Genomic DNA, 72,089 nt, shown 5'->3' with positions numbered 1-72,089 from the left:
TTATGTCTTATTTAATATCAGAAATTTCAAAAATCTTCTTTTTTATTAAAGCTTTGTGTCTAGTCAAATTAGTTCAGATAAATTGAAAGGAATGAAGTTTATACAACATGCAAAAAAAATTACCCAACAAACTTATCTTCTAAAATATATCATGACTTAGCATTCTAGTTATTGTGTAAGATGAAAAGATAATAACTAAACGCAAAATATGTTATTTATACATTTTAAATGAATTTCTTATCACAAATATAATATCGAATCTGACCCAATGTTATGTCGAACCCATAACTTTAATATAATGGCAAGTCCACCCTTGCCTTTAGGTTAGCCGATGGAGTAATTTTTTTTTAAAAAAAGTGACGATATATATAACTTAAACTCAAAATATGATTTACTTACCTCATTCACCAAATCCGTAAGACTAGAGCCAAAAAATTTCATGAGACGTACATAACTTGAAAATGGTGTAATAAGCACCATCATTCCTCCCTGAACAATTTCCTCAGCTCTTGCATTAAAGAACATTTCCATGTCCTTTTCAAATTGAGCAAAATAAGCATTCACTACTTCAATATTTGAAGCACCTATATAATGAATCAAACCTTTATTCCATGATGGGGATTTCTCATCTAATATTTTTTTTGGAATCTTAGATAACCAATGTATAGAACAAGACGAATGTGCAAAATGTATGGATCGCGATGGAAATAATCTATCATGAAAAGATCCTGGAACTCCGAATGCATAGTAGGATCGATCAATTGGGAGTGATCGAAAGAGGGTGTTGAAATCATTGGTGACATGATCATTGAAAAATATTTGGATTTCAAGATTGTTATTAGTGGAATTTGTCATGACTTGGGACAAGTACTTGTCCTTTAGAGCTTCAACAACATGTTGCATTGCAATTAAAGTGTTTGGTCCAACAGAACATCCCAACTCCGCAATACATAATGTGTTTGAAGAAGATAACATGGTTTTGATGTCAAACTTTCCTATAATTGCATCTCTCACCATCTCCTTTGAGCCCTCTAACACTTCTCTCTGCATGCAATTATAACAACGATATAATCAGTGTAATCTAACAACATAGTTTGAAACGAAAGGAGTATATATATAACTAATTCAAATTCAAAATTGTATATAATATTAATATGTACCGCCAATTGTGAGTTTTTGGAGAAGCTATAAGGACCATCACCAGCATTCATGGGAAAAGATGTTGTCATTTTGGCTAATGCTAATTAATAATATGCTTAACAGTCTATTTTTCTTTGAGTTTTTCTTGCTCAATGTTTTCTCCACACAGGTTCTTATATATGTGAATTTTTTGCATTGTTCAAATAAGGATCTGTTTGGCAAGGAAAAGCCAAAGAAGAAGAAATCTCAAAAGAACACGTTTGATTTTACAATATTTGATGTCATCCATGACATCAACAAAAGGTTTAATTGGAAGGATTAAGAAAAATAATCTAGGTGATAAAATGATTGTGTGTATATGTAATGTATCGATATTGTATAAATGGTTCTGTAATGTATCAACATTGCATAAATAGTATAAAGTTGTGTATATATATAACTACGTATATACAATATTTATACATTACAACAGTAATTAATATTAGACTAATAGTTAATATTTCTAGTACATTATCTGTTAGGGTTTTGTCCTGATTTTCTTACCTTATTTGAAGTTTATTTTTTTCTAAAAGAAAAGACAAAACATTACCATAAATGTTTTTACTTTTCCTGAAAGGAAAATATAATATTCTTCCATGTTTGAGTTATTCTTTCCTTGGAAGAAAAGTTTGGAACTTTATAAATTGAAGACCCCTCTTCTCATATCAAAAACACAATAGAATCCACAATGTAGTTAGTTAAGAGTCTTGTTTATGGGGAGATTTTCTCCTAAACATATTTATGTTTTTTTTTCAATATTATATTAGTTTTATAATATGTAGGTCGTTTGACCAAACCATATTAATAATATATCGTTAGTATGTTTTTATTTGTCGTCTGATTTGTCAACCATATGATTTGCAAATTATAAACTTCCGCATGATGCCCCAATTCACCTTCATAACCCAACATTATCACCTTATATCTCGATCATATTTGTGTGGTTTACATTGTTATTGGAGTGTTTTGATCTTATTAGATGTTTTTATGTAAATTGGCACGAGGAAAATTGAAGGGAACGAAGCCAAAAGAGACCAGCTCTACCCACACATCACATTTAATCACGTATTAGGGTAGAAGGCAGGGGCGGATTCACATAGAGCTTTGTGAGTGTTTGAGCATTCATTGAACTCGATGTGAAAGGTATATAGGTATATAAATAATACTACGAAACCTATATAATTAATTAGTAAGAACCCAATAAATAATTGTTGCATGTGGCTCGTTGGTTAATAAGTGGGTACTGAAGCTATCTTATTTTTTTCTCACCTTGTGTTCGGTAACCATATTGGAGCCTGACTAAATTCAGATTCACACCGAAAAGTCCCACATTGGAAACTTGAACCCGAGACCTCTGGTTAAGAATGAAGGAGTACTTACCACTCCACCACAACCCTTGTTGGTAGGTTTCTATTTTAAGATTTTCGTTCCCTTATTGTAGGTGTCTATTTTACGATTTTCTTCCCTTACTTACAAGCTTCTATTATTGCCCTCTAATCATAGGCTTCTATTTTCTTTCCCTAATTTTAGGCTTCCAGTTCCTCTTTAACAATTTCTAAAACAATATGTGGAACTACAAGTTTAGAATTAGAAATAATTATTGTTATTTATTTTAATTATAATATATGGAAAAAATGTTGAGTACATACTTTAATTTTTTGAATTACATGTTCCATCTTTTCTCCAAGGAATCACAAATTTTCATATTGGAGCCCGACTAAATCCAAATTCACACCGAGATCTTGTTTTCTGATAGTAATATAAATATAGCTTTCTCATTAACTTTTTTAACGATCGTAACAATTTTATGTTAAAAAAGTGAACCATCCACTATCTTCAGATCCTGAATCTGTCACTGTCACTGTCACTAGAAGAATAGTAGGAATGCAGTGTTATCTTAATTTGGGTGGTTGATGTTTGCCATTAGCATTATATTAGTATTATTATAGTTCTTATTTTGATATTTTAATTATCGCACTATTTTGTGTTACTTGTTGTAATTTCATCATTATTTCCGTCTCTTTTGTAACTGGATTTGCTGCATTGAGTTTAGAGTCTTTCGAAAATAACATCTCTATTTCTATGAAATAATGATAAAGTCTATGTATATTCTACTTTTTTCAAATTTCACTTATAAAATTTTATTAAGTATATTATTATTGTTATTGTGTATGGACTCTTCAAACTTCAAAGTCATGTAACAGTTGAAATTAGGATAAGGTCAATATAAGAAGAAAGCAAATATCTCCCATAGTCCAATAACCAAAAGTTATAATCCACACATTTATTCATTCATTATTATTCGTCGTACAAAAATAAGCATGCATTATAAATAGTATGTATGATAACTAGTATGTGAACCAAATAAGTCGATAAGAATTGATATAAATCTGATCCACTAGGTAAATGGAAATGCTCCACACAATATGCATGACACATCTAATTGTCTAAAATTAGGAAATATATATCCAATAATAGTAGGGACCTTTCAAAATTCAAATTCATGATAGATTAAGTCAAGTCATGTAATAATTGAAATAAGAATAAATGCAAATAAATTGTAATATAAGAAAAAAATAAATATATCTCCAATAATTCAAAGTTATAATTATCCACACAATTCCATATACTGATATAATCAATAAATTAGCTGGCTATCAGTCTTACTTTGTTTTTTCGTTGGGTTGATAGACTCAAAGATATTATTAGCATGGTGTGATATCGTCTGCTTTGAACCAAATATAGACGATTTTTCATAAAATGTCATGTATAGTTCTTTAAGACGAGTAATTTAAGGTGATGTTTTTGGCTGCACAGGCATCCAAATTAATTTTCCATTTTTATAAGTGTAAAACAACTCAATTTTGAATAATAATGGAACAAAATTGATTATTTTTACCATAAAATAAAATATTTAATTTGTATTTCTTATACTTGTGGTAATGGGTTTGAGCCCCCAAAATGAGCATCTCTATTGTTGTTCTTTTAATTTTTTCCCTTTACTATTCAAAATTCTTGGATCATGTTTAGGTAATAAATATTATTTAAAATAAAAATGACTTTGGTAAAATAAAAATAAAATGAAAAAAAATCAAATTCTCTTTTATTCAGGTTCCACCCAAATCCATTTTTGTTTTTGTATCTTTTATATATATATATATATATATATATATATATATATATATATATATATATACTAGATACAAAATCCGGGCTCAATATATATTATTTTATAATTTGTTTTAATTTTATTGTTGTTAATTATTTTTATAATATTTTAAACATATTTTTTAAATAATATATGTGGCACATGTGATATTTTGAGAGTCCTAATTTGCAAGCAACCACAATAAACCTAATATGACTAAATTATCCTCGAATTTAATGGATATTTCCAGAAAGCACACACGTCGACCGAAACGTGTGTGCTTATTCCCTTATATATTAGTAGTGGAGATGGAAAGAAAAAGAGCAAGAAATTAAAGGGAGGCCAATTAAAAAAACACTAACAAAGAAACTATATAATTTTCTTTGTAGAGAACATAAAGTGAAACAAATGAGGAATAATCCCAAAACATTAGGAAAAACACAATACTTGGCCTATGAGATGTCTCACATATTCATAGACCTAAATTATATAATATATAGATTTCTTCATAGAAATTTATTTACGCTTCAGAGCGGCAAATAATATGCTTGATTTCTCGTATTTAACTTTCATCCATGCTGAAATTTATTCACTTTTGAGAATTGTTCTTGCACAAGCTTCTTCTGCTATTTTACTTCCAAAATGATTGATTAAAAATCCTTCTAAAGAAGTTATTAGGTTTATCATTAGAGTCTTTGCATCAACTTCATCTACAAGCTTTGATTTGGTCTATCTCAACCCCATCATCTCAATGCTAAAACAACCATTTTTCTCCACCACTTTAGTCATGTCTTGAGGAGAAGGAAAATACATTGGCAAATTGAATGAATCAACTAGAGATTCATCTAGTTTTCCCTGTGGAATAAAGGAAAGAAACCTCAATTACAAATTTATGTTCTGTCTGTTTCAATTTATGTGAATTTTTTGAAAAAAATTCTAAATTTGAAAGTGATATAATTTAAACTTTATATTTATCCTTAATGAGAAGTTTTTATTTCCATACAAGTACTAATAATTAATTTTGTTGCCATACAAATATTTTGTCATATTTAATATCATAAGTTCTAAAAGTCTTCATTATTTTTTGTTTTGAAAGATTTGTGCTTTATCATAGGTTCAGAAATTGAAATGGAGAAAAAGTATATGACATACTAAAATACGCTTATAACTTGTTCAAAACATTGACATATAAAATGAAATAGGGATAATTACCTCATTCACCAAATCCATAAGACTAGAACCGAAAAATCCCATGAGACGTATATAACATAAAAATGGTGAAACAAACACCATCATTCCTCCAGGAACAATTTCCCCAGCTCTTGCATTGAAGAACATTTCCATGTCCTTTTCAAATTGAGCAACATAAGCATTCACTACTTCAATATTTGATGCACCTACATAGTGAATCAATCCCTTATTCCATGCTGGAGATTTTTCATCTAATAATTCTTTTGGAATCTTAGATAACCAATGTATAGCACAAGAAGAATGTGCAAAATGTATTGATCGCGACAGAAATAATCTACCATGAAAAGATCCTGGAGCTCCAAATACATAATAGGATCGATCGAAAGAGGGTGCTATATTCTAGGTGTTTTGATGATCCTCACAAATGCAGAATCTAACCAGGGACCAGATCCAGGAAAAGGTCCTCTGGTATTGGGACTGATAAAATGGGAATTGAATGAATAAACTCAGCATAAGGAATATTTGTGTCTTCATCAAATATGGGAAAATGTTATATTCTAGGTGTTTTGATGATCCTCACAAATACAGGGACCTGGTCCCAGGCAGAGTTCTATCGACCAGATCTATAATGGGGTACAACTGTAAAGCTATCGTGTCAGAGGTTGGTGAGGCATCAACGTACTACACCAATCAGAATGGACGAGGGTGTTTGTCCAACGGGTAATAACTCTTTATGGTTGATATATTCTACGTGACAAACACTATATTAAATTCATTCATCCAAATAAGGAAGTCAGCCAGACTTTTTCAAGAACTCAAAGAAGTGTGCAAGGGACCTGGTCCCTGCAAGACTGCGATATGAAAAGGTGACAAGACAGTCCGTCAGAAAAAGTTGCTGGTAGGTGCACAACTTTTCACACCAGCAGGCTCTCAGCCAATAGAATTGTCTCAACGAGTTTGTGTTGATTTATATCATCTCTTTCCAAAATACACAAACTCAAGTTTTGGCAAACAAAGTTTTGGATATAAGAAAATCCAAAAATCTCAAAAGCAAAGGCCATCTTCAAGAAGTATTATCCTTAAGAGCAACAAGGACCTGATAGAGCTGCAAGCTATCTAGTTGTCTTAGGATTATATCTTCCATGCTTACATTGTAAATCTATTCCTAATCTATAAAGGAATTAGATTGTTGTTCAGTTCATCTAAAAGTCTAAGTCATCTAGATGGGATGGTTTAGTGGGCAGTGTTGTATTTGCTTAGTTGAAGTCTAAATCATCTAAGAGTTAGGTGGTTTAGTGGGCAACATTGTTGTTTCTTAGTCAAAGTCAAAATCGTCCAGAGGGTGGTGGTTTAGTGGGCAACCTGTGTGTTGCTTAGTTGAAATCTAAGTTGTCTAGTGGTGATAGCTTAGTAGGCAGTGTGGTATTTGCTTATGCTCTTCAAGTAATAGAGTAATTACTTGGTTGTGAGATTAATACCTTTTTCTCACGTTGGCTGTAACTGTGGTTCACTTTTGCTTAAAGAAGATTAGTGAAACAGTTGAAAATCCTGTGAGACAGGTCGTGGTTTTACTCCATTGAGCAAAGAGGTTTCCACGTAAAATCCTTGTGTAGATTTTACCTTCAACTATTTACTTTCTGCACTTATTTCAGCTACTGTTCTTGCTGAGTCTAGGGACCTGATCCATTGATGTATAGTGGATGCTGACTACTACCTGTGCTTACATTCTGTTCTTACTGTGTCAAAGGACCTGGTCCATTGACTCTTAGTGGACACCTATATTCTATCAGAGGGTATTGAAATCATTGGTGACATGATCATTGAAGAATATTTGGAATTCAGGAATATTATTGGTGGATTTTATGACTTGGTCTTGGTATAAGTACTTGTCCTTTAGAGCTTCTACAACATGTTGCATTGAGCTAAAATTGTTTGGTCCAACATAACATCCTAACTCTATAATACGTAATGTGTTTGAAGAAGATAATATGGTCTTGATGTCAAGCTTTCGAATAATTGCATCTCTCACCATCTCCTTTGCACCATCTATTATTTCTTTCTGCATGCAATGCAATTATAGCAGTAAAGTCATGTTGATGTAAAAGTTCAGTTACTATAGTATGAGGACAAAAACATTTATTGATGTTTGTGTTATAACAGATAAAGTTATTTATTTTACTATTATAGTAGGTAAAATACAATCAATTTGGTATGATATATAATTATGTTTTACTGTTATAATGGATAAGTTTGCATCATGTTCTATCAAGACTGCAATCGGGGCCACCCTAGCCCACTCGTGGGCTTTGCCATAGGCAGAATGCTGGTGTTATCCGACAATCCTCCTCCCAACACCTACCTCATGCATCATGTTGTTCTTGGAAATTGAATCATGATCTTGAATCTAATACCACTTATTGGGATCTAGCGCTTACCATCATGCTAAAAGATATAACAAATATCAAGGACACAACTTTATTTCTCAACTATATAAATCCATAAGCAAGCTTCATGTTCGATGGTGACTCCGACCTAGGCCACCCAGCCCCCTTGTGGACCTTGGCACAGGCATAAAATTGGCATTATACAACATAATGCTTGATGAATTCCTAATTTAGAATTTAACATTTACACTCACCAAAAAAAAATAATTGTACAAGAAAATGTGCTTGGTATAAGTTAGATTAATAACTAAGAAATTAGATAACCTGCTATAATATGTTAAACTAAAATATAGGAGTATATATTTTCATATATATACAAACACCTTAAATCTTTAATTTTTTTTTTTTAAACTTATGTATAGTAAGTACTAGAGATCAATATACCTACAAATGGGAGTTTTTGGAGTAGCTATAAAGACCATCACCATCATTCATGGGAAAAGATGTTGTCATTTTGGCTAATGCCAATTAATAATATGCTTACTAATCTTTTTTTTCTTTGAATTTTTCTTGCTCAATGTTTTTCCACACATGCATGCATGTTCTTATATATGTGAATTTTTTGCATTGTTCAACTCCACACGTTATCAAATGAGGACTTGTTTGACAAGGAAAAGCCAAAGAAGAAGAAATCTCAAAAGAACACGTTTCATTTTACCATTGGTGATGTTATCCATTAGGTGGAAGAATTAATAAGAAAAATAATCTAGGATTTCTTAGGTAACTGTATTGGCGATAGAAAGATCTTTTTAACAAACTAGGCTTGTATATATTTAATCTATTGATATTGTATAAAGAGTTATGTAATGTGTCAATATTGTATAAATACTGTAAAATTGTGTATATATAACTATGCATATACAATATTTATACATTGCACCAGCAATTAATATTAGCCTAAAAATCAATATTTGTCACGATCCAAAAATAGATGTGATGACACTTGTCTATTCCCATCAAGACAAGTCAGCCTCAGTCCAAACGAAAAGAAAGAAATGCGGAAAACAGTAAAATCAAGAACAAGATAAAGCGTCAAAACTTATTCTTCTATTAAAACCCCTAAAATCAGGTTGTCACGTGTACAAGTCACTAATACTGTCATGCCCCGAGCCTACACCCCGGACGTGGCTGACACTTGAGAACCATTGTTGGCCCCAAGCGAACCCTTGGCCTGGATTACTTACTCAGCGGAAGACTCTAAGCATTATTACAATGATCAAATGCACTTACTCAATTGTTAAATAAAATAACTTAGAATGTTTAAAAGTCAACATTCAACTTGGCCAAAATGGCAACTCAAGTCTTAACATATGAAATGATAATGTAAAGACAACTGAACTACTAACTGTCTATGAAGCCTCTTAAACAAAGAGGAATGTCGAGACAAGACCCGATCATTCTAACAATGAAATACTGAAAGCGAAACAAAAGGAGTCCTCCAGAATGCAAGGAGGCTCACCAACTGACTTTGAGTGCTTAACTGGATCAACAAGGCGCTGGGTGATGATCCTGGTTACCTACGTCTGCATCATAATAAGATGTAGGCCAACTGGCATCAGTACATTAAATGTACGAGTATGCAAGTTGGAATGCTAAACATAACTTAATCTTGAAAAGAATCTGAAAGAAACACTTATCTTGGCTTTACTCAACTCCTGAATAACTTAACTCAATATAAAGTAATAAAACACATGCAATATATAGAAAGCCTTTAAAATAGTAGAAAACAACTTAGTTTGCAAAAGAAAATGCAATAACAAACTCAACTTTACTCATTTATTAAAGTAATATAGTCTCTGTGGGAGTTTCTCTAACCGACAACCATGACTATGAGCCTAAGTGGTGATACAACGTCTTGCTCATGCTGCCAGAACTGTCCTATACTTTGTCGTCATAGAGAATGCTTAACTAAGTGGATCCACTAGTCTATGCTAAAAAGCAACTTAAGGAGTCATCTAAAAAGTATGATCCTTTACTACCCATGTTGACTACATGGTTTATGGAGACTTGAGTTAATATGAACTCGCATCCCCATATCGGTGCTCAATACTACTCCCAAAATATACTTAGCTCATATGTTTTTAAAACAAACTTCTTTCTTTGGTTTGAGATAATTACTCAAAACTTAGCTTAAAAGCTCTCTTGGAATCGATGTTCCCTTTCTTGCTCAAATGTGAAAACATTTTAAAACTCTTTGGGAATACATAGTCCCCATATACTTCTTTGAAGAAATGAACTTCAATTGTTACTCTTTACTCTTTACTCTTTACTCAACTTGAACTTTAAGTCTTACAACAAAGTTAAAACGTTTGTGAAAGACTTTTGAAAACTTTATAAACTTCTCTTTGACTTGCTTCTTAACTTCTAGACTTGACTCTTAACTTTTCTTGAATTGAATTATGGATTCAAGGTCCATGATCTCATGTTTATGAATGATTTCACGGTGTTTAGATGTACCTAAGAGTGTTGGAATCAACTAGAAAACATAGGTCATTGCTAAGGAACTAGTACGGAAAGTTGGGAAAGAAATGAGAAGAACTTGCGTACCTGGGGCTCTAAGATGCGCGGGGCGCCAGAGCACAAACTTCAGAGCTGAAGTTATGGCGCTCTCACTGGCACGTCGCCCTAGAATCCAAACTTCAGACTCTGAAGTCAGGCGCTCTGTGAGGCGCCACGCCCCAAGCCCCCGCCCAAAAAATCCCTGATTTTTCTCCTTCGTTTTTCATCTCTAAACCCTCTAAACTCCAATGGATCTTTCCCTAAACGTTTAGAATCGACTACACCTTCAAAATACAACAGATTCTACTCGAAATCACACCTAAAAACATGAATCAAACTCAAGAAAACTTCAACAACACAACCCACAAGAATTCAAACGAATTTCATCAAGAACTCAAAGTATTTACTTCCAAATCTAATATACTTTGCTGAATTGAATCATGTTTGGCACGTGGGTGAACTAACCCAACGCTATGTGAACTCACATACATCGTAGGGATCACCCCTCGACGAAATCCACAAGTGAAATCCTTATGAACGACAATCTTGGCTCTTTTCTCCTTTCTTCTCATCTTGCGTTCTTTCTCCAAAAACCCTAACTCTAATTTCAAAAGCGGAAACTGACCAATTTCAGTTTAGACCCTTAGAAATATCACCAAAAACGAATTAATTAAGTTGGGTATAGAAGAGACCAAACTACCCTTTCAAATTCGGATTGGACTTTCCTTATTCAAACAATCCAACTTCCAAAGGGGATATCTCACTCATATGAACTCGGTATCGCGCAAACTCGGAGGCGTTGGAAAGATTATTCCAAGAGCTTTCCTACCATATCTGGAAGTACACCTAAATCATCCTGAGCTAGGAGTTATGGCCGTTTGAAGTTAAACAAAACTCAACTTATTCTAACTTAACAAAATTTCCAGATTTTCATTCTTTCCTAAAACAACTATTTCCAATTATTAACTCCTTCCTAGTTCTTTCAATTTGCGAGATGTTACAAATACATAAGTACGACATTAAGAAATAAATACAAGTCCCAGTCTTCGTTTCTCAAATAGAACAAAGGGAAAGAAAAGGAAAATGAGGGTCCGCCGAATGACAAGCAGCTACCTCTTCAAGTGCTTGACAAGTCCCGAGATCGAAGAAAGAGATCACGCGGTTTCAGGCACAGAACCTACACAAGTGTAGAAGTAAGAGGTGAGTAACAACAACACGGTACCCAACAAACAACCTACTAAACAAAACAACCAGCTAGAAAAAGAACACCCCCGACTCTCCAACTGAACCTCCTCAAACTACAACCTGCACAGAAATCAACCCAACCTAGCAATCCTACAATACATGTTCACAGACCCAATATTTTCAGTTCAATAACCACAATTGACCAATTAAAGGAATCAAATAAGTCAACCTCAAAGTCAGGTAGTTCAGTCACACGCAACAAGTATATCAACCTCCAATATCAAGCACGTCACACATAATCAATAAATACATTAAGTCACAATAATCAATCTCTTGACTGAATCATTTCCCATCGCTTTATAAACATTGCCAAAAATGACCTCGACATATTAATACTCGCCGATAATAACCCCGGTCAAATCACACTCACCGGCAAAGACCTTAGCATAATAACACTTATCGGCAAATACCTCAGCCTCATAATCATCACATATCTCATCATGGTGTCCAACGATCAATGAACACAAGAAATATCACACCACATAGAAGAGACTATAAATTACACAATTCAAGTCCACAATCATGCTTTCAAGCATTTTATCAATCAATCGATAAGGGTTACATTAAGGCAAACCATATAATTATGTTCAACACGTAGCTTTTTTCATTTCAACCCCTTTTTGTTCATTTAGATGTAACAATTTAGCCCTTTACCTCATATCCATAATTCCCAACACACAACAATAATAGCATACGAATTCAACTAGAATACAAGGTTTAGGAAGCCAGTTGCCTTAAATCAATCAACAATCACTCCAATAGTTGAGTCTTCCCATTCCGAACCACTTCTGAACCCATACACTCAATTGACAAGCAAGTATTCACAATAAATTTCTGGAAACAACAATACCCACATCAATCCTCTTGAAAGGTGGGTCAATCAACACAAGCAATTCTAAAATTACTGTTTGAATTCGAAAAAACAATACTTGAAAGCTTTAGGAAATCATTTGGGAAAATCAGTTTGAAAATGGACTTAAAATCAGTTCATAAACTCACTTTTACTTCAAAACTCAAGTTCATGAAGAACCTCCAATTTATCAACCAAAAATCTTGATTTAAACTCCTAAATTCATTACTAATAATGGGTAATCAAAGATTTAGAGTTAAGAAACGTTACCTAGCAATTTTATCTTGAAAAACCCAATGGAAATCACCTGTACCGAGTTCTCAAAGCTCCAAATAATGAAAATGGAAAAGAAACCCCAAAATTTAGGCTTAACACTGCCAGGGGTCCTCCGCGAATGCGGACCCCTGCATGCGAACGCGGGTATTAAATGATTGGACCTCCACGAATGCGGCAGGTCTCCCGCAAATGCAGTCTAGACTTTGTGAACACGAGGTTCATATCCCTTTTCCTCCGCGAACGCGGAGAGTTGCACCAGAACACAAAAAACCAGCTAACTTAAAAATCATCGAAATATTCATCTGGATTCGTTCAAAACCCCGTAAACACAAACCACTTATGCAAATCAAGTATACTCAATGTTTCAGACTTAATGAAACCGTCAAAACATGAATATGAGGTTTCCTTGACCCGACATCCGTGAAAACCACAAGAAACTAACTCAACGTCTAAAAATCTAAAACAAGCTCGGGACCTCTCAAAAATCAACCAAAGACCTCATCTAAGCCTAAAATCATCCCCCGAATCCAACGGAACTCTCAGAATTCTGATCCGAGCATCCGAACCCCAAATGTTGACCAAGTTAACCCAAAAGCCAAAAATTTCCACAATTTCACAACTTAGGACCTCAAACCCTCAAAAAGACTCGAAATCTGAAATCGACAACTCTCACAGTTTTCACATTTCGGGACTGATGGAATCAACATAATTCCATTCTGACACTCAAAACTCCAAAAGACCCAAAAAACCACTCTTTTAACAACTTAGCCTTTAAAACTCACAAACTTACAAAATTCTCAACTCTTAACTCAAAGTTCAAAACCAACCTTTTAAACTCCATAAAAAATGACTCGGACTCGATAACGGGAAGGGCAAAATGGTAAATTCATGAAACTTTCCTAAAATAACCGACTGGGTCATTACAATATTTCTAATACATTATCACCTTATATCTTGATTATATTTGTGTGGTTTACATTGTTATTGGTGTGTTCTGATCCTATTAGTCATTAGATGTTTTTATGTAAATTGGCATGAGGAAAATTGAAGCGAACGAAGCCAAAAGAGACCAGCACACATCACATTCAATCACATATTAGGGTAGAAGGCAGGGGCGGATCTATGTTACTACATTAATTGCTGCTAAATATGTATTTTTAGCGGCAATTAACACTCTTTATATATGTCCCTAAAGCCTTTAGCGACACTGTTCTAATGACACTTAACTAATGCCGGTAAAGACTTTAGCATTCTTTATTAATATCAATATTTATTGCCGCTAATTTTTTTTTTTTTTATAGTGTGTAGGGCTTCTCTTCCCCCCCCCCCCCCCCCCCCCCCTAAATTTCTTCCCTTACTTCTAGGCTTCTATTGTTTTCCTCTAATCTACCTTTCTATTTTCTTTCCCCAATTTTAGGCTTCTATTTTCCCTCTTTAATAGTTTCTAAAACAATAATTATTGTTATTCATTTTAATTATAAAATATGGAAAAATTGTTGAGTATATATTTTAATTTTTTGAACTACATGCTCTACCTTCTTTGTATGGAATTACCAATTTTCTCATCCAAACTACATAACAAGTAAGTTTTGTATATTTATAAAGTTGAAATAAATTGGTGACATGATCATTGAAGAATATTTAGAATTCAGGAATATTATTTGTGGAATTTATGACTTGGTATAACTACTTGTCTTTTAGAGCTTTTACAATATGTTACATTGAGTTAAAAGTGTTTGGCCCAAAAGAACATGCCAATTTTGTGATGCGTAATTTGTTTGAAGAAGATAAAATGATCTTATTATTAAAATACGTATTGTGTCACATAAATATTATTTCAACCCTATTTTCTTAGGTATAGATTAAGTTCTTATAAGTCAAGATATGTTTAATTAGTACTAATTAACAAACATAGGTACTATTAAATACATAATAGTTATTCTGTTTGTCTGATAATAAATTTTCAGTGATGGCTAAAACGTAAAAGTTAATATAAAACCTAAAAGCTAATGCATATACATACACTAATATACATAAGAGTTTAATATTTCTTGTTAATATTCAATAAAAGAAAGAATATAATTATTGTTCATGTGTATAATTAGTATTTTCTTGTTCGAATTTATATCCTTTTGTATTAGTTTGTTTCAAAGAGAACATTATCCTTCTATAATAAGACATAATTAAACTTTAGAAATTCTCCTTATACCTTAAGGTTTGTTTCATAAATTTTAAAAGTGTTCATTTCTTTTTTAATGGCTTAATTGTATGTCAAATTAAATGTGCTACATAAAGTGAAACGATAACAAGTACGAATAGAAAGAATCGATAAGAACAAAAAAATCCGATCCACTTCCATGGAAATAGTCTATTAATTTCTAATAAAAAAAATTCAACAATTATACTGACCATTCATTTAATCGTCTCTCTTGATACTCTTAATCTGAGGTAAAAAATATTAATTTTTACAAAATTTGTTTCGCTGAAAAATCAGGTACATAAACTATTTAAATTATTCTATAACTTATAAGTAATATAAACACGCATCGGAAAAAAAATATCCAAGTTATATATATATATATATATATATATGTGTGTGGATGTGGATGCTGCACTGTCCAAATCCATGCTTTGTGTGACGAAGATTTGCTCGTAAAGAAAAAGTTAAAGAATTATGAAGTGATAATTCAATTAATACATTTGGAAAATAAGATTGATAATGGCTTTATAACTACTTACTTATATATATATATATATTGTGTATATATATCATTCCTGTTCACTTGCCTTAACACGCGTGTAGTCACACTCTCTTGCCAACTCATTTATATTAATGCCACATAAGCATGTTTAATGGTTAGATGGGTTTAATATGTTGTGTTTTATTGAGTTTAAAGATTCAGTTAACAAAATATTAAATAGAAGAGTCTACAATACAAATTCATACAAGTATAAGAGTCCACCAGACTCTTTTGCCTATTATTTATCATAAAAGCAATCTTGCATTGTAATTTATTTGTATAACTAGTAAGTGAACAAATAAATCCACGACAACCAACAAAATCCGATAAGTGCAAAAAGAAGTACTCCACATAATGTCAAAACTCAAAAATATAACTAAAAATAAATCAAAAGTCCTAGTCATCATGTCAAATTTACGATAAATGCAAAAAAATCGTAAAAGAGAAGAAAACAAATAATTCGATAGCTTGTTAAGTTATTGTCCACACTATTTGATGAAAGGACAGGCACAATATTCTTTAATTTTTCCTTCGACTCATATTTAGGCTCTTCAATTTTGAACATATATAAGTAGATCACATTTATCTTATATAATGTTGAATAAATAAATAAATATATATATATATTTTATCTGAAATAATACACAAAACATCATGCAGAACACACATGTCTATTTGTACATATATAAAATTAAAAAAAATATAAATATCAATTAAAGTCAAATTAAATGGCACTTTTATATATGATGCAAAAAGAAATTTGGCTATTTAATGCACGTGCTTATATAGAGTTTTAACTTTATATGGCCGACAGTGAGAAAAATTTGGTGGCTAAAAAAATGTATTCGTAAAAAAGATATTTTATCTTGAAAATAAAATATAATAATAATTTAATAGTATAAAAATATTTGATGTATACTTTTAAGTTCGATTTTGATATTTTACCGTATGATAAATTGATAATCATAATTTGTTTGTCATATGATAAAGGATACGTGGCTTTGATTTTAAAAAAATATCTAAATTATATCATACTAACACTTTAAACATGTAAAAATATTTAAAATTAAAAAAATAAGAAAGTACAAAAAATTTCATTTTTTAAATTTGATTACACGAAAAGAGATATTTTAATCAAAATAAGATAGTCAAAATTTTGATGTTTAAACAATTAGTTCAAAAAATGGACCACCTCAGATAATTTATTGGATTGTTAATAAAAGAAGATTATATACACAAATGCAGTCAAATCTAACTCTCAATAACATAATAGCAATCACCATCATAACAACACTTAACTATATATAAAAGTCAAACTTTTTAAAAATCAATGTTTTATGTGTTATAAAATAATTACTTGCTGCGTAAGATTAACAAACTAAGAAGAATGACAAGTAAAGAAATAGAGAGTAATGTATTGCCGTATATATATATATATATTTCTTCATAAGATGTAGAGGCTATTTATAGCCAAAATGCTATGAACAAATGTATAACTTGGCCATATCATTGGTCAAGTGATGGTATTCTCCTAATAAGTAAGTTCCACATGGCATGCATATGTGTTTTACACACCATTACAAGTGAGGTAAGTCTTCTTATAGTAGGGGACTACGTGGCATACATATTTGCTCTACAACACTCCCTCTTGGATGTCTATGTAAAAGAAAAGTTGAAGGAACAAAAATATACATAGACATACATAATACGCATTACTTGCTGTCTCATTAAAAACCTTTCTAGGAAAACCCAGTGGGACAAAGCCTAGACTAAGGAAAAAAGAGTACAACGCGTATTTTACTTCCCCTGATAAAAACCACGATTCAGATGGTTAAATCTGCGCATTCCAATCAAGAGTTGAAGCTGGTAAAGATTTGGTGAATAAATCTGCTGGATTATCACTGAACAAATTTGTTGTATATCAATATCACCATTTTTCTGGAGATCATGTGTAAAGAATAATTTCGGTGAAATATGCTTCGTTCTATCTCCTTTTATGAAGCCTCCTCTTAATTGAGCTATGCATGCAACATTGTCTTCAAAGAGGACTCTGGGGATTTTGACATCACACTTCAAACCACATCTTTCTTTGATGAAATGTATCACTGATCTCAACCATGCACATTTTCTACTTGCTTCGTGAATAGCTATTATCTCAGTATGATTTGAAGAAGTAGCGACAATGGACTGTTTCGTAGATCGCCATGATATAATATAGCAGTACCTCTATATGTAAACAGATTGCCTGTTTGAGATCGAGCTTTATGTGGGTTAGATAAATAACCTGCATCTGTATGACCAAAAAGATCTGCACTATCTTTGTTAGTATAAAACAGACTCATATCACTAGTCCTATTTAGATATCGCAATATATGTTTAACTCCATTTCAATGTCTTCGTGTAGGGGAATAATTATATCTTGCTAATAAATTAATAGAAAATGCTATGTCAGGTCTCGTAGCATTAGCAAGATACATAAGTGCGCCAATTGCACTAAGATAAGGTACTTCAGGACCAAGAGGTTCCTCATTCTCTTCTTGAGGTCGGAATGGATCTTTACTCACTTCAAGTGATCGGACAACTATTGGAGTACTTAACGGATGTGCTTTGTCCATGTAAAATCGTTTCAAGATTTTCTCAGTATAGACGTATAGACAGATTGATGGATGAAGACCCCGTCTGCTAAATGTTTTATTTGTAGACCAAGACAAAGTTTGTCTTTCCAAGGTCTTTCATCTCAAATTCTTTCTTTAGATATTCAATTGCCTTTTGGACCTCTTCTACAGTTCCAATGAGATTAATGTCATCAACATATATAGTAAGAATAACAAATCCTGATGTTGCTTTCTTAATAAAAATACAAGGACAAATGACATTGTTTATATAATCTTGTTTTATCAAGTACTCACTGAGGCGATTATACCACATGCACCTTGATTGTTTTAAGCCGTATAATGAGTTTTGTAATCTGATTGAACACATTTCCTGAGATTTTGAACTATATGCTTCAGGCATTTTAAGTCCTTCTGAAATTTTCATATAAATTTCATTATCAAGTGAACCGTAAAGATAAGCTGTAACCACATCCATCAACTGTATTTCAAGGTTTTCATGAACAACTAAATCGATGAGATATCAAAAAGTTATTGCAGCCATAACCAGTGAATATGTTTCTTCATAGTCGACACCGGGACTTTGAGAGAATCCTTGTGCAACAAGGCGCTCCTTGTATCTTATAATTTCATTTCTCTCATTTCGCTTTTGCACAAAAACCCATTTATAGCCAACTGATTTTACACCATTTGGGGTTTGGACTACAGGTCTAAAAATCTCATGTTTAGCAAGTGAATTTAATTCTGATTGAATTGCCTCTTGCTATTTTGACCAATCACATCTTTATCGACATTCTTCAACAGATAGAGGTTCAAGATCTTCACTGTTTTGCATAAGTTTAAGTGCAACATTATATGCAAAAACATTATCCACTATGATTTTCGATCGATCTAAATTTATCTCATCACCTGTAAAACTTATTGAAAGTTCTTCATTCACTTGAGTCTCGGGTTCATTGATCTCTTCAGGAATATCAGGATTAATCAGATCTTGAATCTCTTCGTGATATTCTTTTGTAGTTTCATTTTTCGTACTTCTTTTTTTAGGATTTTTATCATTTGAACCCAACGGTCTTCCACGCTTCAGACGTGTATGAGATTCAGAAGCTATGACACTTTTAGATTGTCCTGTTGGAACATCAATTCGTATAGGCACATTCCCCACGGGGATATGGGACTTAGTTATCCTTTTCAAATCAGTAAATGCGTCTGGAATTTGATTTGCTATATTCTGCAAATGGATGATCTTCTGGACCTCCTGTTCACACATAGGGGAACGTAGATCAAAATGAGATAATGATGAAACTTTCCATGCAATTTCACTTTTAAGTTCTTTTTTCTCTCCCCCTTATTGTGGAAAAGTTGTTTCGTCAAATCGACAATCTGCAAACCTTGCATTGAACAAATCTCACTAGCGCTCTGAGAGGCGCGGGGTGCCAGAACACAAACTTTAGAGCTGAAGTTATGGCGCTCTGAGAGGCGCGTCGTCCTAGAGTCCAAACTTCAGACTCTGAAGTCGGGCGCTCTGTGAGGCGCGACGCCCCAAACCCTTGCCTAGAAAATCCCCGATTTTTCTCCTTCGTTTTTCATCTCTAAACCCTCTAAAATCCAATGGTTCTTTCCCCAAACGTTTAGAATCGACTACACCTTTAAAATATAACAGATTCTACTCGAAATCACACCTAAAAACATGAATCAAACTCAAGTAAACTTCAACAACACAACCCACAAGAATTCAAACGAATTTCATCAAGAACTCAAAGGATTTACTTCCAAATCTAATATACTTTGCTGAATTGAATCATGTTTGGCGCGTGGGTGAACTAACCCAACGCAATGTGATTTCACATACCTATTATGGATCACCCCTTGATGAAATCCACAAGCGAAATCCTTACGAACGACGATCTTAGCTCTTTTCTCCTTTCTTCTCCTCTTGTGTTCTTTCTCCAAAAACCCTAACTCTAATTTCAAAAGCGTAAACTAACTAATTTCAGTTTAGACCCTTAGAAATATTACCAAAAACAAATTGATTAAGTTGGGTATAGAAGAGACCAAACTACCTGTCATGCCCCGAGCCTACACCCTGGGCGGGACTGACACTCAAAGACCATCGCTGGTCCCCAAGTGAACCCTTGGCCTGGCTTACTTAACTCAACGGAAACTTAACTCAACAAAATAACTTCATGCAATGAAAGGTCATAAAACAATCTAACTGATAAAATCTAGCCAAAAAGGCAACTCGCGTCTCAAAATAGAATATTTATATATATATATATATATATATATATAGATGAGAGACTCAATAGTAACTGACTGACTGACTGTCTGTGTATGAAGCCTCCATAACACTGAGATGGATGTTGGGACAGACCCCGCAACATCCTAATAAAGCAAAACTAGGAAAACGAAATAATAGAGTCCTCCAAAATACAAGGAGGCTCACCACTGACTCTGGAGTGCTCAACTGGATCAATAGCGTGCTGGATGATGATCCTGGGTACCTGCGTTTGCATCATAATAAGATGCAGGCCAACTGGCATCAGTACATGGAATGTACGAGTATGCGAGCTGGAAAGCTAAACAACAACTTAAGCTTGAAAGGGATACAAAAGAAAACTTACCTTGACTCTGTTCAACTCATGAATAACTGAACTCAATATAAATCAATAAGACACATGCAATATATAAAGCTTGTAAAACTATTTAAAACATGACGTCAAAATCATATTTGTAATATCATAAAAAAATACCATGTTCCTTCTCAACGCCTACTTGTGCAATGCATGAATGAAGTCCCATACCCCCATCCATACTAAGCAGAACCCCTCGAGGAACCATGCAATTTCTACTGTGGGAGTTTCTCTAACCGACAACCACCACTATAAGTCTAAGTGGTGATACATCGTTCTTATCATCACGCTGCCAAATTGTCCTATACTTTGTCGTCATATAGAACTACTTTAACTTAGTGGATCCACTACCTTAACTTACGTGATCATCTAAAAAGTATGACCCGTTAAATCCCATGTTGGCTACATGGTTCTTATGGAGAGTTGAGTTAAAATGAACTCGCGTCCCCAACTCGATACTCAATACTACTCCCAAAAATATACTTTAGCTCATAAGTGCTTTAAACACATCTTTCTTTATTGTGAGATAATTACTCAAAGCTTAGCCCAGATGCTCTCTTGGAAAACATAGTTCCTTTCTTACTTAAATGTAAAAACATTTCTAAACTTCTTTGGGAATACTTAGTTCCCTAATAACTTTGAGACAATGAATTCAACTCTATACTTTGCTTGGAACTTGAGCCTTAAAATGAAGTTAAAACGTTCAATAAAGACTCTTGAAAGACTTTAAAAACTTGCATTCACTTGCTTCTTAACTTCACTTGACTTTGATCCTAACTTTTCCTTGATTTGGATTATGGATTCAAGGTTCATGATTTGTGAAAGGAAAGGTCTCTTGATGTTTATGAATAGTTTCGATTAGCTAAACTTGAGAAAATTTACGAAAACACCGTTTTGGATAAAGTCCGTGACGCGGAGATGCTCGTAAATAAATGCTTGCGAAAATTAACTTTGAAACAGTGGAGTCCGCGTCCTCTTCACGACGCGGAGCAGATTTTGTTCACAGGGGGAACAAGTCCGCGATGCAGACTTGTTTCATGAAAGCTGCCCGACTTTTCTCCTTCATTTTTCAAACTCTAAACCCTCTTAACTTCAAAGGTTCTTTCCCCAAACACTTGGGATCATTAAAACCCTTGATATACAACAGATTCAACTTGGCATTCCATCCGGAAACATGTACCAAATCAACAAGAAACTTCAACATAACCACAAGAATTCAACAAACACAACCAATCTTTTTCTCGAAATTAAAATAAGTTTGGCGTGTGGGGGACTGAACTAACCCCACGCTATGATCTCACATACCTTAATAGGGATCACCCCCGACGAAATCCACGACGATCTTGACGAACTTTGCTTCTTCTTCCCTTTCTCCTCTTCTTCTCCTGTTCTCTCAAAAGCCCTAACTCTCACTTTTCAGAGGGAAAACTGATTTAAAATCAGCCTAGACCCTTAATATAACCAAAAGAAATGGTTAGGGAAAAGACCAAAATACCCTTACAAATTCGGATTGAATTGCCCTAAGCCAACAACCCAACTTCTAAAGGGCATAACTCACTCGTATGAACTCGAAATTGCACAAACTTGGTGGCGTTGGAAAGATCATTCCAAGAGATTTCCAAGAATAATTGGAAATACACCTAACTCATCCTAAACTAGGAGTTACGACTGTTTGAAGTTGACCAAAAAATCACTTTTTCCATACTAAGCTAAATTTCCAGATTTGAATTCTTTCCAAAAATGACTATTTCCAATTTCAAGCTTCTTCATAGTTATTTCAAATTGCAAGACGTCACACTACCCTTCCAAATTCGGATTGGACTTTCCTTATTCAAACAATCCAATTTCCAAAGGGGATATCTCACTCATACAAACTCGGAATCGCGCAAACTCGGGGGCGTTGGAAAGATTATTCCAAGAGCTTTCCTACCATATCTAGAAGTACACCTAACTCATCCTGATCTAGGAGTTATGGCCGTTTGAAGTTGACCAAAACTCAACTTATTCTAACTTAACAAAATTTCCAGATTTTCATTCTTTCCAAAAACGACTATTTCCAATTATTAACTCCTTCCTAGTTATTTCAATTTGCGAGTTGTTAAAAATACATAAGTACGACATTAAGAAATAAATACAAGTCCCAGTCTTCGTTTCTCAAATAGAACAAAGGGAAAGAAAAGGAAAATGAGGGTCCGTCGAATGACAAGCAGCTACCTCTTCAAGTCCTTGACAAGTCCCGAGATCGAAGAAAGAGATCACGCGGTTTCGGGCACGGAACCTACACAAGTGTAGAAGTAAGAGGTGAGTACCAACAACACGGTACCCAACAAACAACCTACTAAACAAAACAACCAACTAGAAAAAGAATACCCCCGACTCTCCAACTAAACCTCCTCAAACTACAACCTGCACATAAATCAACCTAACCTAGCAATCCTACAATACACGGCTCACAGACCCAATATTTTCACTTCAATAACCACAATTGACCAATTAAAGGAATCAAATAAGTCAACCTCAAAGTCAGATAGTTCAGTCACACGCAACAAATACATCAACCTCAAATATCAAGCACGTCACACATAATCAATAAATACATCAAGTCACAATAATCAATCTCTTAACTGAATCATTTCCCATCATCTTTATAACTATTGCCGAAAATGAGCTCGACATATTAATACTCGCTGGTAATGACCTCGGTCAAATCACACTCACTGGCAAATACCTTAGCATAATAACACTTGTCGGCAAATTCCTCGGCCTCATAATCATCACATATCTCATCATGGTGCCCAGCGATCAAGGAACACAAGCAATATCACACCACCTAGAAGAGATAACAAATTACACAATTCAAGTCCACAATCATGCTTTCAAGCATTTCATCAATCAATCGATAAGGGTTACATTAAGGCAAACCACATCATCAGGTTCAACACATAGTTTTTTTCATTTCAATCCTTTTTTGTTCATTTAGATGTAACAATTTAGCCCTTCGTCTCATCTCCATAATTCCCAACACACAAAAAAGAAAGCATACGTATTCAACTAGAATACAAGGTTTAGGAAGCCAGCTGCCATAAATAAATCAACAATCACTCCAATAGTTGAGTCTTCCCCTTCTGAACCACTTCCAAAGCCACACACTCAATTGACAAACAAGTATTCACAATAAATTTCTGGAAACAACAATACCCACATCAATCCTCTTGAAAGGTGGGTCAATCAACACAAAATCCAATTCTAAAATTACGGTTTGAATTCGGAAAATAATACTTGAAAATATTACTCAAGTCTTTAGGAAATCATTAGGGAAAATCATTTTGAAAATGGACTTAAAATCAGTTCATAAACTCACTTTTACTTCAAAACTCAAGTTCATGAAGAACCTCAAATTTATCAACCAAAAATCTTGATTTAAACTCCTAAATTCATTACTAATAATGGGTAATCAAAGATTTAGAGTTAAGAAACGTTACCTAGCAATTTTATCTTGAAAAACCCAATGGAAATCACCTGTACCGAGTTCTCAAAGCTCCAAAAAATGAAAATGGAAAAGAAACCCCAAAATTTAGGTTTAACACTTCCAGGGGTCCTCCACGAACGCGGATCCCTGCCTGCGAACGCGGGTATTAAATGACTGGACATCCGCGAATGCGGCAGGTCTCCCACAAATGCGGAGGTCAATACTTTGACCTCCTGCGAATGCGGTCGAGACTTTGTGAACATGAGGTTCACACCCCTTCTCCTCCGCGAACGCGGAGTGTTGCACCAGAACACAGAAAAACCAGCCAACTTAAAAATCATCGAAAGATTCATCTGGATTCGTTCAAAACCCCGTAAACACAAACCACTTTTGCAAATCAAGTATACTCAATGTTCCGGACTCAATGAAACCGTCAAAACATGAATCTGAGGACTCATTGACCTGACATCCGTGAAAACCACAAGAAACTAACTCAACATCTAAAAATCTAAAACAAGCTCGGGACCTGTCAAAAATCAACCAAAGACCTCACCTAAGCCTAAAATCATCCCCTGAATCCAACGGAACTCTCAGAATTTCGATCTGAGCATCTGAACCCCAAATGTTGACCAAGTTAACCCAAAGGCTAAAATTTCCACAATTTCACAACTTAGGACTTCAAATCCTCAAAACGACTCGGACTCTGAAACCGACAACTCTCACGGATTTCACATTTCGGGACTGATGGAATCGACATAATTCAATTATGACACTCAAAACTCCAAAAGACCCCAAAAACCACTCTTTTAACAACTTAGCCTTTAAAACTCACAAACTTACAAAATTCTCAACTTTTAACTCAAAGTTCAAAACCAACCTTTTAAACTCCATCAAAAATGACTCGGGCTCGATAACGGGAAGGGCAAAATGGTAAATTCAAGAAACTTTCCTAAAATAACCGACTAGGTCATTACAATATTTCCAATACATTATCACCTTATATCTTGATTATATTTGTGTGGTTTACATTGTTATTGGTGTGTTCTGATCCTATTAGTCATTAGATGTTTTTATGTAAATTGGCATGAGGAAAATTGAAGCGAATGAAGCCTAAAGAGACCAGCACACATCACATTCAATCACATATTAGGGTAGAAGGCAGGGGCGGATCTATGTCACTACATAAAAAAGGATCATTAGCGGCAATTAATTCTTAATTACCGCTAAATATGTATTTTTAGCGGTAATTAACACTCTTTGTATATGTTCCTAAAGCCTTTAGCGACACTGGTTCTAATGGCACTTAACTAATGCCGGTAAAGACTTTAGCACTCTTTATTAATATCAATATTTATTGCCGCTAAAAGTTATTTTTGTTGTAGTGTGTAGAGCTTCTGTCCCCCCCCTCCCCCCCTAATTTCTTTCCTGACTTCTAGGCTTCTATTGTTTTACTCTAATCTACCTTTCTATTTTCTTTCCCCAATTTTAGGCTTCTATTTTCTCTTTAATAGTTTCTAAAACAATAATTATTGTTATTCATTTTAATTATAAAATATGGAAAAATTGTTGAGTATATATTTTAATTTTTTGAACTACATGCTCCACCTTCTTTTTATGGAATTACCAATTTTCTCATCCAAACTACATAACAAGTAAGTTTTGTATATTTATAAAGTTGAAATAAATTGGTGACATGATCCTTGAAGAATATTAAAAATTCAGGAATATTATTTATGGAATTTATAACTTGATATAAGTACTTGTCCTTTAGAGCTTTTACAATATGTTACATTAAGTTAAAAGTGTTTGGCCCAACAAAACATGCCAATTTTGTGATGCGTAATTTGTTTGAAGAAGATAAAATAATCTTAATATTAAAATAAGTATTGTGTCACATAAATATTATTTCAACCCTATTTTCTTAGTTATAGATTAAGTTCTTACAAGTCAAGCTTTGTTTAATTAGTACTAACTGACAAACATAGGTACTATTAAATACATAATAGTTATTCTGTTTGTCTGATAATATATTTTCAGTGATGGCTAAAATGTAAAAGTTAATATAAAACCTAAAAGCTAATGCATATACATACACTAATATACATAAGAGTTTAATATTTCTTGTTAATATTCTATAAATGAAAGAATATAATTATTGTTCATGTGTATAATTAGTATTTTCTTGTTCGAATTTATATCCTTTTGTATTAGTTTGTTTCAAAGAGAACATTATCCCCTTTCTCTCTCTCTATATATATTGCCCAAACTGTCATAATTAATACTGAGTGTTATAATTCTCAATAAATTAGCAAAATGTAAGACAATTACGAATATTTATACTCGATAGATATGGCCCGTGCTTAACATAATATATCTTTACACAAGGTATTTTATCAGCATACACAAAAAGGATTCGTCATAGTTACAAACTTGAGTATAGAAACAAAATAGCTCCCCTTCAGCATACACAAAAAGGATTGAAGCAGTCCATAGAATGTCATTTTTGGGTCATTCCTGCAGCACTTTGGCCATGTTCCTATAGATTCTTATTATCTTCATGGTAAGAACTTCACTGAGCACATTCATCTTTCCTCCAAATTGAAAAGGGGTCACCTACAATGAAAGACAAAGTATGTGCTTTAGGACAGATACATATATCAAGAAGAAGTTATAAGTTACAGTACAAATATTTTATTTCTCCTAAGCAATGAAAATAAGACGATGTATGGTCTAATTGAGTCTCTTCTTAAAAAATACTCCTATGAACTCTCTATTTCAAATGAGGACATATCAAATACACAAGAGTGGAGAAAGCTTTGGTTTACAATCAACATGTACTGTTCTACATAGTCTTAAATTATAAGCAAATTATATACATGGGGATTTTTCCTAGGAATTAGTATGAAAATCCGCAGGAAAGCAGGGATGACACAACATATCATATAGTGAATCCTTGTTCAGTGTACTAACCAAAGTCATCAAAATTCTTGTGAGGCACCTTTGAATTGTGATAACATGTATTCAAGATCCTTATTTTTAAATGCTACAAATCTATGACAACAAATATTTAGATCGAATATGTATAGATGTTGAGGGTTCAAGTAACAAAATGATAATCCTATCGGCTAATTATCCCCAAGAATGCACAGACCCATCAAAATAAATAATTTTTTCGGAAGACTTATTTAGAAGTGAGAATTGTTTGTCACACTATTTTGTGTTACTTGCTATAATTTCATCATTGTTTCCGTCTCTTTTATATCTTGATTATTTGCTGCATTTGAGTTTAGAGTTTTTCGAAAATAATATCTCTATTTTCACAAAATAATGATAAAATCTATATATATATATATTATACTTTTTTCAGATCTCACTTATAAAACTTTATTGAGTATATTTAATAATTGTTATTGTGTATGAACTCTTCAAACATCAAATTAAGTCAGGTTACAGTTGAAATTAGGAGTGCAAACAAGTTTGTAATATAAGAATAAAACAAATATCTCCAATAGTCCAATAACCAAAAGTTATATAATCCACACATTTACTCATGATTCATTATTATTCATGTACAAAAATAATCATCCATTATAAATAGTAGGCACATGATGACTTATATGTGAACCAAATAAGTTGATAATAGTCTATATCAATCTGATCTACTAGGTAAATGGAAATGATCCACAGATATAATTGTCTAAAATTAGGAAATATCCAATCATAGTATGGACCTTTCAAAATTCAAATTCATGATAGAAAAGTCCAAGTATGTAATAATTGAAATAGGGATAAGTGCTCATAAATTATAATATAAGAAGAGACAAATATATCTCCAATAATTCAAGTTATAATTATCCACACATTTCCATATACTGATAATCAATAAAGCGGAATTGGCTCCCCTCCGTTATCCTTTTCCTCCATTTAGTCAAGTACACATCTAAATGAGAGACATATATACTATTTAATTGTTAAAGGTCAAGATTATGTTGCATTAACTAGTATCATTACCATAGTTAAGGAATAAGTTTTGAACAAATAATTTCTTAACTTTGGTAAGAAAAATATTCCTACAAATCTTAGAACCGTTTAATTTCATTTTTTATTTCTATATTCAAATATTAATACAGTACATTATTTATTCGCTTCCTATGCTAGCAAATTTATTCTTGAAATATTAGGTTGAGAAATTTAAAAAATAAAAGGAAGAATTATCATTAATGATAGAAATCATATAATAAAAATGGGAAGTAAAAAATGCATTAGAATTACAAATGTGAAAGTATAAAAAAAAAAATTCTTTTTAAAAAGTAAAATAAAAGAAAACATCAATTTAAAGGCAAACTATTTTGTAAGACTACTGTTAGGCTAAACAAATTAAACGTTGTTAAGTTCATGTTCCATAATTTTAATAATTAAATATAAAAATATAAAATAAAATTAATGATATAAATATATGGATATGAAAAATTGAGAAGAATTAATTATTCTTACTAAATTTGGAGAGAATTTTTTCCAAAATTTATTCACGTAACTATGGTTATAATATTAGTTAATGCAATATAATTTTGACATTTAACAATTAAATTACACATGTCTCTCATCTAGATGTCCCACTTAACACGTATTTATGGATCCTCCAATTGTTTCATTCAAATGGTTAACTGTAGTATATGACAACTTGAAGCTATTATTCCATCAAATTAATGGTAGGTGCGGTGTTCTGATGGAACAGTAATTTTAAATTTAATTATTCATTTTTATCAAATTAGCATACTTTGCCGATGGGTTAGCCATATTAATGGCCTATTACAATTGTATTTGACAAGGGGAAAAAATATTAAAAATTAGATATGACGAGATGGTGGTTGTACGGAGATATTATTATAATTATAAATGATATTCATAAAATCAGATTCTGGAGTGTGACATATCTACAATTTTGAATAATAGTTAATACTATCCTCTTTGTCCTTTATAGTTCGTCATAAAAGAACACCTTCCTATAATTAGAAACAATTTAATATTAAAATCCTTCTTTCACCCTTAATGAAATGAATCTCACTCGCACAAATATCTAAAATTATTTTAGACTATAAATTTCAAAAGTCTTTTTTTTCTCTTAAACACCGTGTCAAGTCAAAGGGCGTCACACAAAATCTGACGGAGTAAGTATTAATTTTAAACAAATAAAACGACTAGCAAGTGGAATGGAACTATAGTCTTTATTTATCAAAATAATGCAAATCTATCAAAAAGAAATAAAAATGACTCTTGTGAACTGAAGTTGATCGGCTGTTCAATTATTTGTATAGTCATGTGAAACATAAGTATTATGGAGGTATATCATGGTGGAGTAAGGATTTTTATTTAAAGCTTTAAAATATAAAGAAGTAAACACACAAACAAGTTTAACATTTGAAATATCTACCTAAAAGATAATGTTAACAATGTACAAACAGTGTAATTTTCTATCTAAAGAGAATTTAGATTAATTAACAATGTATATATGTGTGTGTCTTTTTCCTTTAGATTATTGTCTTGTGCTATTTTCTTTCCAATAGTAGGTTAACCAAATCTAATCAAACTTTCATATATATCATATGCAAACTAAACCATCATGAGTCATGACTAGATAAAATAATCTATAAAATCATATAAGTTATATGCATGAAAAGTACACGTTAGAGCAAAGGATCTAATTAAGATTATGAGTTTATAAATTTTGCATTATAAAAAGAGGAACTTTCACCTATAGTCACTCAAAAATAGCCTAATTACTCTACATAGCTATAGTTTGATAATTACAATTTGTAGCTACATGTCATAGGGAGGAGAGATATCACACCCCAAACTCAAAGGGCGCAACTGGTTCCTAATGCCAAAACTCAGGCCCGAGCCAATCCTGCTGAACCATTTGCTACTAGCGCATGGCAGCCACACGCAATCAAGAAAACAAACAAGTATATCTCGACTTAAAACTAAGCCCTCGGTCGGCAAGGCCCCTATCAACAGATCTATAAATGAAACAGCTACTCCCAAGAGTTCATTTAAAGAAATAGCCAACTAGCACAGAAGCCCTGATTGGGCCGTCAACGCCACCATGATCTCTATACCAAAATTGAAAAGCAGGTATATATCAAGACAATACATCAAACAACTCACAAGCTTCAGTAAACCAACAAACTAGGCCAGGATGGCCAGAACGTAGATATACACCCCACACACTAGTCTGCAAGCCTCTAAGAGTAGTAAAGATTGGCGGGACAGGGCCCCAGCCTACCCATAGAAATATATACAACAAAAGCTAACAAACCTCCAAACTCTGGCTGCTCCGGAGGAAAGGGGCTAGCTAACCGGATAGAAGTCAATCCTGCTACTGAGGAGGTCTACTCGGTCGTCTGTCGGGACCTGCATGCATGAATGCAACACCCCTAGGCTATAGGGCGTCAGTAAAAAATAATGTACAGAGTATGAAAGACAATAGATTATGAGCAGGTATCCTAATATACTGGAATAATCCGATAAATAAATCAAGGATAAGATAAGTGTACTGACCTACTCCTAAATCTAAACTTATCAAAAATAATAAAACAACAACCTAACCAAGCCCCCATAAGCTCGGCAGGTACAAACAACACACAAGACCATCTACTCAGGCCCCCACAAGCTCGGAAGGTGCCAATTAGTCTATATATACCCCTATCAGTAGTCCCCTAGCCCCGTAGGCAGTCATATAGCCCTCTTAAGCATTAATATAGCCTCGTAGGCAGCACATAGTTCTCTTAAGCATCAACATAGCTTATAGACAACTCATACTTTCACATTTGTAATTCTAATGCATTTTTTACTTCCCATTTTTATTATATGATTTCTATCATTAATGATAATTCTTCCTTTTATTTTTTAAATTTCTCAACCTAATATTTCAAGAATAAATTTGCTAGCATAGGAAGCGATTAAATAATGTACAATATTAATATTTGAATATAGAAATAAAAAATGAAATTAAACGGTTCTAAGATTTATAGGAATATTTTTCTTACCAAAGTTAAGAAATTATTTGTTCAAAACTTATTCCTTAACTATGGGTATGATACTAGTTAATGCAACATAATCTTGACCTTTAACAATTAAATAATACACATGTCTCTCATCTAGATGTGTACTTGACGAAATTGAGGGAAAGGGTAATGGAGGGGAGCCAAATCCCAATAAAGCTGATAGTCAACACTACTTTGCTTTTCATTGGGTTGATAGACTAAAGATATTATTAGCATGGTGTGATATATTGTTTGCTTAATTTGAATCAAATATAGATATTTTTTTATAAAAGGTCTCACATTATTAAGAAATTCTAACACATCTTAAAAATATTTTTGACATAGTGTAATATTATCAACTTTGGATCAAATTCACATAGTTTCCTACAAAAAGTCTCACACTATCAAGAGATCATGTGCTTTATATGTGTGTAGCTTTTCAATCTTTTTATCTACCAATATTAATTTTATTTACATACCCAACTTAAGTAGTTGGTGAAAAAAATAACTTCATTGTATAATTTTTTTTATACGCTTACATTATTCCAAATTGAGTAAAACTTCTTATAATCCTTAAAATATTAGTTAAATTATTAAAAAAAAATTATCTTGATAAAGTTATGTATCTAAACTTTAAATAATAGTTTAGATAATTACACATAATTCTCTCAAATTTTAGTACTATTTATTAGGACTCCTAGTCCAATATTCCTAGTCTGGTATTTGTAGGAGTCTTATAGTTTGAGTTATGTTATATTACGTCTCTATACACTTGTACAATATAAATATAGTTGATGATGTATACATGCATGCTATGCCGTGAGTTATTTGTTACACTATTGTTAAAAAAATTTCTTAAAAACGAGTAATTTCACAGGTAATGTTTTAGAAGTGTAAAACAACTCAATTTTGAATAATAATGGAACAAAATCGATTATTTTTACCATAAAATAAAATATTCAATTTGTACTTATACTAGTGGTAATGGGTTAGAGCCCCAAAATGAGCATCTCTATTGTTGTTCACTTGATCTTTTAATATTTTCCCTTTACCATTCAAAATTCTTGGATCATATTTAGGTAATATATATTATTTAAAATAAAATTGACTTTGATAAAATAAAAAACAAATGAAAAAAAAATCAAATTCTCTTTTATTCAAATTCCACCCAAATCCATTTTATGATTGAGTAGATGAAATTTGTTTTTGTATATATGAAGAGAAAAAGTGCAAGAAAGGGAGGTCAATATAGAAAAATTAACATAGACACTTTTTAATTTTCTTTGTAGAGAACATAAAGTGAAACAAATGAGGAAAATCCAAAAACATTAGGCACAACATAGTACTTGGCATGCGAGATATGTCACATTATCTCTCCACAGACCTAAATTATATAATAGATAAATTTCTTTAGAGAAATTCATTTACGCTTCAAAGCGACAAACAATATGATTGGTTTCTCAGAATGAACTTTCATCCATTCTGAAATCTCTTCACTCTTGAGAATTGTTCTTGTACAAGCTTCTTCTGCTATTTTACTTCCAAAATGATTGATTATAACTCCTTCGATAGAACTTCTTAGACTCATCATTAAAGTCTTTGCATCAGCCTCATCCACAAGATTTGATTTGATATTTATCAACTCCATTCTCTCAATGCTAAAAAGTCCATTTTTCTCCACTACTTTAGTCATGTCTTGAGGAGAGGGAAAATACATTGGCAAATTGAATGAGTCAACTAGAGATTCATCTAATTTTCCCTTTGACAAAAAGAAAGAAACATCAACTACTAATTTATTATCAGTGTATTTCAATTTATATGAACATATTTTCTTTTTAATTTGTTGAAAAAGTGCTTAGCATATTTAATATCATAAGTTCCAATTAAAATACTTGTTATAATCTTATGGGCGATAGCGACGCAAATATTTTTGTCATAATATAAGTTTTTAAAGTCTAGACTATTTAAATTTTGAAAACTTTATGCCTAGTCAAAAAAAGTTCAAATAAACTGAAATGGGTAAAAGTATATGACATACTAAAATACACTTGAAACTTGTTCAAAACAAGTCAAAAGGCAAAATATCGTCATACAAAATAAATATAGAGATTACCTCATTCACCATATCCATAAGACTAGAACCAAAAAATCCCAAAAGACGTAGGTAGCCTGAAAATGGTGTAAAAAGCACCATCATTCCTCCGGGAACAATCTCCTCAGCTCTTGCATTAAAGAACATTTCCATGTCCCTTTCAAATTGAGCAACATAAGCATTCACTATTTCAACATTTGATGCACCAGCATAGGCAATCAATCCCTTATTCCAAGCTGGGGAATTTTTATCTAACAACTCTTTTGGAATCTTAGATAACCAATGTATAGCACAAGAACAATGAGCAAATTGTATCGATCGTGATGGAAATAATCTACCATGGAAAGAACCTGGAACTCCAGATGCATAGTAGGATCGATCAACAGGTAGTGAACGAAAAAGGGTGTTGAAATCATTGGTGACTTGATCATTGAAGAATATTTGGAATTCAGGAATACTCTTGGTGGAATCTATGACTTGGTCTTGGTATAAGTACTTGTCCTTTAGAGCTTCTACAATATGTTGCATTGAGCTAAAAGTGTTTGGTCCAACAGAACATCCTAACTCTGTAATATATATTGTGTTTGAAGAAGATAATATGGTCTTGATGTCAAGCTTTCGAATAATTGCATCTCTCACCATCTCCTTTACACCATCTATTATTTCATTCTGCGTGCAATTATAACAATAAAGTCACGTTGATAGAAAAGTTTAAGTTACTTTAGTATGATAACAAAAATATTTATTGATGTTTGTGTAACAACGGATAAAGTTACTTATGTTACTATTATAGTGTGTAAAATATAATCAATTTAGTGTGATAAATAGTCGTGTTTTATTGTTATAGTGGATAAGTCGGTAACTATACACATATAATTGGTGTACGGCTTGTTTGTATAGCATGCCAAAATTTTAGCTAATAGCATAGACACAACTTTATTTCTTAACTAAATCCAAGCAAACATCACGTTCTATCATGACTCCAACTGAGGCCACCCTAGCCCACTCGTGGGCCTCACCATAGGCAAGATGTTGGTGTTACCCAACAATCCTCTTCCCAACACCTGCCTCATGCATCTTTTTGCTCTTGGAAATCGAATCATATGATCTTGGCTGATACCACTTGTAAGAATCTAGCGCTTACCACCATGACAAAAAAATATAGCTAATATCAAGGGCACAACTTTATTTCTTAATTAATTCCATCAATTTTAGATCATAAATCCAAACTGGACAACCCAACCCCCTCGTGGTCCTCGCCACAAGAAGAAAATTGACATTATCTAACATTATGCTTGATGAATTCTTGATTGAGTTTTACATTTACACTCGCAAAATAATTTTTGTACAAGAAAATATGCTTGATATAAGTTGGATTAAAAACAAAAATTAGATAATTTGTTATAATATGTTAAACTAAAATATATGAGATCAATACCTGCAAATGGGAGTTTTTGGAGTAGCTATAAAGACCATCACCAGCATTCATGGAGAAAGATGTTGTCATTTTGGCTTAATGTGTTTTCTAATTCACTCATAATGTGATCTTATATATGTGGATTTTGCACTGTTTAACTCCATGTCACATGAATATATATTATTTTTTAGCTATAGATAAGTTTTTACAAATCAAGATATGTTTAATTAGTAGTAATTGACAAAATAGGTAGTATTAGGTACTATTTAATACATAATAGTTATTTTGTTAGTCTAATAATAATTTTTCAATGATGTAAGTATTCAACTTAACCAAATTTTGATGACTAAAACGTAAAAGTTAATATAAAACCTAAAAACTAATACATACATGCACTAATATACACAAGAGTTTAATATTTCTTGATAATATTTTCTTTCTCTAAAAGAAAGCATATAACTATAGTTCATGTGTATAATTAGTATATATTTTCTTGTTCCAATTTATATCCTTTTGTTTTTAGCTTATTTGAAAGAACGTTGTCCTTCTATAATAAGAAATAATTAAACTTTAGAAATTATGCAGCTTTTACCATTAGGTTTGTTTGTTTTAAATCAACAATTATATAGGCAATTCATTTATAATCTTCTCTCTTGATATTGTTAGTCTAAGGTAAAAGTTATTAATTTTAACAAAATTTCTTACGCCGAAAGTGACTAATATATAAACTATTAAAATTATTCTATAAGCAATATAAGTACACATCGGAAAAAAATAAATCAAGTTCTATTATCTGATTGGATATATATATATATATATTAGTAGTATAGTTACGTTGGTTGACTACCTGAATTTTCAACTTATTGATTGATACGATAAATGTTTGATTTTCTACCCTTTAATTCTTTCTCCAACCTCTAATTTTTTTCTTTTTTTAGAAAAAAAAGATTGGATATATATGTGGATGTTGCACTGCCAAATCCACGCTTTGTCTAACAAGGATTTGCTTGGTATGAAAAAGTCAAAAGAATTATGAAGTGATAGTTAATTGAAATAATTCATTTGGAAAATAAGATTTATAATGTCTTTATAGCTAGAGAGGATATTTCAAAATGAAAAAGTTACAAATATATGTGTTTCGATCAATTAGTTTATATATATATATATATATATATATATATATATATATATATATATATATATATATACACTATTACTATCAATGTCAGATACATTGATCTCTACTCTATTGTTGCATAAGATACATTCCTTTGTTTGTCGCATTCATTGATCCCTACTAATTCTGTTGCGTCAGATACATTCCTCTATTGTCGGATACATTGTTTATTTTTACTTTGTTGTTACATCGGATACATAACTATGAACATGATTCATAATGGGAATTGGAAGGGATGTATCTGAGAGTGGATTGTTGTAATTTTTTAAAATGATAGTAAATTTTAAAAATTATAATATATTAAATTGTATATTTATATAATTTTTCTAATTAATAATACATGAACAAAATATTGAAAACAGAAATTCCGTTCAAGTAATCAACTAATTCCATGTACTATTATTCGTTATATAACAATTCTTACATTATTATTCATCACATAATAAATCATTCATTGTTATTTATCATAAAAAACAATTTTGCATTATAATTTATCCGTATAACTAATAAGTGAACCAAATAAATTCACGAGAACCAACAAAAGCCTAGCTAGTTATACAAAAACATTCCACATAATGTCAAAAATATGACTAAAAATAAATAAAAATCCTATTCATCATGTCAAATTTATGATAAGTGCAAAAAAGTTGTAAAAGAGAAGAAAACAAATAATAATGTTATTGTCCACCCAATTCAATAAAAGGAAAGGCATAATATATAAACGTATTTTTTAATTTATCCTCAATTGTTATTTAGGTTCTTCAATTTAGAATCTGTATAAATAAACACTTAAATTTGTATATTATTAAATTAATAAATATATATACCCTACTTGAAATAACACACACGATGACACAAAACGTCATATAAAACACAAATATCTACTTATATATACATAAAATTAAAAAATATAAATATTCATTAAAGTCAAATTACACAGTACAATTATATATCATGTCAAAAAGAAATTTGGCTATTTGATGCACGTGCCTATATAGAGTTTAACTTTATATGGCCGCCAGTGAGAAAATTTTGGTGGCTAAAAAAAATATTCATAAAAAAGAGATTTTTATTTTGAAAAAAAAAATATACTGAATAATTTAATAGTATGAAAAAAAATTTAAAGTCAATTTTATTTGGTATGATTTGGTACTCATAAAGTTCGATTTTGTTATTTTACAGTATGATAAATTGAGAATTATAATTTGTTCGTCATATAATAAAGAATTTGTGACTTTAATTTTTAAGAATTTCTAAATTATATCATACTAACACCTTAACCACATAAAAATATTTAAAATTAAAGAAACTAAGAAAGTACAAACAATTTTCTTTGTTACTTAATTACACAAAAGGATACTCTAATCAAAATAAGATAGTCAAATTTCCAATGTTTAAACCATTATTAAAAAAATGGACCACCTCCGATAATTTATTGGATTCATGACAAAAGTAGATTATGTATACAAATACATTCAGATCTAGCTCTCAATAACATAATGACAATCACCTTTATAATAACATTTCACTATAAAAGTTAAGCTTTATTCGAAATCAATATTCTATGTTATGTTTTATTTCTTTGTAACATTCTTTTTACCTACACCAACAATATCTAATTCGCGCATTTTTTGCCATTTTATATCCATACATATTAGCCAAATACATATGCAGACCCTTAAACTTGCTCTTAAATTTTATTTTTACACTCCAACTCAACTTTGTTGCATTTTAACCCTTCAACTTCAATTTTCATGTTTCACTTAGACAATTCTAAGTGATGAGGCAAAATGTGTGCATCACACTTTCTCTAAGGGAGAGAAAGCCAAAAACAATTTTTTTTTTTTAAAAATAATAAATAATTAACCCTTCAACTCTATTTTTATGTACTATTTAAACACAAAATATTGATTTTATGATTTATTTTTATTAATTTATGTTCTTCATTACAATTAAGCATGATCGTCTCGATCATAGGGCCACTAAAGCAATCACTTGAGACCCTAAATATTTTAAGGCCCCAATTTTTTTCTAAAGATATATATATATATATTATTACTCTTATATTTACCTTTTTTATTTCCCTTTCTATTTTTTCTCTCATTATTGAATATTCTAAAATCTATCAAACGGTAAAATTTCGTTATGAATTTTGGCTTTAGATTCCAAACTTGTTGAGACGGACCTACTATTAAATATATTTATAGCCTAACATCAAACACTTATCTATAAATATCTTTTCGACGATCAAATATTTTATGTTGTTGGTTGATAATTGGAATTTGTGTGGACAAAATTTGTAGAATAAATTATTGGAGATATTAGATATTGTCATAAACTGTAACATGATTTCGACTTTATGGTTATCTTTAGATATTTCTTTAGCTATCATGAGCACATTTGAAACAAACTGATAAATTTGGCATCGTTTGGCTCACATACTAGTTATTATACATATAAATTATGATGCAAGATTGTTTATATCTACATTAATTTATTCTAGAATCTCATTCTTAATATAATTAAGTGGTTAATATCACTTATATTATTATTCGTCACATAATAATTTATTTATCATATAATAATCTTATCTTATAATTTATATGAATAACTAGTAAATGAACCAAACGAATCTATTGTGGACCAACAAAATCCTAGCAAACTATTTATGGAAATACTCCACAGTTCACATAATATCAATAAAATAACTAAAGATAAACTTTAACATGAGTTGTGGTGTGTAGTGGTAAGATTGTTTTATTCTTAATCAAAATTATAAAGTTTCGGCTTTGGTTATGAATTTTTTTTAGTAGAAGTGACACCCCTAAATAGACCCTGCAATGCACAATTTAAATTTAATCAAAACTCTAAAATAAATTTCAGGTCAAACGACAAAAAAAAAAAAAAAAAAAACTAAAGATAAACCAAAAATCCTAGTCATCATGTCAGATTTAGGATAGGTACCAAACAAGTTGTAAGAGACAAGAAAACAAATAATTCATGAATAGCCATTTAAAGTTATTGTCCACACAATTTCATAAAAAGGAAAGATATAATATATAAACATAGTATAGATTTTAATTTGACATTATATATTTGGCAAGAATAAGACAAACAATAAATATAACATAAGACACAAAGATTTAATGTGATTTGTTCAATCGACCTATATCCACAAAATGAGATGAACAATTCACTATATAATTATGAGAGTACAAAATATAGATAGAAATCTGAATTTGTGTGGACAAAATTTGTAGAATAGATTATTGGAGATATTGTTTTCCTTTTTATATTACAAAATACAAAACCTATTTGCACTTGTCATAAAACTGTAACATGACTTGGACTTTCTTTAGATAATTATTTAGCTATCATGAATATATTTGAAACAAACTGATGAATCGGATGTGGCTTCATTTGGTTTATATACTAGTTATACGTAAGAATTATGATGCAAGCTAGATTGTTTATACGATATATATGAATAATAGTAATGAATAGATTATTACTGCGATGAATAATAATGCATGGATTATTAGACAATGAACTAATATTGGGCACATATGGGATGTTATGTAATGCGTAGAGTTTGATTGGACGAATTTATAACTTATGATTTATAAATTAACAGTGTCATAAGTTAAAATTTCTTAGGTAAAAGGTATTTTTATCTTCAAAGCTGATTATGATTTTATATTGAAAGTATTTTTCCTTATGAATTGCAAAAAATTGAGGGTCACTATATCATGCTAAAGATGGTTTCACTATCTATTTTTTCCTCTTAATTTCTTCCCTTACTTCTAGGCTTCTATTTTTGCTCCTAATTTCTTTCCTTACTTCTAGGCTTTTATTTCCCCCCTCTAATTCTAGGCTTTCTATTTTCTTTCCCTAATTCTAGGCTTCTAATTTCCCTCTTTAATAGTTTTCAAAATAATATGCGCAACTACACGTTTTAGAATTAGCAAATTAATGCTATTTATTTTAGTTATAAAATATGAAAAAATTGTTGAGTATATATTTTTTAAACAACATGCTCCACCCTTTCTCCATGGAATCACAATTTTTCTCATCCAAACCTACGTAACAAATACGTTTTGTATATTTATATAGTTGAAATCATTGGTGACATGATCATTGAAGAATATTTGGAATTCAGGAATATTATTTGTGAAATTTATGACTTGGTACAAGTACTTGTTCTTTAGAGCTTCTACTATTATTTAAAAAAATGTAAAAGTATTATAAATCACAATAATATCAAGTAAAAACAATATTTTTTTCATGAGTAAACTTGTTAAAAATAATATAAATATTAAACTATCAAAATAAGCATGAACACTTGATATTCTATCGGTACATGTTATATACCATGTGCGTCTCATATTATACCGCAATAATATATTTTAATTGTTATTGTTTTGGTATCTAAGAACTAGAATACGTTTTTTTTTTTTGGTTATTCATTCGGTGCACGGAGCCCCACATTGAAACCCCGACTAAATTTTAGTATCACACACTGCAGGGCTCATTTGAGGGTGATGCTCCCAACATGATTTTTTCCATACCCATGACTCAAACCTGAGACCTCTGGTTAAGAGTGAAGCGATCCCACCACTGCATCCACGGATGTTGTCATTGAACCAAAATGACAACATCTTTTCCCATGAATGCTGGTGATGATCCTTACAGCTACTCCAAAAACTCCCATTTGCAGGTATTGATTTCTTGTCTTCAACTTATATATATCAATTGTTTTGAGCAAAGGCTCAACTATGCTATCGTCGTATGAGAAAAGGTTTATCCATATGATTATTTTTTAACTCCAATTTTGTAAAGTCATTTTTTTACTTACCTCAATGATTGTACATGTTAATTTAGCCTATCCATTAATAACCAACTGTTTTTAGCAATGCAATTACCCACAATACGAATTAAAATTGATATTCAATTACGCACACTCCTAAAATTTCCTTCTTACTTGTTGAAACTCCTTGATCTTCGCTTGTGTTAACATCTTATTATTGATAATCTAAATCTCTCAAATTTACGTTTATGTTAAATCGATTAACCAAATTTACAAAAGTTTAGTACGTGAGTTCACTTTGTGAGTTTAATTCTTGTTTACCGTTCCTTATGGGATTCGACCTCAACCTCTCATTGGGTTTATATTGCTAACGGCCGCCTACACATTGAATTATAAGATAAGTAGTTGAGCGTTATCAATAATCCGCAAACAACTTCTAACACTTTTCAACTGAAGTTTTGGATCAAATGTACTCTTTTTTGCTTCTTCTTCCTTAAGAACACATGAACAACATCAAGAACTCTCAAATTTCCAACTTTTTCAATTCTTCACGAAATCACCTCAAATTTCAAGAGTAGCTTCCCTCCGAGCAAGATACCAAAACTCAATATCTTTTTGAACTTGAATTCAACTTAACTCAACAAGACCCACTTGAAATAAGTACATTTGATCCAAAACTCCAATTGAAAAGTGTTAAAAGTTGTTTGGTGACTCGTTGAGGTAAAACATGGTTTTGCAAAACGAAAATTTAAATATAATGGCATGAATGAACATTTTCTCAAACAACAATGTAATAGATAAGCCAATTTTTTAACAGATGACATAAATGAGCCTTTTCTCAAAGTTCAATGGCATATTTGAGCCTTTTCCCAACTCTAAATTAAGAATTCATCAAACACCATGATGGGCAATGCAACATTTTGCCTATGGCAAGGTCCACGAGGGGGTGGCATAGTCTGGATTGGATGACGCATGCATGATGGACTTAGTTAGGAAAAAAAATTGTGCCCTTGCTATTACAAGTTATAACTTTTGATATAATGGTAAGCGTTTGATCATAAATGCACACCATACATCAATATATTGTTTGTACAGTAACTAAATTTATCCACGGTGACAATAAAATGCAATATATAATTATATATGTCATATTAAATTTATTGTACGAACTTTACCCACTATAACAGTAAAATAAGTAAATTTTATCTGTTATTGAATACAAAAAGAAGTGTTAGATAGTGCAAAGGAGATGATGAGAGATGCAATTATTCGAAAGCTTGACATCAAAATCATGTTATCTTCTTCAAACACATTTCGTATTACAGAGTTGGGATGTTCAATAGGACCAAACACTTTTAGTGCAATGCAACATGTTGTAGAAGCTTTAAAGGAAAAATACCAAAATAATATTCCTGAATTTCAAATTAAATATTCTTCAATGATCATATCACCAATGATTTCTCCCTCTTTCGATCACTACCTATTGATCGATCCTACTATGCATTTGGAGTTCCAGGATCTTTTCATGGTAGATTATTTCCATCGCGATCAATACATTTCGCTCATTGTTCTACTTCTATACATTGGTTATCTAAGATTCCAAAAGAGTTGTTAGATAAGAAATCTCCATCATGGAACAAGGGTTTGATTCATTATATAGGTGCTTCAAATATTGAAGTAATGAATGCTTATGTTGCTCAATTTGAAAAGGACATGGAAATGTTCTTCAATGCAAGAGCTGAGGAAATTGTTCCTGGTGGAATGATGATTCTAAATTCACCACAATTAAGTGAACGTCTCTTGAAATTTTTCGGTTCTAGTCTTATGGATTTGGTGAACGAGGTAGGTAGTTAAATTACTTAGTACTTCATCCATTTCAATTTGTTTGTCTAGTTAACCTTTTAATTTCAACTTTCCTTTTTGATACAGTCAGCGTATTTTTACTTTAAGACCATAAGATTCAAAAGACTTCTTTATTTTTTTAAACTTCGTATCAAATAACAATCAGACAAACAAATTGAAACAAAAGAACTAGTTAGATATAGCCATACATTTATAATAATTGAGGTTTGTTTCTTCTTCTTTTTCCACAGGGTAAGTTAGATGAATCTTTAGTTAACTCATTCAATGTGCCAGTGTATTTTCCCTCTATTGAAGACATGACTAAAGTGGTGGAGAAAAATGATTGTTTTAGCATAGAGAAATTATAGTTAACATATCCCAATTCAAAGCTTGTGGATGAGGCTGATGCAAAGACTTTGATCATAAACCTAAGAGCTGTTTTGGAAGGACTTTTCATCAATCATTTTGGGAGTAAAATAGCAAAAGAAGCTTTTACAAGGACTATTCTCAAAAGTGATGAGATTTCAGCATGGATGAAAATAAATTAAAAGAAAGCATGCCAATTATTTATCTCTTTAAAGCATAAATGAATTTCTATGGAAGAATGTACTATATATTATATAACTCGATTCTATGGAGTGATGTGATATATCTAATGTACAAGACTCGTAATTTTTTTTTTATCCTTCCTACTATATTATTTTAGCATTAAATCTTATGTTTGGGATCAATCTTTATCATTTTGATTTTCACTTCAATTTTAGTAGGTTTAGTTTGAAAAAATGAAAACCATCAAAGTGTTGTATTTTTAGGATTTAAATTTTATCTTTATTTTGGTATTTTTATTGACTCTCTTTAAAAAAGAGCCAATAATATTTTGCCACTTGGAGTAAAGATTTCACCTTATCCATGTCTAACAAACTTTATTTAATGGTAGTCATAAAATGTAATGCAATGCACATATAATTTGTTGATTACTTATGGAAGGCATTTGAAATAAACTGATGAATCGGATTTGTTGGTTCGTCTGGTTCACATATTAGTTATACCTATGAACTATATAACACAAGAGACTTTGTTGTTTCAATTATAAGTGTCGTCATTAAATTATTTATTTTTCATATATTGCATATTTACATAATAAAATTAGGATGATTTATCTGAATAACTTTTATCCCTTTGCAAAAACAACAACATAAATTTTAGCATCTTTTATTAATAATTTATAATATTGTATGTAAACAATATATAAAAATTTTGAGTCCTTAGAATTTTCGGGCCTAAAGCAATTGCTTTAATGGTTTCCCCTTTAAGTCACGTCTGTAGAAGCGGATCTTATTGGGACTCGTGCATTTACCTACTGGAATATACATGGTCAAATAATAACATAGATAAATAAGGATGCTAAATAAACAAAACAATATATGTAGTGATAAAATTAATTATACTAGAGTAGATGTAACAAATTTATTAGAATTCAGTATCTTCGATTCAAATTATGTAATTATCTTACAAAATTCATTTACAATGTACAAATTAATTTAAAATTCGTAAATTTCAAATTCTGAATCCGTCTAAGGTGAAGAAGAAGAAGAATATTAGCCAAAATGACAACATCTTTCCCCATGAATGATGGTAATAGTGCTTATAGCTACTTCAATAACTCCCAACGGCAGGTATTAATTTAATTTCTTCAATTTAAATTTTTAAAAAACATTTATTAACAAAATTTATTAATGTTATGATTATATATATATATAGAAAGAACTTATAGATGGTTCAAAGGATATGGTGAGAGATGCAATTATTGGAAAACTTGATGTTGAAGTCATGTTATCTTCTTCACACACATTTCGTATTATAGAGTTGGGATGTTCAACTGGACCAAACACTTTCCATGCAATGCAACATGTTGTAGACGTTGTAAAGGAAAAATATCACAATATTATTCTTGAATTTCAAGTATTTTTTAGTGATCATGTCGAAAATGATTTCAACACTGTTTTTCGATCACTACCTATTGATCGATCCTACTATGCATCTGGAGTTCCAGGATCTTTTCATGATAGATTATTTCCAACGCGATCGATACATTTTGCACATTCTTCTTGTGCTATACATTGGTTATCTAAGATTCCAAAAGAATTGTTAGATGCGAAATCTCCAACATGGAATAAGGGATTGATTCACTATGGTACATCAAATATTGATGTAGTGAATACTTATATTGCTCAATTTGAAATGGACATGGAAATATTCTTTAATTCAAGAGCTGAGGAGATTGTCCCTGGAGGAATGATGGTGTTTATTTCACCATTTTCAAGTTACATACGTCTTGTGGAATTTTTCGGGTCTAGTATCTTATGGATTTGGTAAATGAGGTAAGTAATATCTATATTTTACTTCTGTTGAGAGTTTTTCTGATTTCCGTTTTATGAATTTGGTAAATGAGGTAATTAGTATTCATATTTTACTTGAGTTGAAAGTCATATTTTCCCTTGTACTCTTAGAAAAGGGTCATATTTACCCATCGTCATATTTTTTTGATATATTTGCCCTTACCATCCACCTTTGGGTACATATTTGCCCTTATACATTTAACTTATCATGTCACCATTTTTATTAGTCCACGTGGCACCTACATGGCTCCATGCGTATATACTTTTATTATATGTACCCAAAGGTGGATGGTAAGGGTAAATATATCAAAAAAATATGACGATGGGTAAATATGACCCTTTTCTAAGAGTACAAGGGAAAATATGACCCTTTTCCGTTTTAAAAATATGTATGCATCATTAAAAGATAATTAAAAATATATTAAGTGAGAATTGACCTCTTGTATTTAAAATAAATAATTTAATGTACATTAAATTGACAGTATTATTATTTAGCCTTCTTATAACATAGCACCATCAAATATTTTTTCAATGTCAAAAATCATATATATATATATAAGAGAACCCTAGGTCAGCCTACGTGGCGCCACCACAAACAAGGATTCCCTTTAAATTTATTTATTTCCAAAATCAGCCTTCCTCTTTCATGAAAAGTTGTGGCTTTTATGAAAAGTTGTGACTTTTATTGAAAGGTTTCGACTTTTATTGAAAGGTCGTGACTTTTATCAAAAGTTGTGACTTTTATGAATTGTTGCGACTTTTATGAAGAGATGCGACTTTTATGAAAGGTTGTGACCTTTTCAAAAAGTTATGACTTTTCCAACGAGTTGTGACCTTTCTGGTAAGACACAATAAGCATTTGTTCACACTACCCTTTATTGTCTATAAATAGAGGGGTTTCCTCTCATTTTAAAATAACAAAAATTTTGAACTTCTTCTTCTTATTCTTTTGCACAATTAAATATTTGATTTTGAACTTCTTCTTCTTCATCTTCTGCACAATTAAATATTTGTGTACTTTGCTCTTGTTGAGTGGCTCGTTGACAAGGAGACATTGTGCATTCAGTGGGCTCGATTTTTTCTTTCTGTTTCATTCTATTGTTACAGATCCTGGAATGTTTTTTTACACTCATTAATTTATACTTATGATATTAATTGTTGTTTTTGAGTACATGTTTTAAACTTTGTTGTTTATGTTTCTGTAAAGTTATTGTTATACATATTTGTTAGTACAGACTCTACGTAAAGCCAACTACTATAGATTTACAAATAACTTTTTACATAATACATTTATTTACAACATACTCCAAAGAAATCTTTTCTTCTCCAAGAGATCAAGCCTAAAAATTTATATGATATTTTGTTGTTGTCATAATAATGTTAATATTAACAGGAGTAAAAAAAAAAGAAAGTCAAATGATAGAATTAAAACTAGCAATTAATTACAATTATATGATACACAATGATAAATATTCTCTCATACCAAAGTAATTTTTTGAACTTTTTTCCCATTATCCCTTCCTTCTCTTTCATCCTTTTCAAGGATCATAATGTTTTGTTTGTGCATGACTTCAATTCCAAAACACTATCATAACTATATTACACATGAAAATTTGATTTTGGAAGATTGCATTTTAATTTTAAAACACATAATGACTACATATTACTTATTGGTAAATCATATGATTATGGAACATTTGCTCTTGATAAACACATTAGTTATATATATATTTTTAAAAAAACATTTAATATTTTGAAAGCAATTAATAGTGTTATACTAACGAAATTTGCAAAGAAGAAAATTGAGAAAAATATTTATTGGACTCTCTAATTAAAGACACTATGTAACCATGCATATAGATGATAAAAATAAACTAATCATTGTAAAATTTCATAACCAAATTAATGAATCTGTAAAATGAAATTATGTAAACTAGGAGGAAATAGTGTTATGATTTGTAATTTTGCCTTTTCTTTTAATAAAACAAATGGTGAAATAGAATTAAATAACCTCTATACTCTTAAAACAATATTTATATAAAATTACTATAACATCAAAATACAAGAAAGTTCTATTCTAGTAAGTTTTAAAGAAGACTGTTCTAACCGCGCGAAGTGCGGGCCCATTTACTAGTTATATATATATATATATATATATATATATATATATTAGTTTTTTGACACGTGCGTTGCACGTGATTTTACCAGTTCCAAAAATATATGTTATAGTAAATACTATTGTTTATTTAAGCAAAGATTTGAATAATAAACTTAGTACAAAATAATATTATAAATTCTTTTGTGAATGTTCAATGTGGATCATCATATATATCTCGTATTCATGTGAACCTATGAAGATAGTTAATGAAATTTTTTATTAGTTAAATGTAATGATGTTTATACTTATTTTAATTTGATGAGTTTCAATCATGTAATTAGTTGTATCTCACTAATATTACCTTGTAGACGATATTTGATGTGTATATAAAAATTAAACTAATACAAACTTCAACAGACGTTATTACAAGTCATATAAATTTTTCTTCATCTAAAATACTGAAATATTAAGAAGCAGTAAATAATAAGTAAAACAAAAGGGCAATGTTTATATAATATTAACTATTTTGAAGAAAACTTTCTGACAATCTAAATCACATAAGTAGCATTGATAAAAAAAAAAGTCATTCTTTTGTCTTGAGCATAAAAAAAAAAAAAATTGTGACAATTCTCTAAATTTTGATAAAACGATATTTAGAAGCATATATCTACATCACAAGAGAAATTATTAACAAAAACAAATGAATTTAGACTGCATCATTTTAACTTCATATATTGGAACATTACATACTAATGTATATATTAAGAAAAAAATAATTATGATATCATCAAAATTATTTTCCTAAAGTACTTGAGGTTATAGAATATACCCTCTTAGGATATAACGATTTACTTCATCAGAATAGTGGTACCTCATATTCCACTAAACTTTTAACATACTCAACGACAATAAATCACACAAAAAATTTAAAATACAAGAAGAAGAAGAAGAAGAGTAGAAGATTAAAAACAATTGTGGTTGAAAAATGTGAGGAAGCCCCTCTATTTATCGCCAACAAATGGTATGAACAAATGCTTTTGTGTCTTATATGAAAAGTCATGACCTTTCCGAGAAATCACAACCCTTTGAAAAAGTTACAACTTATTGAAAAAGTCACAATTCTTTGGAAAAGTCACAACTCATCGAAAAATCACAACCCTTTGAGTAAAGTCACAACTTATTGGAAAAGTCACAACTCATATGAACAAATGTTTTTGTGTCTTATCTGAAAAGTCATGACCTTTCCAAGAAATCACAATCCTTTGGAAAAGTCACAAGTTATTGAAAAAGTCACAACTCTTTGGAAAAGTCACAATTTATCGAAAAATCACAACCCTTTGAGAAAAGTCACAACTTATTGAAAAAGTCACAACTCATCGAAAAAGTCACAACCTAAGTTAGGGATATTATAGTAATTTAACATTCAAGTTAGGAGTTCATGCTTTTAAGGTAATACTAGTTTTTCGACACGTGCATTGCACGTGAATACCAATTCAGAAAATATATGTTATAGTAAGTAGTATTGCTTATTTAAGCGAAGATTTGAATAAAAAGTTTTGCACAAAATAATATTGCAGATTTTTTTTTGTGAATGTTCAATGTGGATCATTATAAATATATCTCAATAATATTACCTTATAGACGATATTTGTTGTGTATTTTTCTTGTCATCTAACAAGATGTGTTTGCACATGTATTTCACGTTAAACTGTTCAAATGTCATATGAACATGTGAAGAGAACAACTACATTTTATTTTTTAGAACTAATTTAAATTAATATATTTTGAAGTTAGAAAATCTTGAACTTGATATACATTTGTGACATATATAAAACTTTAATTTAAATACAAATACCTACCCATATATGAGCTTTTCCTCGTCTAAAATACTGTAATATTAAGAAATAGTAAATAAGTAAGCAAAAAGGTAATGTTTATATAGTAATAACTATTTTGAAGCAAACTTCCTAACATTCTAAATCACATTGATAAATAAAGTCATTCTTTTGTCTTGAGCATCAGAAAAGCAAATTGTGACAGTTCTCTAACTCTTGAGAAGTTTAATAATTTTGAAAAAAGATGTTCAGAAGCATATATTTACATCACATGAGAAATTGTTTAAAAAAAACAAAATGAATTTAGACTACATCATGTTAACTTTATATATTGGAACATTACATACTAATGCATGTATTATGCAAATTGATTGCCTTTCGGAAGTGCCAATCGAGAAGTTCATCATTCAACAACTCTCAGGAAAACATGTTTCCGAGTTGTTTTTCGAGTTAGATTGATTGTATATTGAGGGTACAATTGATCCTAAGTGTTTGGGGAAGGAACTATGGAAGTTAGGGAGGTTTAGAGAGGAAGAACGGAAGAGTAAAGTCGGAAGTCGCTGGGCAAAAGGGCTGGGGCGCCGCGCTTTCCAGAGCGCCACAAAAACTTCTCTAAAGTTTGGCCTCTGGCGTGTCGCGCCAGCCAGAGTGCCAGCCAGACTTCTCTGAAGTTTGAGCGCTGGCGCCCTGCGCCTCTTAGAGCGCTAGGGACACCAGTTCTCCCCATTTGTTCCCCACCTTTTCGTACTTGTTCCTAAGCGATGTACCTATGCTTTCTAGTTGATTCCAACACTCTAAGGTACATCTAAACATCATGAAATCATCCATAAACATGAGATCATGAACCTTGAATCCATAATCCAATTCAAGGAAAGTTAAGATCAAAGTCAAAGAAGTTAAGAGTCAAGTCTAGAAGTTAAGAAGCAAGTCAAAGCAAAGTTTCTTATAGTTTTCAAGAGTTTTTATTAAACGTTTAAACTTCGTTTTAAGGCTCAAGTTTCAAGTAAAGTAAAGAGTAAATAGTTGAGTTCATTTCTCAAAAGTTATTAGGGAACTAAGTATTCCCAAAGAAGTTTATAAATGTTTTCACATTTGAGCAAGAAAGGAACTATGATTTTTCAAAGAGCCTTCGGGCTAGTTTTCAGAAAAGAGAAATAGCTTTCTAAATGAAACGAGCAGGGAAACTGAGATTTCCAAAATAGACTTTGAGAACTAATCTCAAATCACAGAAGAAGTATATTTTTAAACATAAAGAACTAAGTATATTTTTGGGAGTTGTATTGAGCACCGATATGGGGATGCGAGTTCATATTAACTCAAGTCTCCATAAACCATGTAGCCATCATGGGTAGAAAAGGGTCATACTTTTTAGATGAATCCTTTTTGCATAGACTAGTGGATCCACTTAGTGAGTTAGCTTCCTATATCATGGCTGTAACACCCCAGAAAAATTTTTCGAACTAAGACTCGAACCGTTCTTCGTAGTGAGTGAGATTTTACCAAGGAATTTAAAATAGTGTTAAGGTCACTAGATGTAGCACCTTGAGTTTCAAAAAGAATTAAATTGGAAATAGCAAAATCTGAAATTTTGCAAGTTATGCTTAAGTATGAGTTTTGGGTCGACTTCAAACAACCATAACTCCTAGCTCAGGATGAATTAGGTGTGCTACCAGATACCGTAGCGAAGATCTTTGAATTATCTTTCCAACGCCGTGGAGTTTGCTATGTTTCGAGGTCGGATGAGTGAGCTATGACCTTTTGAAGATAGGTTGTCCAGTTAAGGAAGGTTAGCCGAAAATAGAGAAGGGAATTTTGGTCTTTTCCTTACCCAATTAGATTTAATTCGATTTTAGTAATATTCTAAGGGTCTAATCCTATTAGGTTCAGTTTTATAATCCTAAAATTATCCTAGGGTTTTAGTTGAGAGTTCAAGAAGAGAAAAGAAGAGAGAAGAGGAGAAAAAAGGAGAGGATCAAGCGTTCGTCGAGATTCTTGCGTGTTGTAGCGGATTTTCGCCATGGGTTTGATCCCTAAGAGGTATGTAAGCTTCCATAGTGTTGGGTTCTTTCACCCGCACGCCAATCATGATTTATTCAACGTAATTTCGTTCTTGAAATTTAAAGATTAGAGTTCTTGATGAGTTCTTGATATGTGTTCTTGAAGTTTCATTAAGTTTTAATATAAGATTCTGCTTGGGTCAAATTTAAACGACCATATCTCTTAGAATATTAAGAGTTACGTGAGCCATAACCTATTCAATTAAAGGTAATTGAATCTACTTTCCAACCCCACCAATTTCGCGTCAATCCAATATTTGAGTAAAAAGTTATGACTATTTTAGTAACCTATACAGTGCTGTTACGTATTAGCCGACGGGAATATATTGAAAATAATCGTTTTTGTCTTTTTACCTCCAAGAAAGCCATCAACGAATTTCTTGACAAATAAAAAGCTCAAAACAATCAGATTTTCATCTTCACTCATGAAAATCATATTTTTTGGCCATAGAGATTTCAAGAAACTAACTCGAGAATCTCAAGAAAGGTTTTCTTGATTGTTTACCTTCAAGCTAGGGTTTCAAGGCTTCTAATCAAGTTCTTCTTCAAGATTCTTCAAGAATCTTGTTCTTCTAGGTATGTAAGGCTATCATAGTGTTGGACTAGTTCGTCTTCACGCCCTGCCTCTACTTTCAGATCAGTAAAAGAGTAATCTAAGATACTTTCCCTAGATTTGAGTATTCTTGAGATAAGTTGATTTTGAGTTCTTGAATTCACGTTTCTTTTAAAAGTTATATTCCTAATTATCGAATAGCTATATTGTTATTGAGATCCTTCATATCATGAATCATAACTCTTGAATTCATAATTCAAATTCAAGAGAGAGTTAAAAGTAGAGTTCAAGAAAGCCTTTGAGTTCAATTGGGAATCCTTTGAGATCAACTATCGATTTGAACTAAGTTTTGAGGAAGTAAGTCAGAGAATGAGAAGAGTCACATACATGAGTTTCATAATGTTATGTAGACCTACGAGTCAAGTCATTCATGCCCATAATTTCCACATGAACTCCAGAAGTTGAGTATCTTTGAGAGGAGTAGTATCTTCAAGTTCTAAGTCTTGAGTATTGAGTTCCTAATCCCCTTTGAGATTATATTTCTAAGCATGGGACTATTACATGTTACCCATAAAGTCTTTGAGTTGAATTGTTCATGCCCATAATTCCACATGAATCCTATAAGTCGAGCAGTCTTGAGAAGAGAAGTATCTTTGAGTCCTTGAGTTGAGTCGTTCATGCTCATAATTCCGCACGATCCCTCTGAGTTGAGCATTCTTGAAATTAGTAGTATCATTGAAGTTCTTGAGTTCCAAGTATTTGAGTTCTATCTATGGTTATTGAAAACCTTGCATTGAGTAGTTCATGTCCATAATTTGGTATGAACCATATTTTAAGAAGTCTTTTACAAACGTTTTAACTTTGTTTTAAGACTTAAGTTTTGAGTTCAGTAAAGAGTAAAGAGTAAAGTTTGAAGTCCTTTTCTTCAAAAGTATATGGAGACTAAGTATTCCCAAAGAGTTTATAAATGTTTCACATTTAAATAAGAACGGAAACTGAGATTTCCAAAGGGCCTTCGGGCTAGTTTTCAGAAAAGAGTAATAGCTTTCTAAATAAAGCAAGTAGGGAAACTGAGATTTCCAAAATAGCCACTGAGCTAAGTTTTTGAGCAATTATCTCAAATCAGCAGAAAGAAGTATGTTTTTAAAACATAAGAGCTAGTATATTTTTGGGAGTAGTATTGAGCACCGATATGGGGGAGAGTTTAGACAACTCACAGCCCCCATAAACCATGTAGCCATCATGGGTAGAAAAGGGTCATACTTTTTAGATGAATCCTTTTCACAATAGACTAGTGGATCCATTAGTAGTTCAGGTCCTATACCTTTGGCCGGGTATAGGATGCGCTGGCAGCGTGAGGTAGATCGCTGTATCATCACTATAGCTCTTATGTGATGGTTGTCGGTTAGAGAAACTCCCACAGAAGTTATTGTATTTTTATATACATCAGTTTATTGTATTTTTATATACATTTCAGAGTTATGTTGTATCCTTGCATACACACAGATTTGACAACATGTTTTTAAACAGTTTGTTTATTTATATTGCACTTGTTTTAAATTGCTTTATATTGAAATGAGTTCAGTCATATTTAGTTGAGTATTCAAAGTTGAGTATCCAGAGTCGACTATCATATCTTTGAGTCGAATATCATATCCTTGAGTTGAGTATCTAATCTCGGAGTTGAGTATCTTATCCTTGAGTACTTCTGAGTTGAGTAAGTTTGAGTAGTTTTGAGTACCCTTGAGTATTCTTTGAGTTGAGTAAATTTGAGAAGAGGTAAGTATGTTTCATTTCTATCAAGTTTCAAACTTATGTTTATGTTTTAGAATTCCTCTTACATGCTCGTACATTCCATGTACTGAGCCATTTGGCCTGCATCTTCTCATGATGCAGACATAGGTATTCAGGATCATCAACATGAGCTTCGTTGATACATCCGAGAGTTCGAGTTAGCTATGGTGAGCCTCCTTGCTTTCGGAGGATTTCATTTACCTTTCAGTTATATCAGTTGTTAGGATGTCGTGGGTCTTGTCCTGACTTCCATCTTTATCAGTTAGAGGCTTCATAGATAGTCAGTATAGTTGAGAAGTCTGTATCATTTATTTTATTAAATGTTTTAAAGACTAAAGTTGCCTTTTTATGGCGAGTTGTATATATTTTATTATACAGAGTTTTCTTTGGACTTAAAGTTTGTATTTAAGTTTTATGAACTTTTATTTCAGTTTTTAAGCTTTGTATGCTTGAATCAGTTTTCCGCTTGTAGTCAGCCAGGATGAGGGTTCGCTTGGGGACTAGCAATGGTCTTCGAGTGCCGGCCACGTCCAGGGTGTAGGCTCGGGTCGTGACAATGGCAAGGTATAGGATGGGCCTCGGCAACGTGAGGTAAAACGTTGTATCATCACTATAGTTCTTAAGTGATGGTTGTCGGTTAGAGAAACCCCCACAACAGTAGTAGCATGGTTTCTCAAGGGGTTCTGCTTAGTGTAAATGAGGGTATGAGACTTCATTCATGCATTGCACAAGTAGACTTTGAGAGGGAGCATGGTTTGTCATTTTATGATATTATGATTATGAATTGACAATATGTTTTCAACAGTTTTCTTTATATTGCGCTTGTTTTAAACTGCTTTATAATGAAATAAGTTTATTTAAGTATTCAGGAGTTGAGAAGAGCCAAGGTAAATGTTTCTTTCATAATCTCTTTCGAGCCTATGTTGTTTTAGCATTCCAACTCGCATACTCGTACATTCAATGTACTGATGCCAGTTGGCCTGCATCGTATTATGATGCAGACACAGATAACTAGGATCGACATCCGGCGCATTCGTTGATCCAGTGAGCAGTTCAGAGTCTGTTGGTGAGCCTCTTTGCATTCCAGAGGACTCCTTTACATTGCTTTCAGTTTTAGTATTAGTTCATTAGGATGTCGTGGGCCTGTCCTGACATCCATCTCCGTTGTTTAGAGGCTTCATAGATAGTCAGACAGTCAGTTAGTTAATTCAGCTGTCTTTACTTTTCATTTCATATGTTAAAGACTTGAGTTTGCCTTAATGGCCAGTTGAATGTTCCTTTATAACATTCTAGTTACTTCTTAAATGTGTATATGATGAGTTAAGTCTTCCACTGAGTTAGTAAGCCAGGCCAAGGGTTCGCTTGAGGCCAACAATGGTCTTCGAGTGTCGGCCACGTCCAGGGTGTAGGCTCGGGGCGTGACATTTATAATTACAGTAATCTCTCAAACGGATACAATAATATAAGCGCTGATACATTAATCTGATGCGCGAGATACAATAATATAAGCGTTGATACACTAATCTGATGCACGAAAATGAGGGATTTTGGAGATTTGTAAAATTTATAGGGGATAATGGTAATACGTAAACTAAAAGGTGGGATTTCTGTAATTTTTCCTATATTTTTACACAAGGTATTTTAGCAGCATACACAAAAAGGATTTGTCATAGTTACAAACTTGAGTATAGAAACAAAATAGCTCCCCTTCAGCATACACAAAAAGGATTGAAGAAGTATGTGCTTTAGGACAGATACGTCTATACAAAGATGACAAAATTATTAATTGTGTGACTTAACAAGATAGTATTATGAACAAGCTAGCTAAAGAAATAACAATTTCATCTAATACCCCTATTTTAAGATTCAATTTCATGCTAATAGCCATCAATAATTTCTATAAAATCATATTTGATAAGTCATTGAGATACCTCATCTTCTCTGTTCTTCTTTACCTCTAATTGTGATGATTCTTCTTCAATTTAGTCCTAAGTTACAGATGTGTGTGGGATACCAAAGAGAAGAATTCAACGGTGCCTCAAATGTGTCTTATTTTTAAATGCTACAAATCTATGACAACAAATATTTAGATCGAATATGTATAGATGTTGAGGGTTCAAGTAACAAAATGATAATCCTATCGGCTAATTATCCCCAAGAATGCACAGACCCATCAAAATAAATAATTTCTCCTTCTCCTTATTTAGAAGTGAGACTTGTTTGTCACACTATTTTGTGTTACTTGCTATAATTTCATCATTGTTTCCGTCTCTTTTATATATTGATTATTTGCTGCACTTGAGTTTAGAGTTTTTCGAAAATAATATCTCTATTTCCATAAAATTATAATAAAATCTACGTGTATTATACTTTTTTCAGATCTCACTTATATAACTTTATTGAGTATATTAATAATTGTTATTGTGTATGAACTCTTCAAACATCAATTAAGTCATGTTACAGTTGAAATTAGGAGTGCAAACAAGTTTGTAATATAAGAACAAAACAAATATCTCCAATAGTCCAATAACCAAAAGTTATATTCCACACATTTACTCATGATTCATTATTATTCATGTACAAAAATAATCATCCATTATAAATAGTAGGCACATGATGACTAATATGTGAACCAAATAAGTTGATAATAGTTTATATCAATGTGATCTACTAGGTAAATGGAAATGATCTACAGATCTAATTGTCTAAAATTAGGAAATATCCAATCATAGTATGGACCTTTCAAAATTCAAATTCATGTTACATAGAAAAGTTCAAGTCATGTAATAATTGAAATAGGGATAAGTGCTAATAAATTGTAATATAAGAAGAGACAAATATATCTCCAATAATTCAAAGTTATAATTATCCACAAAATTCCATATACTGATAATCAATAAAGCGGATTTGGCTCCCCTCCATTATCATTACCCTCCATTTCGTCAAGTACACATCTAGATGAGAGACATGTGTACTATTTAATTGTTAAAGGTCAAGATTATGTTGCATTAACTAGTATCATAACCATAGTTAAGTTTGAACAAATAATTTCTTAACTTTGGTAAGAAAAATATTCCTACAAATCTTAGAACCGTTTAATTTCATTTTTAATTTCTATATTCAAATATTAATATTGTACATTATTTATTCGCTTCCTATGTTAGCAAATTATTCTTGAAATATTAGGTTGAGAAATTTAAAAAATAAAAGGAAGAATTATCATTAATGATAGAAATCATATAATAAAAATGGGAAGTAAAAAATGCATTAGAATTACAAATGTGAAAGTATCAAAAAAAAATTCTTTAAAAAAGTAAAATAAAAGAAAACATCAATTTAAAGACAAAATATTTTGTAAGACTACTGTTAGGCTAAATAAATTAAACGTTGTTAAGTTCATGTTCCATAATTTTAATATTTAATTATAAAAATATAAAATAAAATTAATGATATAAATATATGGATACGAAAAATTGAGAAGAATTAATTATTCTTACTAAATTTGGAGAGAATTTTTTCCAAAATTTATTCACTTAACTATGGTTATGATACTAGTTAATGCAATATAATCCTGACATTTAACAATCAAATAGAACACATGTCTCTCATCTAGATGTCCCACTTAACACGTGTTTATGGATCCTCCAATTGTTTCATTCAAATGGTTAACTGTAGTATATGACAACTTGAAGCTATTATTCAATCAAATTAATGGTAGGTGAGGTGTTCTCATGGAACAGTAATTTTAAATTTAATTATTCATTTTTATCAAATTATCATACTTTGCCGACGGGTTAGCCATAGTAATGGCCTATTACAATTGTATTTGACAAGGGAAAAAAATATTAAAAATTAGATATGACGAGATGGTGGTTGTACGGAGATATTGTTATAATTTATAAATGATATTCATAAATTAGATTCGGGAGTGTGACATATCTACAATTTTGAACAATAGTTAATACTATCCTCTTTGACCTTTATAGTTCGTCATAAAAGAAAATGTCACCTTCCTATAATTAGAAACAATTTAACATTAAAATTCTTCTTTCACCCTTAATGAAATGAATCTCAATCGCACAAATATCTAAGATTATTTTAGACTATAAATTTCAAAAGTCTTTCTTTTTCTCTTAAACACCGTGTCAAGTCAAAGGGCGTCACACAAAATATGACGGAGGAAGTATTAATTTTAAACAAATAAAACGACTAACAAGTGGAATGGAACTATAGTCTTTATATATCGAAATAATGCAAATCTATCAAAAAGAAATAAAAATGACTCTTGTGAACTGAAGTTGATCGGCTGTTCAATTATTTGTATAGTCATGTGAAACATAAGTATTATGGAGGTATATCATGGTGGAGTAAGGATTTTTATTTAAAGCTTTAAAATTTGAAGAAGTAAACACACAAACAAGTTTAACATTTGAAATATCTGCATAAAAGATAATGTTAACAATGTATAAACAATGTAATTTTCCATCTAAAGTGAATTTAGATTAACAATGTATATATGTGTGTGTCGTTTTCCTTTAGATTATTGTCTTGTGCTATTTTCTTTCCAATAGTAGGTTAACAAATCTAATCAAACTTTAATATATCATATGCAAACTAAACCATCATGAGTCATGACTAGATAAAATAATCTATAAAATCATATAAGTTATATGCATGAAAAGTACACGTTAGAGCAAAAGATTTAATTAAGATTATGAGTTTATAAATTTTGCATTCTAAAAAGAGGAACTTTCACCTATAACCACTCAAAAATAGCCTAATTATTTTGCATAGCTATCGTTTAATAATTACAATTCGTAGCTACATGTCATAGGGAGGAGAGATGTCACGCCCCAAACTCAAAGGGCGCAACTGACTCCTAATACCAAAACTCAAGCCCTAACCAATCCTGCTGAACCATTTGCTACTAGCGCATGGTAGCCACACGCAATCAAGAAAACAAACAAGTATATATCAGCTTAAAACTAAGCCCTCGGCCGGCAAGGCCCCTGTCAACAGATCTATAAACGATACAACTACTCACAAGAGTTCATATAAAGAAATAGCCAACTAGCATAGAAGCCCTGATTGGGCCGTTAAGGCCACCATGATCTCTATACCAAAACTGAAAGCAGGTATATATCAAGACAATACATCAAACAACTCACAAGCTTCAGCAAATCAACAAGCTAGGCCAACATGACCATAACATAGCTATACACCCCACACACTAGTCTGCAAGCCTCTAAGAGTAGTAATTATTGGCGGGACAGGGCCCCAGCCTACCCATAGAAATATATACAACAAAAGCTAACAAACCTCCAAACTGTAATGACCTTAAAGGTCATTTTTGGAAATTTTCATAAAATGACCGTTTTACCCCTCCCGATAATTGCCCCGAGTCCTAATTGTTGTATTTTCAAAGTTGGTTTGAAGGAAAATTGATGAAAAGTTGAGTTTTTGGAAAGTTGAGTTTTTAAGAGTTAAAGTTTGGTTAAAAGTGCTACTTCGAGTCATTTGGAGTTTCGAGACTCGAATCGGATTTCCGTCGATTCCAGCAATTTAAGAATGTCGAAACGGGTCTATGAGAATTTACGGAGTCGAATTTGGAGTTAAAACGAAGATCTGAGGTCCTAAGTTGCTAAAATTGTGAAATTTTGATCAAGAGTTGACTTTGGTCAACAAACGAGGTTCCGGTGCTCGAAATGGAATTCCGAGGGCACCGTTGGATTCAGGGGGTGATTCTAAGTCTAAAATAAGTCTTGGTTGAATTTTTAGAGTCCCCGAGTGCGTTTCGAGTTTTTGGGCCTAAAGTTAGTTTCTTGACGCCTTATCGGATACCGGGTCAAGGAGACCCCGAATTCAAATTCCAACGATTTCATTGAGTCCTAAATGTCATTTTCAAGCTAGTAGCATATTTGGTTTGTGTTCGGGAAGTGCCAAATGAGTTTTGGGTGAGATTTTAAGCTTCTTGGATGCTTTGACACTATTTCAGCAAATTGTGACAACAAAAGGGTTCATTATTAGTTTTAAAGGTCGAAAAATTATTCCGAAGGTTCTGAAATTTTGAGCATGAATTATAGGACTTATCTGCAAATTTTGGTGCATTTTCGCTAACCCGAGATAGGACTTTTATCGCAAATAAGAAATAATTGTTTACCGAGTAAAAATGATATTTGACTGGGCAAACGAGCATGAAATTGAGCTCCGATTGAAGGAGCAGGTCCGTATCATTATTTAAGACATTTACAAAAAGAATCGGGTCATTTCACTATCGTATGAGGAAATTACGGCCTTTTTAGTGAAAGATTAACTGCTGTTTTTCTGGTGCATAACAGCCATGTACTGTTATAAAAATCTCAGACTGTGTTCATTTGGTATTTTGAGCATATCGAGAGTTCTAGATATTGGAATGGAGTGATTCTTACGGGTTTATTCTTGAATTAATATGAGGGTTAGTATTCAATCTTCAATTCGACATTTTCTCATAATTTCTTTATCTGGTTTTTTTTCCCTATCCGTAAATCTCTTGGGAAAAATTGGGGTTTTATCGATTTGGTCTCCTTTTTTGATGAAAAAGGTATATTTACGATCCTTATGTTATGGGTAAACTGATTTTAACATAAAATTATTGATTCATCGATTATTTTCATCATATTAACCGCGTACAATTTGGACTTTCCCGGTAAAGTTAAAGTTTGATAAATCGAGAATTTCAAGGTCGATCTTAACTCCGTTTTTGATGAAATTTCATATTTGAACCTATCTAAGCATGGGTAAGATGTTTTTTCAAGAGATATTTCATTTTCGAGTCGGGGTTTTGGATTCGAATATTTTAGGCTTCTTCAAGAACGTGGATTTTCCTTCAAATTGAGTTTGTGAATTGATTTCAACTCCGTTTTCAAATTGGTTTTCACCATTAGCTTCCAAATACTTTAAGGATCATTTTACATCAAAATTTCCAGATTTGGGTATCGTTTTTCGGTATGAGACTTTTGGACCGTTTTACCCTTTTCCCCTAAATTTCTTGATTTTGGTGTCATTGGACTCGAATTGTGATTAATTGTTTGAATAGATTATCGTGATCCGGATTATACTCGGAATGGAAAGGCTCAAGTCAAGTAACTTTTGGAGTTCGTTTTAAGGCAAGTGGCTTCCAAACTTTGTACAACTCTTAGACTACGCATGACTACTTTCCTAATTGTGTTGGGGAGTAATGGGGATTGATGATGGGTTTTATTTGTTGATTGAAATTGTTGTAAATGAAAGATGGGGAATAAAACGAGCTAAATGTGTTATATGTGACTTGAATTTGTTGAATAAGTCATGTGATAGAAGAGCATGAGTAGGCTATGATTGATACAGACATTGTGATTGAGACAGGTGATGTGTAATGCTATGATGTGGCCGTGATATGGTTGTGATTGAGACATGTGATGTGTAATACTATGATGTGGTCGTGATATGGTTGTGATTGAGACAGGTGATGTGTAATACTATTATGTGGTCGTGATATGGTTGTGATTGAGACAGATGATGTGTAATACTATGATGTGATCGTGATATGATTGTGATTGATGACATGTGCATATTCATTATTCATCCCATGTGTGAACTATCTGTTGCATGAGTTTTGAGACATTGATATGATGATGGATGGATATGAGACACAGTTGAGACTAGCGATTTGGATGCCGATGGGATCCGGTTCCGGCGGTGATACATGGTCCATGTGTGGCCCCCATGGGTTCTGATTTGAGTATTCAGCGCGGACTGATTACGTCAACAGATGTGTATCGTAGGACAGACATGCATCACGACTACATGACATCTTTATTGCATTTTGCATCACATTTGCCTTATCTTTGTCTGTGATGTGTGGATTGTATCGGTTTACCCTTCTTATGTGGAATTTGATCTATTTGCTCTTATTTGTTGATCTGAGGTTGATGAGAATATACTGTTGGTTCTGGCTGTTGAATATGATCTGTTTAGTATAGGTTGGTTGGTTTGCTGCTAGATTGAAGTTTCAGTGGTTCGGTTGGGTTTGAAAGGAGTTGTTTGTAGCTGCTAGTTTTGCTTAGTTTAGAGTTACTTGCGAGTATTTTCTTTAGCAGATTGAGCTTCGGGACATACTCGAGAGGTAGCGGTTCATTCCAGACGTGCCCTTGAGTTATCTTTACTTTCAGTTTTGTTCTATTCGAGAACTATACTCTGAGACTTGTATATTTTTATTCAAATTCTGTATTTTGAGGTTTGTACATGTGACAACCAAATTCTGGGTAGTGTTGATCTTAATTAAAGTCTTCCGCTTATTTATTATCTTTTATTCTAGTATTTCTACTTCTCTATCGTTGTGGTTGGGTTAGGTTGACGTGTCCGGTGGGAAATGGACATGTGCCATCACATCCGGATTTGGGGTGTGACACAAACTCTGGCAGCTCCGGAGGAAAGGGGCTAGCCAACCGGATAGAAGTCAACCCTGCTGTTGAGGAGGTCTACTCGGTCGTCTGTTGGGACCTGCATGCATGAATGCAGCATCCCCAGGCTATGGAGCGTCAGTACAAAATAATGTACAGAGTATGAAAGACAATAGACTATGAGCAGGTATCCTAATATACTGGAATAATCCGATAAATAAATCAAGGATAAGATAAGTGTATTGACCTACTCCTAAATCTAAACTTATCAAAAATAATAAAACAACAATCTAACCAAGCCCCCATAAGCTTGGCAGGTACAAACAACACACAAGACCACCTACTCAAGCCCCCATAAGCCCGAAAGGTGTCAATCAGTCTATATACTCCCCTAGCCCATAGGCAGTCACATAACCCTCTTAGGCATTAATATAGCCTCGTAGGCAGCACATAACTCTGTTAGGCATCAACATAGAGACAACTCATACTTTCACATTTGTAATTCTAATGCATTTTTTACTTCCCATTTTATTATATGATTTCTATCATTAATGATAATTCTTCGTTTTATTTTTTAAATTTCTCAACCTAATATTTCAAGAATAAATTTGCTAGCATAGGAAGCGATTAAATAATGTACAATATTAATATTTGAATATAGAAATAAAAAATGAAATTAAACGGTTCTAAGATTTGTAGGAATATTTTTCTTACCAAAGTTAAGAAATTAGTTGTTCAAAACTTATTCCTTAACTATGGGTATGATACTAGTTAATGGAACATAATCTTGACCTTTGACACTTAAATAGTACACATGTCTCTCATCTAGATGTGTACTTGACGAAATTGAGGGAAAGGTAATGGAGGGGAGCCAAATCCCAATAAAGGTGGTAGTCAACACTACTTTGCTTTTCATTGGGTTGATAGACTAAAGATATTATTAGCATGGTGTGATATATTGTCTGCTTAATTTGAATCAAATATAGATATTTTTTTATAAAAGGTCTCACATTATTAAGATATTCTAACTGTAATGACCCTCTAGGTCATTTTTAAATTAAAACATTCATTCCATCGTTTAGAGCATTTCTGTAGCGATCCCAAGTCATTTATGACTTGTTGGCACTGACTGTTCGGTCGCCTAGTCGTTCGTTTGGGTTTTAGGCCCGTTTCCCTATTTTGGAGATTTTATTACTTGAAAAGTTGACTTTGATCATAAATTCAGGTAAAAGACCTCAGAATAAAATTCTGACGATTCCATCAGCTCCGAAATGGCCAAATTTGGCTAGTAGCATGGTCAACACGAGTATCGAGGCAATCGGTACGAGTTTAGGGTCATTTGACGTTTTTGCCCTTGCAATTTGGCCTATAGTTGACTTTGGTCAACCTTCTTGGAAGACGTGCTCAGATGAAAATTCTGACAGCTAGGTTAGCTTCGGAATATCGATTTTGGTCTAGAACGACCCTTTGTTCACTTCCCGAGGCTTTAGATGCCCGTTGTGGAATCTGGCTCAAAACGATACTAGGCGTGGGACCCACTTTTCATCGAAGCGATCTCCAATGGAAATGTCGACTTCACCGTTGAGTCCGAAATATCATTTCCAATCAGATTCCATATATGGTTTGTGTTTTTTCGACTCCGAACGAGTCCGGAACATCGAAATTTAGGTTTGAAGAGTTGTTGAATTCTAACGTGGTGGTGACGTGGCAGAGCCACACGACGCCACGTGGTAGCTTGTTGAAATCTGGAAATTTCCAGATTTAAGGACAATTTTCGTCCATTTTTTTTTCTCATCTTCAAACATAGATATCTCCTCCATTTTAAGCTCAAATTAGGTGATTCAAAAGACTAATTTCAAGAGAATTTCGTGGGGAATCTAGAGGTAGCTCAGAAACGCGAGGGGAGGCTTCGTTTGAGGTAAGGAATCGAATTTAGCTACTGCTAGAGTGATTTTCGGAATGAATTTTTGTTGAACTTTGAAAGGTTAGATCTTGATCATCTTAGGTCTGTTTTGAGTCATTCTTGAGGCTAACTTGTAGAGTTTTTCGCAAGGATCGTCTTGGTATAATCTGTTTGGGTTGGAAGGTTCTCGTTTTTCCAGAATTTAGTGATCAAGGGGCTGCCAAGTCGTAAGTCAAGACTTATTAATGATTTTAATTGTTGGGGCTGATTTGCTATGTTTTAGGCATTTTTTTGTGCTAAATTTTGGAGTATTAGTTTAGTAAGGTATTTGGGACGTTTTCACGGATTCATTTTCGGAATTCCAATTGTGGGTCCCACAATCCAGTTTTAGACCCAATTTTGGGTCCGTCTCCGAAAAATATAATTTTAGTGTCAACATATTCGTAATGACGAGGTGATTAACCTTTTGATAGTGGGGAAGCATTTGGAGACCGTTCGGAGGGGAAAAGCTTCGGTACCGTGAGTTGGAGCACGCGTGATCGACTTTCAGGTAGGCTATGGCTTTCATCTCGTGAGATTGAGCATGTTTAGGCAATTGCTTATTGATTTGCTTGAGTATGGAGGGGTTCGGGTGTCGAGCATGCTAAATTTCTATAATTCCTGCCTTAGACCTTATTTCGGGAAATTATTGGATTATGAAAGCATGACTCTTGATATTATTGAACATCCATACCTTGTGGTGTATATGATAATATTGATTTGAAGTATGTTTGGCCTTAGTCTTGGCTTAGACTAGTGTTGCCATAGACTTGCGAGGTTTCGGATGTCGTTGGGCAGTAGAACTTTTTCCGACGTCGTTTCGGACGGTCAGCTCCTTGTAGACTGATATAACAGACTTTGAGTCTGATAGTCTGAGCCTTAGCTAGGCGGTAACTCAGCTTATGATCTTGTATCCATAATGCCCTGCTTTTCTATCGACTATAGATACCCGGTTAGAGTCCGTGGTCCAGCTTACTTATGTCCAGACTTAGCTATAGTACCCGGTTCGAGTTTGTGGTCCAGCTTACCTGTGATCTGATTTTTGGCTACAATACCCGGTTAGAGTCCGTGGTCCAGCTCACCCGTGCCCGACCTTTGGCTACAGCACCCGATTCGAGTCCGTGGTCCAGCCCATATAGGTTGACTCATTAGCTATAGTACCCGGTTCGAGTCTGTGGTCCAGCTTGCACGTGGTGCATTCCCAATTCCTTACTGAAGCTTCAGTATAGTCTTGATTACTCTCATCTGTAGGTTGAGGTTTTGGAGGTTGGAGATGTTCCGATTAATGTCCGGGACGTAATGAGATCTTGGAATATAATTGGGAATGGTTCAGTTAAAGTCCGGAAATTAATAATATTGTGATAGACCTTCTAGCTCCATTATTTTACTTCAATTGCCGGTGCATCTGCCAGGCTTACGGGAGTCCGTGCAGGTGGTTTCTTTTATTGTGCACGAGCGTACCCGTTGGGTTTATGGGAGCCCGGTGGAGTTAGTTAGATTCCTTGTCTTTGTTGCCTGTACGCTCGTGTACATACCCACATTTACTACTCGTTTGCCCTTGATTGTGACCCTTTATTCGCATTTCAGTTCACTTTTGCTTATCTTGCTCAGTCGACCTGATGCCTACTGGGTACCTGTTGTTTTGGTACTCATACTACACTCTGCATCTATTTTCGTGATGCAGGTCCGAGTACTAGCTACCGACGTTGATTCGAGCCAGCTGCAGTCGTGATCGGAGGCAAGGGTGAGCACACAATGTCCTGGATTTGCCCGTCTCCTTCTGTACTTACTTTTGCTTTTTTAGACAGCTTGTTTCTGTAGTCCACTTTTAGGACTTGTACTTTTGTTAGCAGCTCTGTACTTGTGACTTTCAGGTTTTGGGAGGAATTCATTTTGTGTACATATGTCTAGTCGCTTCCGCCCGTTCATTGCATGTTCTTGTTATATTTATTACTATTTTAGGTTGATTTATTGGTTTTCTACCCTAACATCCCATTACTTCGAGTTCCGGGATATGGGTCGGCTTGCCTACTGGTGGGTCATATAGTAGGCGCCATCATGACCTGAGAAATTGGGTCTTGACACTAACACATCTTAAAAATATTTTTGACATAGTGTAATATTATCAACTTTGGATCAAATTCACACAGTTTCCTAAAAAAGTCTCACTCTATCAAGAGATCATGTGCTTTATATGTGTGCAGCTTTTCAATCTTTTTATCTACCAATATTAAGTTTATTTACATACCCAACTTAAGTAGTTGGTGAAAAAAATAACTTCATTGTATAATTATTTTTTTACGCTTACATTATTCCAAATTGAGTAAAACTTCTTATAATCCTTAAAATATTAGTTAAATTATTAATTATTTTTTTTATCTTGATAAAGTTATGTATCTAAACTTTAAATAATAGTTTAGATAATTACACATAATTCTCTCAAATTTTAGTACTATTTATTAGGACTCCTAGTCCAATATTCCTAGTCTGGTATTTGTAGGAGTCTTATAGTTTGAGTTATGTTATATTACGTCTCTATAGACTTGTACAATATAAATATAGTTGATGATGTCTACAGGCATGCTATGCCGTGAGTTATTTGTTACACTATTGTTAAAAAAATTTCTTAAAAACGAGTAATTTCACAGGTAATGTTTTTGGCTGCACAGGCAACCATGTTAATTTTCCATTTTTAGAAGTGTAAAACAACTCAATTTTGAATAATAATGGAACAAAATCGATTATTTTTACCATAAAATAAAATATTCAATTTGTACTGATACTTGTGGTAATGGGTTAGAGCCCCAAAATGAGCATCTCTATTGTTGTTCACTTGTTCTTTTAATATTTTCCCTTTACCATTCAAAATTCTTGGATCATATTTAGGTAATATATATTATTTAAAATAAAATTGACTTTGATAAAATCAAAAACAAATGAAAAAAAATCAAATTCTCTTTTATTCAAATTCCACCCAAATCCATTTTATGATTGAGTAGATGAAATTTGTTTTTGTATATATGAAGAGAAAAAGAGCAAGAAAGGGAGGCCAATATAGAAAAATTAACATAGACACTTTTTAATTTTCTTTGTAAAGAACATAAAGTGAAACAAATGAGGAAAATCCAAAAACATTACGCGAAATATAGTACTTGGCCTGTGAGATATGTCACATTATCTCTCCATAGACCTAATTTATATAATAGATAAATTTCTTCACAGAAATTCATTTACGCTTCAAAGCGACAAACAATATGCTTGTTTTCTCATAATTAACTTTCATCCATTCTGAAATCTCTTTACTCTTGAGAATTGTTCTTGCACAAGCTTCTTCTGCTATTTTACTTCTAAAATGATTGATTATGACTCCTTCTATAGAACTTCTTAGACTCATCATTAAAGTCTTTGCATCAGCCTCATCCACAAGATTTGATTTGATATTTATCAACTCCATTCTCTCAATGCTAAAAAGTCCATTTTTCTCCACTACTTTAGTCATGTCTTGAGGAGAGGGTAAATACAATGGCAAATTGAATGAGTCAACTAGAGATTCATCTAATTTTCCCTATGACAAAAAGAAAGAAACATCAACTATTAATTTATTATCAGTGTATTTCAATTTATGTGAACATATTTTCTTTTTAATTTGTTGGAAAAGTGCTTAGCATATTTAATATCATAAGTTCCCATTAAAATGCTTGGTATAATCTTATGGGAGATAGCCACACTAATATTTTGTCATAATATAAGTTTTTAAAGTCTAGACTATTTAAACTTTGAAAACTTTATGCCTAGTCAAAAAAAGTTCAAATAAACTGAAATAGGTAAAAGTATATGACATACTAAAATACACTTGAAGCTTGTTCAAAACAAGTCAAAAGGCAAAATATCGTCATACAAAATAAAATAGAGATTACCTCATTCACCATATCCATAAGACTAGAACCAAAAAAATCCCAAAAGACATACGTAGCCTAAAAATGGTGAAACAAGCACCATCATTCCTCCGGGAACAATCTCCTCAGCTCTTGCATTAAAGAACATTTCCATGTCCCTTTCAAATTGAGCAACATAAGCATTCACTATTTCAACATTTGATGCACCAACATAGTCAATCAATCCCTTATTCCAAGCTGGGGAATTTTTATCTAACAACTCTTTTGGAATCTTAGATAACCAATGTATAGCACAAGAACAATGAGCAAAATGTATCGATCGTGATGGAAATAATCTACCATGGAAAGATCCTGGAACTCCAGATGCATAGTAGGATCGATCAACAGGTAGTAAACAAAAAAGGGTGTTGAAATCATTGGTGACTTGATCATTGAAGAATATTTGGAATTCAGGAATACTCTTGGAGGAATCTATGAGTTGGTCTTGGTATAAGTACTTGTCCTTTAGAGCTTCTACAATATGTTGCATTGAGCTAAAAGTGTTTGGTCCAACAGAACATCCTAACTCTGTAATATGTATTGTGTTTGAAGAAGATAATATGGTCTTGATGTCAAGCTTTCGAATAATTACATCTCTCACCATCTCCTTTACACCATCTATTATTTCTTTCTGTGTGCAATTATAACAATAAAGTCACGTTGATAGAAAAGTTTCAGTTACTTTAGTATATATGGTAACAAAAATATTTATTGATGTTTGTGTAACAACGGATAAAGTTACTTATGTTACTATTATAGTGTGTAAAATATAATCAATTTAGTGTGATAGATAGTCGTGTTTTATTGTTATAGTGGATAAGTCGGTAACTATACACATATAATTGGTGTACGGCTTGTTTGTATAGCATGCCAAAATTTTAGCTAATAGCATAGACACAACTTTATTTCTTAACTAAATCCAAGCAAACATCATGTTCTATCATGACTCCAACTGAGGCCACCCTAGCCCACTCGTGGGCCTCATCATAGGCAAGATGTTGGTGTTACCCAACAATCCTCCTCCCAACACCTGCCTCATGCATCTTTTTGCTCTTGGAAATCAATTATATGATCTTGGTTGATACCACTTGTAAGAATCTAGCGCTTACCACCATGACAAAAAATATAGCTAATATCAAGGGCACAACTTTATTTCTTAATTAATTCCATCAATTAAGCTCCAATTTTCGATCATAAATCCAACCTGGGCAACCCAACCCCCTCGTGGTCCTCGCCACAAGAAGAAAATTGACATTATCCAACATCATGCTTGATGAATTCTTGATTGAGTTTTACATTTACACCCACAAAATAGTTTTTGTACAAGAAAATATGCTTGATATAAGTTGGATTAAAAACAAAAATTAGATAATTTGTTATAATCTGTTAAACTAAAATATATGAGATCAATACCTGCAAATGGGAGTTTTTGGAGTAGCTATAAAGACCATCACCAGCATTCATGGGGAAAGATGCCATTTTGGCTTAATGTGTTTTCTCATTCACTCATAATGTGATCTTATATATGTGGATTTTGCACTGTTTAACTCCATGCCATATGAATATATAGTTACATCGGATACATAACTATGAGCATGATTCATAATGAGAATTGAAAGGGATGTATCTGAGAGTGGATTGTTGTAATTTTTTAAAATGATAGTAAACTTTAAAAATTATAATATATTAAATTGTATATTTATATATTTTTTCTAATTAATAATACATTAATAAAATATTGAAAACAGAAATTTCGTTCAAGTAATTAACTAATTTCATGTACTGTTATTCGTAATATAACAATTCTTACATTATTATTCATCACATAATAAATCATTCATTGTCAAAAATATGACTAAAAATAAATTAAAAAATACTATTCATCATGTCAAATTTATGATAAGTGCAAAAGAGTTGTAAAAGAGAAGAAAACAAATAATAATGTTATTTTCCACCCAATTCAATAAAAGGAAAGGTATAATATATAAGCGTATTTTTTTAAAATTTACCCTCAATTGTTATTTAGGTTCTTCAATTTAGAATATGTATGAATAAACACTTTAATTTGTATAAAATTAAATTAATAAATATATATATCCTACTTGAAATAACACACACGATGACACAGAACGTCATACAAACACGAATATCTACTTATATATATAATTAAAAAATATAAATATTCATTAAGATAAAATTAAACGGTACATTTATATATCATATCAAAATTTGGTTATTTGATGTACGTGCCTATATAGAGTTTAACTTTATATGGCCGCCAGTGAGATAATTTTGGTGGCTAAAAAAAAAAAATTCATAAAAAAGAGATTTTTATCTTGAAAATAAAATATACTGAATAATTTAATAGTATGAAAAAAATTTAATGTCAATTTTATTTAGTATGATTTGGTATTCATAAAGTTCGATTTTGTTATTTTACAGTATGATAAATTGAGATTTATAATTTATTCGTCATATAATAAAGAATTTGTGACTTTGATTTTTAAGAATTTCTAAATTATATCATACTAACACCTTAACCATATAAAAATATTTAAAATTAAAGAAACTAAGAAAGTACAAACAATTTTCTTTGTTACTTAATTACACGAAAAAGGATACTCTAATCAAAATAAGATAGCCAAATTTCCAATGTTTAAACCATTATTAAAAAAATGGACCACCTCCGATAATTAACCCTTTAACTCTATTTTTTAGTACCATTTAAACACAAAATACCGATTTATGATTTCTTAATTTTATTTATGTTCTTCATTACAATTAAGCAGAATCGTCTCGACCATAAGACCACTAAAGCACAAACACTTGGGACCCTAAATATTTTAGGGCCCCAAATTTATATATATATATATATATATATATATATATATATATATATATATATATATATATATTACTCTTATAGTTACCTTTTTTATTTCCCTTTCTATTTTTTCTCTCATTATTGAATATTTTAAAGTCTATTAAATAGTAAAACCTAGTTATGAATTTTGGCCTTTAGGCCCTACAATTAAGTATATTTATAGCCTAACATCAAACACTTATCTATAAATATCTTTTGGACGATCAAATCTTTTATGTTATTGGTTGATAGTTATAGAATTAAAAGTTAGATAAGTAAAAATAAAAAATACTATGTTGGTTGTTATTGATTGATTATATGTCCAAGGATGATGTCAATGAAACGATAATTGGAATTTGTGTGGACAAAATTTGTAGAATAAATTATTGGATATATTAGATATTGTCATAGACTGTAACATGACTTCGACTTTATGGTTATCTTTAATTATTTCCCTACCTATCATGAACACATTTGAAATAAACTGATGAATTGGATGTGGCATCGATTGGCTCACATATTAGTTATACATATAAATTATGATGCAAGATATTGTATACGATGAATGATATTAATGAATAGATTATTACGCGATGAATAATAATGCATGGATTTTATTGCTTCTGCGGTTAGACATTGTTACAGGGAAGTCAATCAAGTTGCAGATGCCTTGGCAAAATGGAGTTAGTATTACAAATGAGGAGTTGTTTATTTTTATACATGCTCACCTACTATTGATAGCCATCAGACCTTATAAACTTGATCTCATACAAATGGAGTCCCTAAGGCATAAGCAGAGGAAGAATTATTTTGTATAGAACTGATCCAGTTGAGATATTATAGCTAATTTTGTCTAGCACATTGGACTTGTAAATTTGTGCAAAATTTGTATAGTTTTTGTCAGAACTTTAGTTTTTGTGAACCAGCTACTGGAATGGGTCGAGCTTAAGCTCCACGTAGCTTTGTAATTTTATTCATTAATATAGAGGTCTCACCACTATACCGTAATAAATTATTATTATTATTATTAGTATTATTATTATTATTATTTTAGAAAGGCACATAGTTTTTTTTTTATAAAAAAAATGCATGGATTTTATTAGACTGTGAATATATAATGGTACATGGGATGTTAACAATGTTATATAATGCATATGCTTAGTTGATTACTTAGAGTCTACTCGGGTGAATTTAATTATAACTTATCACTTATAGGTTAAAAGTTATAAATTAAAGATTCTTCACGTGGAGGGTATTTTTTTATCTTAAAAGTTATAAGTTGAGATTTTTCATGTGGAGGGTATTTTTTTATCTTAAAAGTTGATAAGATTAGGAAAAACATAGTTCTTGGCCTCTTATTGTTTCAAAAATCACAAGAAGACATTCTTGGAAAATGATTTTGAATTTTTTAGCGTAAATTTTAATCGAAAAATAAGAAAGTTAAAAGGACAATTAATGAGGAAAAGGTAAAAAATAGTTATTACTGGGGAGAAAAGGAGCAATAAAGGGAGGCCAATTTAGAAAAATT

At 32.1% G+C, this 72,089-nt stretch overlaps 3 protein-coding genes and 2 pseudogenes across 3 annotated transcripts in view; 2 read left to right on the top strand and 3 right to left on the bottom strand.

Moving 5' to 3' along the window:
* The window catches only part of LOC125813172 (loganic acid O-methyltransferase-like), a 1,959-nt gene extending 663 nt beyond the window's left edge, over positions 1-1,296 (bottom strand). Inside the window, exons 1-2 of the mRNA XM_049492655.1 lie at positions 1,161-1,296; positions 400-1,044 (exon numbers count right to left, since the gene is read on the bottom strand). Coding sequence (XP_049348612.1) covers positions 400-1,044; positions 1,161-1,229 — 714 coding nt within the window. The 5' untranslated portion in view covers positions 1,230-1,296. The remainder of the gene's footprint in view (positions 1-399; positions 1,045-1,160) is intronic.
* A 31,454-nt stretch (positions 1,297-32,750) lies between these two features.
* Positions 32,751-34,929, bottom strand: LOC125813159 (loganic acid O-methyltransferase-like). The gene is made up of 3 exons (XM_049492648.1): positions 34,861-34,929; positions 33,444-34,091; positions 32,751-33,089 (listed from the first exon to the last, which is right to left on the bottom strand). Exons 1-3 carry the CDS (start codon positions 34,927-34,929, stop codon positions 32,751-32,753), a joined length of 1,056 nt encoding a protein of 351 aa, XP_049348605.1.
* A 5,735-nt stretch (positions 34,930-40,664) lies between these two features.
* LOC125813165 (loganic acid O-methyltransferase-like) lies at positions 40,665-43,255 on the top strand (annotated as a pseudogene).
* Positions 43,256-44,426: 1,171 nt separating this feature from the next.
* LOC125813187 (loganic acid O-methyltransferase-like) lies at positions 44,427-65,495 on the top strand. The gene is given in 3 exon segments (XM_049492672.1): positions 44,427-45,023; positions 45,026-45,046; positions 65,448-65,495. Coding segments are annotated over 3 exon segments (639 nt in total). The 5' UTR covers positions 44,427-44,453.
* Positions 65,496-66,989: 1,494 nt separating this feature from the next.
* Positions 66,990-68,326, bottom strand: LOC125813168 (loganic acid O-methyltransferase-like; annotated as a pseudogene).
* Between the last annotated feature and the right edge of the window lie 3,763 nt (positions 68,327-72,089).

The sequence above is a fragment of the Solanum verrucosum genome, unplaced genomic scaffold (assembly GCF_900185275.1).
Source record: "Solanum verrucosum unplaced genomic scaffold, falcon-dt-bn FXZP01000236.1, whole genome shotgun sequence".
Lineage (NCBI taxonomy): Eukaryota > Viridiplantae > Streptophyta > Magnoliopsida > Solanales > Solanaceae > Solanum > Solanum verrucosum.
This window is presented reverse-complemented; position numbering and strand designations above follow the sequence as displayed.

Bases quoted from the DNA above. Each gene is read 5' to 3' on its own strand.
- LOC125813159 (XM_049492648.1), bottom strand. From the start codon at position 34,929: ATGACAACATCTTTCTCCATGAATGCTGGTGATGGTCTTTATAGCTAC. The intron at 34,092-34,860 runs GTATTGATCTCA...AATTGCACGCAG, and splicing joins CCAAAAACTCCCATTTGCAG to AATGAAATAATAGATGGTGT. The intron at 33,090-33,443 runs GTAATCTCTATA...TTTTTGTCAAAG, and splicing joins TTATGGATATGGTGAATGAG to GGAAAATTAGATGAATCTCT.